A 72,089-nucleotide genomic window follows, 5' to 3' on the forward strand; every position below is an offset into this window, starting at 1 on the left:
GTAAGAAATTCTGAATGTTGGAAATTGGGTTTTATGTTTTATGGACTAAGGTTAAAGTAATGATCTTCAATTATGTTGTCTTGTCAAGCCTATATGAAATAGGGTGATGTGGGATCACCCTGGATATGTGTGTCGTAAGGAGGAATAGTGATTGGCAGGTTTAGGAACAACTCTTGGCACGTTCGAGGACGAACGTATGTTTAAGTGGGGGATAGTGTAACGACCCGACTTGTCGTTTTGAATATTTACGCTCCTTTAAACTATTTGAAGTCTTGAATAGATTCATATGATGTATTATGACGTGTGTGAATCGTCGGTTTTGATTCTTAGATGTTCGGGATTAGTTCGGATGAATAAAATTCATGTTGGATGCTTAAATGAAAAGCGTTGTCCGAAGTATGACTTTTGTGCAAACGACTCCGGAGTGGAGTTTTGATGGTGCCAATAGCTCTGTATGGTGATTTTGAACTTAGGAGTGTGTCCGGATAATTATTTGGAAGTCCGGAGTTAAATTAGGCTTGAAATGGCGAAAATGGGAAAATTGAAAGTTAGAAGTTTGACCGGGGAGGTTGACTTTTTGATATCGGGGTCGGAATCTGATTCTGGAAATTGGAATAGGTCCGTTATATCATTTATGACTTGTGAGCAAAATTTGAGGTCAATCGGACTTGATTTGATAGGCTTCGGCATCGAATGTAGAAGTTGAAAATTCTTAGTTTCATTAAGCTTAAATTGGGGTATGATTCGAGGTTTTAGCGTTGTTTGATGTAATTTGAGGCCTTGACTAATTTCATATGATGTTTTGGGACTTGTTGGTATATTTGGTTGAGGTCCCGAGGGCCTCGGGTGGATTTCGGATGGTTTAACGAAATTTGATTTGGATATTTCTAGAATGTTTCGACAACAATTCTTTAAGAATACGTGGTATCACATTAAGAAAATGAGCTACAAATTCAGTTTTGATTGAAACATTAGATCTATATTGAAATTACGGAGCCATAACAAAAAGAATCGTCGAATTCGGACATCGTATGAGAGAGTTATGCCCATTTCCGTGTCGGAAAAAACAAAATCTCGTCACCAATGAATAGGGTAGCGTGGGGCACTAGCCCTGGCGCTGGGATGTTTAATGGTTCTGGAAACAGTGCCACAGGCAGCGCCCCACGCCACCTATGGCGCCCGAACATTAAAATCCCTATAAACGGGAGGTTTTGCCATTTTTGACGAAAACAGAGTTAGGGAGCTCGGTTTGGGCGATTTGCAGAGGTAAATTTCACCACACAACTTAGGGTAAGTGTTATTGACTCCCTTGTGATTATAATCCATGAATTAATCTTCATTTTCGGTGTTAGATTATTAATTTTTCAAGAGAAATCGGAGGAATTTTCTACAATTCCATAAAATGAATTTTCGAGATTTGAACATCGATTCGGAGTCGGATTTGAGTAAAATTAGTATGGTTGGACTCGTAATTGAATGGGTTATCATATTTTGTGAGTTTTGTTAGATTCTGAGATATGGGCCCCACTATCAATTTTTTAAGCGGAGTTGAGAATTTTTGTAAATTGTTAAATTGTAAGCATTAGAGTAAATTGTGATTAATTTGCACGTTGTTTGAATAGATACGAGTCGTTTGGCTTGAATTGAGGATATAGAAAGGCATATGGAGGTTAATACGCGCGGAATGGAATTTTCGGAGTATTGTATAGCGTGCTCGGTATTGGATTTGGCTTGTTCGAGGTAAGTAACACTTCTAAACTTGGTGCTGAGGGTATGACCCATTGAGGTCATTTCTGCTGTTGAGTTATCTGCTTACATTGCATTTACATACTGAGTCATACGTATTCATATGCATAGTATATCTCAGTCTCTGTTTCCATTTATTGATAAATCACATCACTATTTTTGGGTTGATTCTCTCCATAACACTGAGAGCCCGAGAGACTGGAGAGATTGATAACTGAGTGAGGCTGAGGGCCTGATGGTGAGGATATTTATGGGATTGGGCTGCACGCCGCAGCATGTTTTATTGATTTATGCCATGATTGGCTTGTTATAGCACTTGAGCAGAAGGAGCCTCTCCGGAGTCTGTACACACTCCCAGTAAGCGCAGGTACCTACTGAGTGCGAGTGTCGAGCGATTGGGAAGATTGAGTGACTGGGAGGACTGAGTGACTGGGAGGACTGAGTGAAATGAAACATTTACCTATTGAAAGTTTTTGGAAAAAATCACAGTTTTCAGACTTACTCATATTTTTGGTGATTTTTGGCAAAGGATTTGAGTTTTACTGTTATACTTGAAAAGAAAATATTTATTTTCCGGAATTGTATACGAGATGAGCATTCTATTATAGAGTTATTACTTGTGCTGCTTTAAATTATATTGTTATGAGATGTTATTGATTATTGGAGTGGACTCTGACCTTGGTACAAACTCGTCACTACTTTCAAACTTAAGGTTAGGTTTATTACTTACTGAGTACATGGGGTCGGTTGTACTCATACTACACTTCTCACCTTGCATGCAGATATTGGATGTTGATGTTGTTGTGATCGACGTGAACTAAATTTGAAGGCGTACCTGTGTTCCGGTCGTAGCTGCCTCTTGTTCATGGTAGCCTTAGATTTATAAAAATCTATTTATGTACATTTCGAACAGATGATGTATTTATTTCATACTAGCTTTGTAAATTCTAATCTTAGAAGCTCATGATTTGTACTACCAGTTCTTGAAGAGTGTATTAGAGTGAGATAATTATTAATTGAATCGGATTGTTATTATTTGTTTTACCTAGCGGGTGAGGTTAGGTGCCATCACGGCTAGTTGGATTTTGGTTCGTGACAAGTGTTGAGCAACAAAGGAGATTAAATCCCATTATGAAAGAGTTCGTGAAGAAGGAAATAATTAAGTGGCTCGATACAGGTATCATCTTTCCCATTTTTGACAGCAACTGGGTAAGCACAATGCAATGTGTGCCTAAAAAGGGGGGATGACTGTGGTAGAGAACGACAAAAATGAGCTAATTCCTACTCACACCGTGACGGGGTGGAGAGTTTGCATTGATTACAGAAAGCTCAACAAGGCAACCCGCAAGGACCACTTCCCACTTCCATTCATTGACCAAATGATGAACAGATTGGCGGGGCATAAATATTATTGCTTCCTTGATGGTTATTCGGGTTACAACCAGATTGTCATATGCCTAGAGGATCAGGAGAAGACCACTTTTACTTGTTCTTATGGTACTTTCGCTTTCAAGCGAATGTCGTTTGGTCTTTGTAATGCACCGGCTACTTTCCAGAGGTGCATGATGGCTATTTTTACTGATATGGTGGAAAAATTTGTGAAAGTCTTCATGGATGATTTTTTAGTCTTTGGGTCTTCTTATGATGATTGTTTGAATAACTTGAGCAAGGTGTTGGCCCGTTGTGAAGAAACAAATTTGGTGTTAAATGAGGGAAAATGTCATTTTATGGTAAAGGGAGGCATCGTGCTAGTTCATAGAGTGTCAAGGAGTGGCATTGAAGTTGATAAGGTGAAGGTGGAGGCGGTTGAAAAATTACATTCACCCATTTCTGTGAAGGGTGTCCAGAGTTTCTTGGGACACGCGAGATTCTATAGACGCTTTATTAAGGATTTTTTAAAAATTGCTACTCCTTTGTGCAAGTTGCTTGAAAAGGATGTAACTTTCAATTTTGATGAAGCCTGCCTGAAGGCACTTGAGGAGCTCAAAAAGAAGTTGGTGGTTGCCCCCATTATTGCGGCACTGGATTAGTCCTTACCATTTGAACTTATGTGCGATGCGAGTGACCATGTTATTGGGGCAATGCTAGGCCAAAGGAAGGACAAGATGTTTTACTCCATCTACTATGAGAGTAAGACTCTTGATGATGCACAACTGAATTACACCACCACTGAAAAGGAGTTGTTGGCTGTTGTGTGGGCCTTTGAGAAATTTCGGGCATACTTGGTAGGAACAAAAGTCATAGTCCATACCGATCATGCAGCAATCGGGTATCTATTTACAAAAAAAAAAAAAAAAAAAGAATTCAAGGCTAGATTGATGCATTAGGTTTTATTGTTGCAGGAATTTGATGTAGAAATAAGAGATCGGAAGGGCACAAAAAACCAAGTAGTCGGCCATCTATCAAGGCTGGAAAATCATGAGCATGTGGAGGAAGGTGGACAAATTAAGGAGGCATTCCTTGATGAGCAATTTTTTGCTATTACCCAAGACCCTCACTCATGGTACGCGGACTATGTGAATTATCTTGTGAGTGGGGTACTTCCTCCTGAAATTGAATCTGAAGCTAGAAAGAGGTTTCTACATGATGTAAACTTCTACTGGTGAGATGAGCCATTCTTGTACAAATAGTGTGATGATCAGTTGATGAGGAGGTGCATTCCAAAAAAGGAGGTAGAATTAGTGTTGTATGATTGCCATGCCTCACCTTATGAGGGCCATCATGGAGGCGATAGGACAGTTGCAATGGTGCTACAGTCTGGGTTCCTTTGGCCAACATTGTTAAACGATGCCCATGCATTTGTTAAGAAGTGTGACCAGTGTCAAAGAACAAGGACAATCACAAAGAGGCACGAGATGCCTTTGAATAACATCCTAGAGGTAGAAATTTTTTATGTGAGGGGGATAGACTTTATGGGACCGTTCCCATTGTCCAGAGGTAACAAAAATATTTTGCTAGCGATTGACTACGTGTCAAAATGGGTAGAAACGATCGCATTGCCAATAAATGATGCCAAGGTGGTAGCCGCTTTTGTGAACAAGAACATATTCTCAAAGTTTGGGACTCCACGCGCTTTGATTAGTGATGAAGGGACACGGTTTTGCAATCGATTGTTAAATAACCGTCTAGCTTAATATGGAGTCCTCCATAGAGTTACCACGGCATATCATCTGCAAACAAGTGGACAAGTTGAGGTGTCCAACAGAGAAATAAAGTAAATATTAGAGAAGACAGTGAGTGTTAATAGGAAGGATTGGCCTGCAAAGTTAGATGATGCCTTATAGGCATATAGAACTGCATACAAAATACCAATTGGGGCATCGTCGTATAAGCTTATTTATGGGAAGGCATGTCACTTGCTTGTTGAACTTGAACACAAGGTGTTATGGGCTATTAAAAATTTGAATATGGATTTTGAAGTCGCGGGCGAAAAGAGACTCTTGCAGTTAGATGAGTTCAGGCTGCATTCTTATGAAAATGCTAAACTTTACAAAGAGAAAACGAAAAGATGGCATGACAAGCATATCAAGCCACGTCACTTTGAACCGAGCCAACAGGCGCACTTTACAGTATGTTCGAGGCCCCCAGCGCCAGGCCTAGCGTGGAGCGTTGGGTTTGGGGTCATGTAAGTATAATTGTTTTTTATTTTCATTTTTGTTTTATTAGGTTAAAACCCATGCCCATAAAACTCGACTCATATACCCATCTACACTCACATTCTAACCCATACCCAATCACCCAACTCATCTCCACTAAAACAAAATTAAATTTCACATAATTGTAAACCTTCCCCCTTTCACCTTCTCTCTCTCTCACACGCGCTCTCTCTCTCTACTGCGACCCCTCTTCCCTTTCTCTCTCAAGTTTTCTCTTGCTCTCATCCTAAATCATACATGTATGTTCCTATTCTTCCTCCTTTTTTTTTTATTTGGTAGATGATAATCAACATCCCCCCTCCCAAACGCCCCAATCTCCAAATTCTCCCCTAAGTGCTTCTTAGAACTTTTCTATGGTGGATGGGCCTAATGAGAACGAAATTGGGTGTGACAACTTTGTTATTGTGTTGTATACGAAGTAGTAAACTAGAATTCTCTCTACTTCGTTGAAATTTGGGAGGGCCACCATGTTCCACCATTGTTGAACTAAAGTGCACACTTCATGCCCACAATATGTTTGCTAAAATGTTTGAATGAGTACTTTGTGCACCGGTGAAGTCTGAGTAACCGACAGGGGCAGACCTACGTGGATCCAAGAGGGTTCATACGAACTCGCTTCATCGAAAAATTATAGTATTATATAGGTTATATTCTGCAAATTTGGGTATATTAATGTTACTGAACCCCCTTGACAAAAGTTCAAACCCTGTACTAGTGGTTCAGCAGGTTCAAAGTTTGTTTGACGTCCAGTGTTCGAGTCCCAACTACATATGTTTTTCGCTATTTTAAGTATTTTCTTGATTCTGTATTTTTTGTTCACATATATTTTCCACATGTGAACGTACAACGGTACAAGTCCATCAATACTAACGCAAGCCACGTTAGTTTATTCCCCTCCTGCTTTATGTGTTTCTTTTTCTAATCTTTGTTTTCTGTTTTAGTTTAAATTTGATGTTTTTACTCAAATCAAATAGTAAGAATTATATTATATCGTCTATTTTACTTCAAGAAATCAAGATTATCTAGAAAGTTCTTACATATGTTTTGATAAAATATGTAAGTGAAACAATTGATATTAATTTTTTGTTAGTTAATCTTAAATTAGATTATGCTAAATTATTTACTGTGTTACACTATAATTGTTAGTTTATTTTATTAGTTCTCTTCTCTTATACTTAGCTTCTATTAGTTTATATGTATCTCTTTTTCTTGTTGTCTTTTTTTTTTCTTTTTTCTTTTTTGTAAATACAACATTATCAAAAAAAGATATGAGGTAAATTCTCTCCAATACTTTATTAAATTTTAACAAAATTTTAAATTATCTGAGGTAAAATTATTAGATTAAATAGATAAAATTTAAATATTTTTAGTTAAAGTAAATTAATTTTTTAAAATTTAAATTATTTTGCCCAGCATTTGTTTAAGAAACGGTATCGACCTCGACTTTCATAAAAATTTCATTTTATGGTAGCGTTATAAAATAAAAAGGAAAAAAAAGTGTTGCATAAATCTCTCTTGTTGTGCCGAGTAATATCCCAATTGTCAATTAGTATCTTTATTTATTGAACCGCTTGTATAAAATTTTGGGTCCGCCACTGGTAACCGAGTGTAGTTGTATGTGATATCGGGCTAAGTGTGGGATGTTTGGGGATGATTTTACATAATTCGGAGCTTGATTTTAATGTGCACATGTCGCCTGCACCATGTACCTTGTATTATGTATGTTGTAGCACTTTGTAGAATTAGCTAATGTAGTATAGTAATTGTAGAAGTTAATGATCATGTGTCACTTGCTTGCATCAAGGCTAAATCACTTCGTCATTATCGACCACTTGATTTGTGTGGCATAGCTCGTGAGTTATAATTGTGCGGCATGGGGAAGTCATGAGTACCTATTGCCTTGTGGTGAAACACTTGTGCGTTTTAAACCACGATTGTGAGTATAGTACATTGAGCCTTCGATTTTAAGTGTGGGGTCATCTTTGACTCTCACGATAACCTTAGGTGGATTTCTTAATTCATTCTCACATTCATGCTTATTTTTGTGTCGTAGGTTGCTATGGCTCGTGATAGTACAAACAAGGGCAAGGGAGTAGAGAAGTCCTCAACCACTGCTCCTGCGCCTAAAAAGCGCAAGCAAGGGGAAGGATCATCTAGGCAAGCTAAAGGGAAATAAGTTGCCGACGGATCATAGCATGCGTCATTGCAATCGAGGCCTCGTTTGAAACTAGTTCGTGATGATCCCATCGCATGGCATAGGGACTTCATGCCATATGGGCGGTACGTCTCCGAGATGGGTATTAATGTAAAAACTTTGGAAAAGAACTTCACGGACGTGCTTGCCCGGTTGCGAGAAATAAAAATGGATAAACTCCTAGAATGCCCCGGCCATGCAAATTTGAGCATGCTGCGAGAACTGTATGCCAATTGGAATGCGAACTTGTTCATGTCATGGATTCGTGGAAAGAACGTATCATTGGATAGGCCTTATGTGAATTTTTGGGATTTGAAAACTCTAACCCGCGGAGGCTACCAAAATTTGTCAAAAGCCCAAGCTACACGGCGATACATCACACTCTTTGTGGCGTCGATTAAAATGCCAAGTGGACCAGAACTAAGGGCGATGCCCATCTGAAGATGCTCCGCTTCGATTTTAACAAGACCGCCAAAGTGTGGCAAAAAATTTTGTACATGTCCGACTCATGCTAGTTGAACACAATAGTGAATGCACTCGAGCTCGAGTATGTGTGATATTCTTTTTGATGACTGGGCGAACCATCAATATGGGTGACATCATGCTAGGGAAGATGGCCCGCACACGATTTGGGCGGCAAATCAAGAGATTCTTCTTTGGCAACTTGCTCACGCAGTACATGTTGTCCCAGGTGGTGCCTGAATACCTCGTACATGACGAGGTTGTGGAGGCTCCTAAGGGGTTGATGGATATCACATCTTTGTTGGAGACCACGTCTAATCTTACCCAGGCAGCACAGAATGAAAGAGATGAGAACTTCAACAGGTATCTATATAACTCCTTAAATGTGATTATGAGCAGGATGGGTGTATCAGACGAGGAGTGTATGCATCTACGCAATGATTTGTCTAGTTCTTCCAAAGAGATATTGATGATTGCACTTGGTAGTCTCGTTCACCTGTCAGAGGATAAGAACACTTACAAAGGCTCTGACACTGAGGATGCGATTGGTGATGAAGTCACGGGGCCCATGGCTTTAGTGCCCCTGGGAGCCGACGATGATGATGAGCCCGGAGCTGCGGCTGGCGGGCATGCCGAAGAGAAGGAATCCAACTAGCAGAGAGTTTTCTTTTCACCCTACTTTGTTTTACATTTTTACATGCAATGGGGACTATGCATATGCTAAGTGTGGGGTGGGAGAAGTACTTCTTATGATGTACATTGTATAAATTGTATAAATGTGTTTCTTTTTTATTAGTTTTTACTTAGTCTAGTTTTAGAAAGAAAGAAAAAAGGAATATATATATATATATATTTGACAAGGTGGGTTGCTCTGATGATAAGCACCCTCCACTTCCAACCAAGAGGTTGTGAGTTCGAGTCACCCCAAGAGTAAGGTGGGGAGTTCTTGGAGGTAAGGATGCCGAGGGTCTATCGGAAACAGCCTCTCTACCCCAGGGTAGGGATAAGGTCTGCGTACACACTACCCTCCCCAGACCCCACTAGTGGGATTATACTGGGTTGTTGTTGTTAGTGTTATATATATATATATATATATATATATATATATATATATATATATATATATATATAAAAGAAAAAAAAACAGAAAAAGCTCGGACTTTTTCCGACGATGGATCTTTTGGACATTTTACTTGAGGGATTAAAGTCTGATACAAAACACCAAAAAGATTTTTTTTTAGGATAGTTAGGTAGTATCCTTTGGTTTTTCTTTGGGCGTCGGTTCTATTCCAAGGGTGTAGCTTGAACCGGGTACTTTATTTTTTTAGGAGTAGGTTAGGAAGAAACTGAGTTGCTCTGAGGTGCCTGTTGACGTGTTTGGTGTTTGCACATTAGGTTATGGCATGCGCTTTGTCTTCCCGTATATTTGATTTGATTTGTGATGTCTGAGTAAAATAAATATCCTACTTTTGAAGCTTTTTCTCAGTTGTTCGACTTGTATACCATATAGTGCAATATTTCTTAAAATTTCTCAACTATATGTGCTTGCTTGACTTGAGAGTTGAACAGAACGTCTCTATTGAGTCATGTGCAATGTGTGTAAGAGGAATTGTGATCTTCTATGCTATCGTGTGTAATCTAAAACTTACCCCGTGTGTCAATCGAAACGAAATCATTAAGTTGCGCTAGTCTAGGAGATGACATAGTTGTTTCTTGCTTGATCATAGATGTGTTTGTCATTTAAAAATAAAATTTTCCGTTGCTAGTCCCTTTGAGCCTATAGACCTTTTCTTTGGCACTCACATTACAAGATGCACCCCTATTTTGTTCTTAATTTGAGATTGTTGAACATTTACCTCCTAAGGCACTTAGTCGCTAAAAGAAATAAGGTAAGAGATTGGGGAGTAACTTTCATGTAGAGCCATAGAAGGGCCCTTAAGGTGCACTAAAGTTGTGAAAAAAGGTCACTAGCCGATGAACCTTAATGTATGGAGTGTGTGTAGAAAAAAAAAAGAGAAGAAAAGAAAAGTTGCAAGAAAAAAAAATGATAGTTCAAATAATGTAGAAAAATACACACCTCCTAATCTTACTAATTCGTGCTAGTGGGAGTATAGAAGTGCTTAATTGAAAAAAGGGCTATGTTGTATATGGTTTGTGGCAAGTGAATTGGTTGAGAAGAATGTGTGCTTGATTTATGAGTGTAGTGTATTAAATTATTTAGGAAGGTTAGTCACTATTCCTAAATGTATCTTACATATCCTTTAGCCTACATTACAACCTTAAAGTTCTAATTGGTCATATATTTGGCTAGCTTAGATTAGTAAAGATGTATACTACGGGCAAGCTTATGGTACGACCACAGGATATACATGAATTCTTTGTGAGAGTGAGCGAATTTTGTTCAATTGTGTGATGTCCTTAAATATGTTCAAGGGCATACATGAATGTGTGGACTATTCTATATTCACTCTTTTGTTTGTTGGTAAGGGCACATGATCTGATGAAGGATTAGTGATGTTGTAAACTTCTTTTGTTGGGTGAGTGCGCGAGTTGATGGTGCTTAGTGGTAACGAGTCGGCTCTTGAGGAAGGGTGGTGATGGATCGGTTGTTTGAATTGATTGAATTGAAATGTTTATACTTGGGCATGCTTGAAACGAGAAGAATGTGAAAGTTGTATGTTAGTGCTTGATTGCCGGTATCAATCATAGTCAAGGGTAGAGTGTATGGTTAAAAATTAAAGTGCTCCTTTCTAGTTGAGATGTGTACGTTATTGGGGTGTAGTTGATAGTCCAATTGCTCGAGGACGAGCAAGAATCTAAGTATGGGGTGTTGATAGTTAGCTTGAAGTATATATATTTATATGTATATCGCCTCATGTTTTACTCGTTTTTCGTGGATTTGGATGCAAAATGTATTGATTTATGTTAATTCATGATATTTTTATATGTAAGAATCATCTGGAGGTAATAGGGGGCTATAGGTATGAGATTAGAGTCAAAAAGAAGCAAAAGATGAAACATTGGCCATTGTAGCGCCACAGGCAGCGTAGGGCGCTACCTGTGGCGCCATTTCCAGAATGCTTATTTTTCCAACGCCCCACACTGTCCTGGGCGCTGGTGACGAAAACTTCTCCAACTTTTCCCGGGACAAGGTTATTTCGTCCCATGACCTACCCAACGCGTATAAAAGCAAGACTAAGCCTATTTTGAGAGGGGATACGCCACTTTGAAGGAAAAATACACACGAGGAACATCCAGGAGCGAGGATATCTCAGTTTTCTTCATCTTTTCTTAGTATTTTTAATTATTCAACACTTGTGATTTTGTTTTGATACTATCATGAGTAGCTACAACCCATAGTTTTGGGGTTGTGATTTAGCCATGAATATTGTCGTTTAAAGTTGACTTAACCTTTATTACAATTCACTAATATATGATTGTTTCTTCAATTCTATGATTAATTGCTTAATTGCCTGGCCAACAGTTAGGTTTTATTTACTATCTATGTTATGCTTGGGAAAGCCATGTTTAGATTAGAGAAGAATTGAAGAGAGCATGATCTTAACTCTAAGGGGGCGGATTTGTGGTTAGAATAGGAATATATCTAGTCACCGTGCTTAATTAAATATCGTAATCGTAATGCATTCTTAATAGATTGATTCCATAGGAATATAGGCGTTAATCTATTTTGAATAAGCGAGTAGTACTTCGGGAGAAGGTTGCGAGAGCAATTGTTCGATTAATTAGCAACCATGAGTGAATTGTATGAAAGAGAGAGTTAATTAGAACACAATAGGATTGGTGAATCAATCACAACCCTGGAATATTCGTCTCTACTGAATACACAATAACCACTTTGTTGCTTGATAAAATAGTTACTTGTTAGAATTATTGCGTAGAATAATCACACTTTTGAAGTCGGAAATACTTGACTGAATAATAATCTTAGTGAAACTAGTGAGTAGTTAACACAAGTTTTTGTGGGTTCGACACTCGACTTATCATTTTATTACTTATACGACCATATATACTTGCGTGTGCATTTGGGAGCAACAAAAACTTATAAAGAATACATTACAGCAACACCTCCAGGCTCAATAGAACTACTTCTGATAATTAAATGAAGACGCTCAATTAACAATTTGTATTTAAAGTTAACGAAACGGGGCTTTACAGCGTCAACGAGTTCTGAATCAAGACCTTGCCAAACATTCAAAAAATGCGCTTAGTGTTCTGTTAGCCTTGGTTAATAACCGGATTGAAATTACGTCCTTTTTTTTTTTTGAGATAACTCACTTCCTTTTGATCCCCTTTGTTGGAGTTATTATTTCTTTAGTGACTCGAATCCAGGAGTCTATGATTATAGGTGGGGGTGCTGATCATTTGAGCAACCCGTCTTGTCACTCTGGATTTAATCAAAGGTAATAACACGGAGATCAAAATAGGAATAAAGTAATAATTACTCATATGGTCGAAAGCCGTTATTTCTCCTTAAGATATTAGTAGTAATAACAAAAGAAAATAGTAATTAGTCCTTTACTTTAGGAGGAATACGAGGAAGGAAAAAACGACTCATAGTTGCTTTGTAAAAAAAACTATTATCAGGTAAACATGTTTTCTCCTTTCTTTCCTTTGAGAATCCTCCCTGCCCTTCTCCTAAATTAAAGGTATCACCTCTCCTCCTCCTTTTTTTCTTCTTAATTTCTCTCTAATTCTTTGTTAACATTCTTAATCTTTGATTTATATATCATTATTACGATGCCTCATATTCATTGTTAAGGAAGAATTTGATGATGTTTTATGATAATCCAATATAGTGGCATGTTTTTACATGTGATTAATTAGTGTCATGATTTCTTCAACAGGATTGATTATTTTGGGAGAGTGGCAAGGATCTATACGACGTTGTTCTTTTACCTATAGGATAACTAGGGCCTCTTCAAAAATGTCTTCATCTAATGACGATTTATCACCTAGTTCATCTTCTGCAAATAGTAATAGCGTTTCTCCTAACGATAACGATAACAATAATAACAATAACAATAACAACAATAACAATAACAATAACGACAATGACAAATCTCAGCATTCGTCTGATTCATCTAAGGGAGGATCGCAATCACCTCCACCCCCACCACCGCCCCCTCCACCACCACCGCCACCGCCACCTGACTCTCACTCAAGACATAAGTCACCACCACTACCAAAACATTCTTCAAATGATAGTGACAATAATCATGAGAAAGCAATACTTATAGGAATTGCTGCAGCAGCAGGACTATTACTTCTTGTTATGCTAGTTTTCGTAATATCTTGCTGTAAAAGGAAAAGAAGAAAGCCACGTGATCAAATGGGCTTCTACAGGGACAATTCTTATAGAGCCAAGGGTATAAATCCTTTCTCTTTTCATCTCTAATTACCTTACATATATTGTTATATTGCTGATATAATGTTTTTTTTTTTTCCTTACATCATATCTTAGCTATATAAATACTTTTTTTTAGCCAGTACACTGAATTCAATGCCTAAATAATGAAAAGCATATTAGTCAAGTCCATTATTTGTGCTTAATAGCATGTTTGAGCAATCTTCTAAAATCAACTTGTTTTAAGAAGTGTTTTTTTCAAAAGTGTTTTTCTCAAAAGTACTTTTGGTGAGAAGCAGTTTGTGTTTGAACAATCAATCTGAAAAACACTTCTGAGAAACAATTAGTGTTTGATCAAGCTTTTAAAAACTGCTTCTAAGTGTATTTTTCTCAAAAATATTTTTCAAAAAAATACTTTTGGAGAGAAACTACTTTTTTCTGCTTCTCCAAAACTGCTTCTGCTTCTACTCAATACCACTTTTTTTCTTCTAAAAGCTTGGCCAAACACTTCAACTTTGAAAAAGGCATTTTTGTTTTTTGCCTTGAAGAAGCTTGGTCAAACAGGTTATAGGAATTTAACCACTGTACATTGACAATATAAAAAGTTCTTTAGACTGTCAAGTCATTTAATTTATAAGATCATTAAGTATAGTGACTCGTAATAAGTGAAATTAGTAACATGAAAAATAAGGTACGTGACCTTCTAGTGTAAAAAATTCGAAGTAGATAATTCTTCTTAATCTTGTTAGCTTTCTTGCTTATTGCCATTTTTTGGTTTGGCCTCTAACCAAAGTTTCACACATTAGTACAGGTGGTGACTATTATAACAATGAACAACATGGGAATTGGAACAACAACAATGTCCAATCTTCAGAACATGTTGTTAAAATACCCCCTCCAACCAATAGTGCCGGAGTAAGCTCAGAATATAGTTGGCCAATACCACCACCACCACCGCCACCAATGAGCAATACGAGCTCTGCTGATTTCTCTGGCACACAACAACAACAACAACAACGAAAACCTCTGAATTTTCTACCTCCAAGCCCAATAAATATATCATTTGGTTTTACCCAAAGCAATTTATCTTATGATGATTTAGTAACTGCAACTGGCGGGTTTTCTAAGGCTAATCTACTTGGACAAGGTGGTTTTGGATTTGTACATAAAGGGGTTTTGCCTAATGGTAAAGAGATAGCTGTAAAAAGTTTAAAATCTAATAGTGGACAAGGAGAAAGAGAATTTCAAGCTGAGGTTGAAATTATAAGTCGTGTACATCATCGATATCTTGTGTCTTTAGTTGGTTATTGCATTGCTGGATCTCAAAGGATGTTAGTCTATGAGTTTGTTCCTAACAACACTCTTGAATATCACCTTCATGGTATGATATTAACATTACTTAACACTCTGTTTAGCACGAGATAAAGTCATTTTCCGCGAAAATGTTTTCCATGAAAAAGTAAGTTTCTGGTGTTTTCTCTAACCAGAAAACAATTTCAAGAAAAATATACTTTTTTTAAATAAAAAAAAAACTTCAGTGGAAAATGACTTTTATCGTACCAAACACACCTAAAAAACTGTAATATTCTAATTTAGTTTTTTTTTAAATGTTACTTAGCTGTGTATTTAGTATGACAGAAGCCATTTTCCGCGAAAATGTTTTTCATAAAAAAGTAAGTTTATGGTATTTTTTCTAACCAGATAATATTTTTAAGGAAAACATACTCTTCATGGAAAATGACTTTCATCATACCAAACACACTTTAAACTATAATATTCTAATTTGGTTATATTATTTTTTTTAATATGTTAGTCCTTTCTTTAAAATTTATCTCCTTTTACATCCTTGTAGGACCTGGTAACGCAGTAATGGATTTCCCTACGAGAATTAAAATTGCAATAGGAGCAGCCAAAGGGTTTGCTTATCTTCATGAAGATTGTAAGTTTACTTAGTTTTCCCTCTAGATAATTGAGATATTTAATTTTTCCCTTCGTGGTTAAGTACTCTTTATTAAGATTAGATTTTAAGTTACAACAACAACAACAACAACAACAATAAAAAATCCAGTATAATCTCACAGGTGGGATCTTAGGAGGGTAGTGTTACGCAGACCTTACCCCTACCTAGAGAGGTAGAGAGGTTGTTTCCGATAGACGCTCGGCTCAAGAAAAGGTGGAAAGAGGGGGAAGAAAGAAAGTCGAGGGAGACAAAAGACAATAAGGAAAAAGGGGAGAAAAAATAGCATCAAATAGTAACAATCAGGGAGCAACAATTTCCAGTAAAAGGGGAGAAAAGATTAGATTTCAAGTTAAACCCTTAAATGTTAAATCAAATACATAGATAATATAAAAAAATATTTACATTATCAGTTGTAAAGGGTATCCCGGTGCACAAATCACCTCGCGTTCACGCAAGGTCCAGGGAAAGCCGCATGCGGCCCAAGAGGTGTGATACAAACAACCTATCATAATGCAAGCATTAGTGGCTGCTTGCACGTCTTGAACCTGTGACCTATAGATCACACTGGAGACAATTTACTATTTACTGTTGTTAGAAGACTTTCCTTCTTACATCATCATCAGTTGTATAATCCTTTTATAAATTGCAGGCGACCCTCGCATTATACACAGAGACATTAAAGGTGCAAATATCCTACTTGACAACAACTTTGAAGCCAAGGTATATATACATAAGTTACTAATAGAGGTATTTTCCCTTTAGCTTAATACAATGTTCAGCTCTATTATGATCCTAACAAAAACATTTTTATCATCAGGTGGCTGATTTTGGGTTAGCTAAGCTTTCAGCCGATAACTTTACTCATGTGTCTACCCGTATCATGGGAACTTTTGGGTAAGCATTCTAAATATCTGAGTTAATTTGCTTTATCTTTTTTGTTTTAGTTGTCATTTAAGAATAACAAAAAACTTTTGTTCCGAATTATTTGCTTTCTATCATTGAAGGCGTGGATGTCGAGAATTAGGGTGGAAGACTAGTTGAGTGTTTCCTTGTTCATACTAGTAGTAATAGTGTTAGTCTTGTATTTTCTTATTCGTAGATTTCTATTACTATTTGCTACTCTATTTCTTTTGCTTTGGTTTTCATGTTGGATTGTTGATGTTACTACTTGTTGTTACTGCTTCTTTTTCATCTTTTCTTGAGTGGATGGTATACCGGAAATAACATTTCTACCTTCCTAAGATAGGATAAGGTCTGCGTACACAGTACTCTCTCCAGACCTCACTTGTGGGATTTACACTGAGTTATTATTTTTGTTGTTGTATCATTGATGTTTCCATTGTCTTAAAAAAATTATACATATGACATATTTTAATATATATTGTCCACAATAGATTGAAGAGATTGAAGAAAACTTGAAATGTTTTTTTGTTTTATTTCAAAATATAGGTACCTCGCACCAGAATATGCTTCGACTGGAAAGTTGACAGAAAAATCTGATGTATATTCTTATGGTATTATGCTATTGGAACTTATAACTGGACGTCGACCTATAGATGTCAACAGTGACGGTGACAATTTAGTTGATTGGGTATATATATCTTCATCTTTTCTGCTTGAAACAAAATTTAATTAGCCTTAAATTACTTTATATGAAATTATTAATTTGTAAATTTATATTTACGTACATATCCAGGCTAGGCCAATTCTTAGTCGTGCAACAGAGGGTGGAAATTATGATGAATTAATAGATCTACGCTTGGAAGGAAAATTTGATGCTCAGCAAATGCTATGCATGGTTACTTGTGCTGCTGCATCAATCAGACATTCTGCTAGAAGACGTCCAAAAATTAGTCAAGTAAGTTTTCTTTTCTAATATTTTCTATAGTACTCAAATCAGCCTCTCTGCCTTTTTAAAGGCTGAGGTCACTCTACCCTCCCCAGATCCCACTTGTGGGACTATATTGAGTATGTTGTTGTTGTCGTAGTACTCAAATCACCATAAAAATCCCATTTTATTAGTAATTGGATTTCCTAATTTAGTAAAAAGAGATGTGAGTCATATAATATACAAAAAGAATAAGGCAGTTTGGCGCACAAAGCATTCCGCATTCACACAGGATTCTGGGAAGAACCGCACCCCTAGGGGTGTGATGTAGTCCGCAAAGCCAAGATTTTAAGTTATGATTCCGGGATTCTAATCCTATTAAGTTATAGGGTTCTAAGTTAGTTAACAGATTTTTTTAAGGCAAATACAAGGTTTGAACTAAAGCTACTGGGTTCGGCCGAACCCGTTCCCGGCACTCTAACTCCGCCCCTCGATGTAGACAGCCTACCCTAATGCAAGCATTAGTGGCTGCTTCCACGACTTGAACCCGTGACCTACATATAATATACGAGTATTAGAAATGGCTTGTTGACTATTGATAATAAATTTGCAGATTGTACGTACTTTGGAAGGTGATGTTTCTTTATTGGATGATTTAAATAAAGGATCAACACCAGGTCATAGTGGAATACCTGGATCAGGAGAAAGTTCTGAATGTGATGGACGTTCATATGACATAAAAAAATTCAAGAAATCTGAAATATCAAGTGAAGAATTCACAAGGAGTCAACATGGATCGACTGGTGAGTTTGTCCATTCCAGAGGTGAAGCATAACTAAGAACATGCAGCCCTTGAGCACAGCATTTGTGAATGTAGATGAGTAGAGTTAAAATTATAGCCGTCCGACCTGAGGAAAGTGCGGTCAGATTGGGAATCCCCAGTGTCTTGGTCTTTACCTTCGCTTCGAGGGCGAAGAAGGAAGGAAGCAAAGCAAGGCTTTCTGAGCTAATTGCAGTACATTGTTTTTTATTTATAAAATATAAAGTGTAGATATAACACATACCTTCATTCTAGACTCGAAGGATGCTTTAGGTACTGAAAAATAGTTTTTTGTATATATACTTCCACGGTTCCACCATAAAACATACATTAGACTGATGGTGGTAAATGTATATAGCTGCTCGTCAAAAGCAGCGTGACATAGTAATTTTATAGGTTAGTTTGTTGATAAGTTGAGTCATTTTATTTTGTTTTGGAATTTAAGACAACAATAGTGCGCATTATCAATATGTTATGTTTCTTAATTGAAGTTATATAACGTACCCATTTGTCAATTGCTTGTATATGTACTATACATCTGTAGGCAAGTTTCAGCTAGAAGCTAGAATTTATGAGGATATCTTGCTCTGTGCATTAATAATCATTCGGTTGAGATCATTTTCTTATTTAGCTTCAAACCCTTATTGCCTGTTACTCTCAGTTTAACATAATTCGTTTAAAGTTATATCAGAATCATAACTACTCAACACAGGTTTCAAAACATAGTTTTTGGCAGACAAGAAATGTAATTTGACAAAGCATAAGAATGATGAAACCAAGCCGAGCTATGTTTTCATTTTTAGTTTCTTTTGGAAAGGTTTAATTAAGAATGATATTTTGAGGAAGTACATTAGTTCAGCTGAAGGAATGTGGAATCCAAGTGCAGACCTTATGAACTGAGAAATAAGAGATTATAACAATGACCAGTCCGATAACATTATATTGACAAGTATTTTGCTCACAATCACAATACTGCCTAATTTAAAATCTGCACTTATCTGCTGAATAAACCATTAGTAGAAACATTACCACCTTTAAAAGGAATATATGAGAAAATTGATGGCTTACAAAGATCAAGCTTTAGTACAAAAAAACAGACGTGTTACAACAACAAAGTCACAGACACTCATTTTAAAAAAACTGCCAACAGGAGATGCGCATAAAATGCACAAGATACAATGATGAGGACATAACTTACACTCAAGAAAGAAAACAATCAACCACCCTTTAAAACTCTTAATCAAATTGGCAAATAATATGAAAAGCATAAGAAATTGAATGTCGAAATTGTCCCCAGTTAACCTCCAGAATGGGAGACAGGTGTCGTCACAAATTGGCCATTCTTGTATACATGAGAAAATTGCTGTGGCAAAGCATGCTCACCCTGCAATAATTGCCCATATTAAACTAGTTCGACCTCATCACAAAGACAAAAAGTAAAAGAAAAAAAAAACTGTTCGAAACAGGGAACACAGATAGATTTTACGCTGCCAGAAATAAGTTCAGCCCCTTTTGTTAATAGGACATAGGTACTCCAAAGTCTACACTATTACTATGATATATCCTTGCCCATCAGTTAAGATGCCAAGTGCTGTTCATCTAAAGCTGATTGAATAAGAGGAAGGAAATATCATCATCTTTTGCAAGGAGAAAAGGGCGTCTTCAGATTTACTTGCTTGTGTGAAACTCAAGATGTTGCAAAAAGAACCCAATGAGAAAAAGAAAAGAAAGAAAAACACGACAAGAAGATGAGAATATCACACAGACATAGCAGGATCTTCTTTAAAAATACATGGTTTGGCTTCAGCTCAGCGCTTAGCTCACAGCTTACCTTACAGTTTTTAGATGGTGTAAAGTATGTACAGAACTATGCTTGAAACCAATAACAGAAAACTCAGATTATAAGCATCAGCAGCTCCTTTTCTGTTTTGTCCCGTATCAAAACACCAAGGTGGCATTTGTCAATGAGTTCACTTGCACATAAAGAGGCTTCACGTTGCAAGTTGGTTTAAGTGAAGTTGAGAACAAAATCTAAACTTGAACTTCGAAAGAAACTTTCAAGTTGAATTGTGGTTTGAAGTTTCAAAATCTACACCCACATTGATCTTCTACTTTCACAAACTTTTCTTTTTCAAAACATAACTTCACTTACAGAACTTTTTACCAAATTCTGATTTAAATAATTTTTTCTGAATTCAACTTCAAATATATATGTCCAAAAATTGCATGAGTTATCTTCATGCACACACTTGTAAGGTATATTTCAATTAAGCACTTGTTACCAAGTGAGATGTCATTTGGAAGTCATTAGCTTCTAAGTTCATTCACATCTGATTTTGATGATTAGCAGTTAGCACAAGCACAAAAAGAAATACATGAATAGATAATTAAGAAAAAGGGAAAAAGAACATGCCCAATCACTATCAGGTCCAGCATCAGGAACCAAAACATTGATTTCACTTGACTTGGCTGTTGTAATGGAAGTCTCCAAAGAACCTTTGCTCAAGTACAACTGGCATCCAGTTGTATTATCGACTGAAATTGTTGGTGCTGAACCCTAAAGAGCCCACACAACAGAAAAAAATGCAATCACGAGGTCATGATACATAAAAATGAAGTTCAAATAAAAACATCAGTAAACCTCAAAGGAAAGCATTATTTGTATACCTGACATTGCACCTCCACACCATTGCAGTTGACAACCTCACAAGCTGCCACAACATCCTGTCCACCAAATTTATAAATCAAAATAAGCGCTTAGGTCTAGAAAAGAACCACCATTAATACTTGAACAATGTATTCCCTCCTTTTGAAGTCAATCACTGACCGTGAATACAACTCCCATCTTAGTGCACTTATCAACTGTTATGTTGTTGACTTTCCCTGTGACATCAAACAAACATCATCTCTGCATATTAGAACACTGAAAACCAACTCATCATTCTCCAGATTGTACCAGTACTTTATATTAGAGGAAAAATGAAGTTACCTTGGATCTGCAGAACTGAATCTTTGCAACCAAAAATATAAACAGATTGCTTTGCATCGCAATCATCAATGACTAGATTCTTTTTTCCTATATGATTCTCGACCACCCATCTGGAGCAAACACAACATCAAAGTCAGAAGCATATCTACCTAATCTCAAGCATGGATTAATCCCCTATCCCGGAGGGATAGCGGTAAGGTCTGCAAAAGACCCCACTAGTGGGATTCTACTGGGTTGTTGTTGTTGTTGTTGTGGTCAAGCATGGATTAATTGAAAGCAGAAGTTTTACTCACTTACGACCCATCTGAAGCTCCAATTTCGGAGGTCCAGCTTTAGAAAAAGAGGGTGAGCTAACATGACCTTCCTTTCCTCCTGCACTAATGACACCAGTTCTGTCTGCCCAGTTCTTTGTCTTCATATCATCTGTCACCTTTCTCAATCCTAGACAAAAGAAAAAAAATCAACTAAGGGCAAAATGATATCTACATTAAACAGGAGGGACGGTAGCTGAATTTACCAGAAGTCACTGGCTTTCCCGAATTAATTTCATCAAAAACAGCTGTCATCCCTTTCGTTTGACGTGATGATGAAGCCTGGGGAGATTCAGAGCTGAACAAAGAAGCTGGCGGTGGAGGAGGAGGCATGGGAGCACTTGGTGTGGGAGCTTTTGGTGGTGCAGATACAGCAACTTTCCCTGTAGCACTCCATACAGGACCCAACGGATAGTGACTCTTAACATAATCTCGCAAGCCAGGGAGATAAAGCTCTTTCAAGGCTTTTGCCCATTCAACATGATTCGAGTCTTTGTTTCGGAACTCCACAAGGACCTATATATCATGAAATTTTAATAGAAGTTAGAACAGTATTACACTTTATATAGTGCGCTATTAATGAGGGCAAAATAACATATATAACAGAAACCAAACAGCAGAAAATAAATTGGAATATGATCTTCCAGCTCGGAAGAAAATCCTTTTCCATCAAGGATTGAATGGACTTGGTTACTGTTTTATTCTAGCTGGCAACTCAATCAACTCTTGGTATTTTTTTTTTCATTTTTGTTTTGGAGTCCTAAAATTATGGAAACAAAGATAAAATACATTTTGTAAATCCCCAAGGAGATGACGTAGTGGTTGAAGCATGGGTGTAATAACCTAGAGCTTCCAGGTTCAAATCTCAACTACAACACTAGGGTGAGCTTATGTGCTAAAAATAATTCAAATATCTAAAAAATACAATAATAAAAATATGTCTAAATTATGAGATAGGTGTAAGGTCTGCGTACACACTACCCTCCCCATCCCCACTATGTGGGATTATACTGGGTGTTGTTGTTGTTGTTGTTGTTATGTCTAAATTATGAGATATTATGTGGAAAACTTACAAGGTATTCCAAGAAGGAGAACATATTGATCAAGAGGAGAATCCAAAGGAGATAAAAGGAAAAGAACTGACATAGAAATTTCGTATTCCATTTTTTTTAATTCCACCCTAGCTTTTGTTTTGATTTTAGAAATAATTGTATCCGTCTCGATCTTTTTTTACGAAGTTATACCTATCCCGAATAGGTCGATTTTGGTCAGAGCACCCAAAATTGGTTATCCGGTACGGATAGCACACCCACATCCACACTAGCACTCACGTCGTGTTGACACGGTGTGGCACCGAAAGTGAAGAGTCCGAGCAACTTAGTTTTCAGAATAATAATAAGTGGATTTACACTTGTTTGGGAACCGTTCTACAAACAATTAGCTACAAATTCACCCTCTCTTATCAATCCTTTATCCTTGCCACCACTCTAACCTCCGGCCTTCATTTGGTGATTCTGGCTTTGACTTCCTCATGGAGCCCTCCCACAAATCGAGAACTTGGTAATGGAAGGCCTTGATTTTCTGTTAGAATTCCGAGATCAGATACCACCAATTCCTAGGAGGCCTCTAGGAACTCAAAATTCTGAAGTATTCACTTTGTCCATAGGTGCTTTCGGCCCTTTCGACCTCTCCTCCCTCCTTATAGATTGAGTTCACACCCCTCCTCCACTCTTTTAGATGCCCGTCATCCTTCACTTCAAATCGCAACAACCTCTCATGATGTTTTTTTAGGGGATTCAGACTGCTAGACAACACAGACTTTGACATATGTCTGCTATGTTTTGTTCAGTCAAAGCAGACGGAGCTGAGCACTTAACAGATTGCCTCTTTCTTTCTTGCTTTTTTCCCCTTCTTTTTCGTCTATAACCAAGAAATCCTTGTTTCCAACTTTGAAACTTGCCGGATATTGTACCCATACCTCTACCAATCTCCACTTAAATACCAAGCCGGGTTCACTGATTCGAGTTCGAACCGTAACTTGTGCTTACCATACATCTTATACTAGAAACTTATATGTCAATGGCAGGGTTTGAACTTGTGATGTGCGTCCAACATTTAGAAATTGACTGTAGCCTTCAATAATAAAGATATATCACCAAGACACGATCTTTATACCCTATCCTACACCTTGAACTATTACCATATATCACATATTTTTACACCCAACCAAAAACTAGAAACCGACAGAGAAAAAAATTTCAAAGTTAAATATTTCCATGGAAGACGTTTTGCTCCAATCCAAAGCACCAAAAATAGCATTCACTTCTTGATATTGCATAAAAGGGCATATGGCGGGAAGGTTAGAAAGGTGTAAATGGTTCTTTTCCCCCAAAATAAAGGACGTAAATTCAAGAAACAACATCAATCAAGGAAATTTAGGGTATGAACAAAATGATCGTGGTTCCTTTCCACCTAATTTTGGCCAGGCCACAAAAATATTAGAAATACTTTCTCAAGCAAGAGAATGATCAGAGGAAAGAGTGAGCAGCTAGAGGAAGTCCAATTACCTTGTTATTGTAAAATTCAGCCATCTGCCAACTTTCTTCCACGTGTGCAATAGGCATACTCAAACCTAGAGAGCACCAACATCGTCAACAAGTGGACTGGGACTTAACAAAGTGGAGAACTTAGAGAATATCCTACCACAATCCTTTCCAGTGTAAGCTATCCATGCCAGGGCTGTCAGACTATCAACAGCAGCCTTCAAGTGATTGAAGAAATCAGGTCGCCGTCCTTCTATCATTTTTGTAGCTTTCACAATCACATCATTCAAAGGCTTAAGAAATTCAGCCAAACCAGACATGTCAGGTTTCTGCACGATCAAGACCAAAAGTGAGCATAATATGGGTGCATAAGAAAGAAAAGTATATTTCAAACACGTAACAGATTCGTTTGTTAATCAGAGCACATTATCACAACAAGACATCTCAACACTATGTTTTCTATATAATGAACAGCACGCTGTTTAACAGATAGTCCATTAACAGTCTATAGCTGCAGTATGTGTCTTGCATTAAATGAAAGGAGATCAACTTGAAAGATTCCACATAACTTGCATAAGATATTACATTTCAAAGTGATAAAATCAACACCTATATTTTGACAAAATTTGTGAGTGCAATACAAAAACTCGGATAGCTCACGATTGTTTCAATTAGCAGAACTGCAGAAGTTACCGATAAGACCCCTTTTATAAGTAGAAGTTACCAATTAGACTTATTCTGCTTCTGAGCTCTATCTTCTCCATGCAGTTGAAACGAGACTTCTTATCCTCCAAATTAACCCCTCTTTCCAGAGAAATTACAAGTCCTATCCAAAAAGTCGGACATCTCCTGACTGTTTCAGTTAGCAGAATTCACCAACAAGACCTATTCCAGCTCGAGTACAATCACCTCAATGCACTTGAAACGAGTCTACCGAAGCTCCAAATTAGACTATTCATATATTGTAAGAATCACTCGTGCTTTTCCACTCATGATGCACAAATAAACCACATGAAATACAACAATGACAAAACAAAAGGGACATGCTATATAAGTTCTAGCATTTGTACTACTAAAATTAAATAGACAAACCGAAGTAAATATAACTTCCATCATAATTATTCAACTGTTAATCGACGCAGTCAACTAGTATATCAGAATTTAGACAGTTAAAGTGTATCAATCAATTACGTTTCTATCTCAAACTAGTAAGAATCAGCTATACAAAAACCTCTCAATCTATAACGTTCGATATATTGAACTAATTTAAGAGAGCTAATAACCTGAGTCTGCTTGATTTTGATAAGAAGTTCACGCTGAGCTTCAAAAGCCTCCTCAACAATCTTTGTCACATCCAAAACTCGCCCTCCAATCTTCTCTGCAGCACTTCGAACTCTCCCGACGAACTGAGACCTCAGATCGTCAAAGGCAATAATCGACGGATCTAAAACAGCCGCAGCTTCGCCCTCCCCCGGCGAAACTCCTCCGCTGAAGCCGCCGGCTGACAGTGCCTCAAGCCGTGTGACGGCGGACTCCAATCGCTGTATCAACTTCTCATCCATCGGCAACGTCAACGCATGAAGCTAGAAAACTCTAGCTGTCTATCTATCCTCTAGAACTTTCTCTCTCTAGAAATGAAGTTGTGATTCGTAGATAGAGTAGATCTAAGGATCGTGTGTGTGTTGTTGTGATGTTTCTGTGTCTCTCTCTGTGTGTAACTGTGTATGTGTATTGAGTGGAGAATGTTTGTGATAAAGTTATTTGAAGTCTTTACTTTTGAAACGCCGAAAGGGGAAAAAAGAGAAATTTTGCGGATGTGGAATATTATTATGTTTGCTGTCTGAAGTTTAGGCAATCGGATTTGAGGGCCTACACGTATCTGATTAAGTAGAAAATTATGTCTTTTCTGCGTTGTAACTCACTTGGAAAGTGTTCTTTTTTCTTTTTCTTTTTTGACTGTGTTGGATGTCACGTACCTTGCCATATCAGTGCCCCTAACCCATTTCACCCCTTTTTTTTTTTTTCCTACTAAAATTTTCTTTTTCTCTATCACTATTGTCACCATTACCGTTACCATAAAAATATTATATTTCAAATTTTAATCTTTTATATATGGATTAGGGGCGCTGAAGTTGCATGTCATGTGACATCCACCTCATCAAATATCACTGTCACGTAGGATTGGATGTCCATCTCGGACAAACTTAACAGAAAAGGCGTATATTTGAACCAATAATATTACGACAAGGGTATATTTGAACCTAAAATATAATGAAGGTGTATACGGTCAAAATCGAGTTTGTCCTTCGTATAATTAGTCAAGATTTGAACATGATGGACCGAGGGTCGTCATTATAATATCGAGATATGATGTGAAGCTAGATTATCGAACTCAAGATTCATGAACTAATCAATACCGAGCTCAAGCTAATATCGAGCTCCAGTCGATAGCGAGCTATGATGAGAAGTGGTCCGAGCTCGAGTCAATATCAAGCTCAAGTCAATATCGAGTTCGAGTATCGAGCTCGGGTCAATATCGAGCTCGAGATCCAGAGACCGACCAAGATCGAGCCAAGAGACAAAGAGCCGTTGTAGCCGCACTAGCGGAGAGAATCTCGGCGGGAATTAAGGAAAAGTTATTTAACTAATCTATCATAGAATCTCCACTATGTATTTTTAATAATATCTAAAGTAGGATTCCTCCACTATATTAAGAGTGGCTATCATTTCTGCAAGGGGATCCATCACACATTGAACATTCAGACATCAATACACTCTCACATTTCAAATATTATTGAGATTTACACACATATAGTAGATATTATCCTTTTGGGGTTTTTTTTTTTTTACATTGGTTCATCTTGTTCATTTATAAATCATTCTCTACTCAATTTAGGGTTTGTATTTCATTCCCTTTTTACAATCAATATTTGATATATTTCTACTTATTTCTCCAATTTGTACCAAGTTATACCACGTGTCCTTAAAACTACGTATAAATTTAACTCTATCCGTTTTTCGGGTAAACAGAAGAATATATTTAAATATTTTCTCATAGTATAAGGGTATATTTGGTCCTTTGCCGATTTTTTTTTCATTATTCTCTTTAATATTTCTTCCTTAATAGTAATAATCTCCCTCTGAGACAAAAGTACACACAAATCTAAACACTCTCCAAACTGATTAACAGTGACGACAATTTTTTGGATATAATTCTCAAATGAGATATAAGACCGTTTTCTAGAAATAGCTTGTCCCTAATTGAACGCAAGGAAGAAGAGTGGGTTCCCCGAACCTTAGCGCTACCTCTGATTTTTCGTCTTGCGCAACATCTGCCTTTACTCGAGCCAATTATGCGTAGCGCTGAAGAGTAAGGCGTCCCGTAATAAGCCAGCCGTCCTACCTAAACCAAACCGTCATAATTAATGAACAAGTGTAAGCTTTGTTGCCCAATAATTTCATAGAGAGTAATTGCATTTGGATTAGAAAACACACCCCTCCGCTTTTCTTGCTCCAACATTTATTTTCCAGAATTGTTCTGATATATTATTTTGCAGACATTTTAAACAAAGTATAGTCGAAACTAATGAGAGCGTGCTGTAAAATTCCTACCCTCCAAGTTTACTTTACTTCACTTAATTGTGTATAAAAAGGTTGTGGAAAATATCAAGATAGTACCGGTTCAGATTTTGCTTGTAATCTTGAGTCAAACACAATTTGCAGATCAAGATAAAAGGATTGCTATCTAAAGTTTACCAATATTGATATGACACATCATTGTTCAAGTGGTAAGATTGAAATCCCGAAAATACAGTAACAGTGAGCAAATAGAGGAGCAGCCCGTCTTATACAATAAGCACTCAATCCTTGAACCTAAAAGAGACACCAACAACAAACCCAGTAAAATTCCACAAGTAAGGTCTGGGAAGAGTAGTGTATACGCAGACCTTACCCTTACCTTACGAAGGTAGAGAAGTTGTTTCCGAAAGACCTTCGGCTCAAGAACAGTAAAAATGAAGCAATAGAGAAGCAATAGCAACAAGGTAATAAGACAATGGGAGCAAATAATACAACGAGTAATAACAGAAATCCAGGGATACGAAACGACAAGAAAAGTGCCAATCCTACCGAAAATAATGACACACCGTATAAAAACAAGGGACTAGGACCCGACTAGTACTACTACTACTGGTAAGACAAGGCGAAACTCTAGACTGTCTATCAACTCGCCACCCTAATTCTCGACCTCCACACCTTTCTATCGATGGTCATGTCCTCGGTAAGTTGGAGCAGAGTCATGTCCTGCTTAATCACCTCACCCCAGTTCGTCTTAGGCCTCCCTCTACCCCTCCTCTGACTCGCCATGGGCAACCTCTGGCACCTCCTAACCGGGCATCTAAAAGAGACACCATGTTTGATATATAATTGCACTGATGAATCAACTAAATTGACAAGATCTTCAGAAAATATCATCTTGAAGCACTAGCATCAACCTTTTCAAATATAAAAAGATGTAGCTCCATATTTTCACCAATTTGTATGTATATACTAAATAGAGCCATTTCAACAACAGAAAGACAAGGGAAAGAACAAAAAACAAGGAACAGACTTCCAACAGTTTCCTTTACTTTATTAATTACTCAGAAGCTAGAAAGTTTCATTGTATCTCAACTCAAAAGTACTCAGCGGTAGAGGCTTTCAGATCTCAGATTCTCAGCAATCTCAGTTTCCCATCGATCACCATTCTCAAGAAGCTTCTCCTTGTCGTAAAGAAGTTCCTAATGGATTAAGCAACGCATTAGTCAAGCAGTGTAGTTATAATCCACATTTTCATGCTTCGGAAAATAGATTATTTGAATATTTCAACTTTAGCTTTGACACTGTAGCTAATTTACTTATTACAACAAACCTCATGAGTTTCAGTTGCAAATTCAAAGTTGGGCCCTTCAACAATTGCATCAACAGGGCAGGCTTCTTGGCAGAATCCACAGTAAATGCATTTCGTCATGTCAATATCATACCTGTAAAATTCAATTTACACATAAGCACGGGTGATGAATGTCTGAATAGCTACTATGACACTGAAAGAACCACCCGTAATCTACCTAGTCGTCCGACGACTCCCATCCTCTCGGGCCTCGGCCTCAATAGTGATAGCTTGAGCAGGGCAAATCTGTTAAAATTCCATTTTTATTTGTTTCAGTATTTAAGACACATCAATCATACCATATAGAATTGAAGTAGGCTAGTAACATCATTGACATGAATCATAGATTAAATTAGGAAGCAGCACAGTTCATAATGGTAGACGCAGCAATCCTTTGAAGAGAGGATGCAAGATCACTGGTCTAGTCCATGGCAGCTCCTTTTTTTCTAGTTTGGGTTGTCACAACGTAAACTAAGTTTAAGCATTCACCATACCGGTGACCATTTACACTTCTTGGAGCTGCTCTATAAAGCATAAACTGCATTTGCTTTTTCCAGACAAGAATGCTGTAATTGTCACAGCTTTCACAACCTTGAGAGTAAAGCATACATCATCAACTCTTGCCTTTAATCACCATGCTAACTGATCCGGAAAACATGAGATGTTTCAAGGTTGAATGCAATAAACTAACTACACTCCATCGAATCATCTTAGGGCAATTTGAACCCTTTCTCTTTTTTTTTTTACGGTCAATCAAGAAATCCCAAGGGCCAGTAGTGGTGGTGATGCACGGTTTGCAAACCAGGTGGATACTAGGCTCCCCCTCTACCCTTCTCCCCTTAAATACCAGGCTTTTGTCCGCTGCAGTCCGCTGCAGGATTCAAACTAGTCACTCGCGCCTACCCCGCACATTATACGTTGCACTCTTACCACTAGACCAAAGTCTTGAGGGCCATCTTGCACTTTCTTCAACCGCTATACGCTTTTTTTAGTAGGGAGGGCAGTGAAGAAAATTAGTGCCACAACAACAAAAATTTTGAGAGTGTACACTTAAGTGCATACACTATACCTTGAAGTCTAAAAGTAGAAGCTACCAAAAATACAAACAGTTTAATATCAATTTCAAAAATACAAGACCAACTTTGATATTCTACCTTCTCAAAGTCTCACATTATTACATGATTACGCAGGCATCTAAATAATTCATGAGGGTAACCAACGGTGATCAGTGTTGGACGTAAGCAAGACGCAAAGAATAACATGTAGCACTATCCTTTTTTTTAAACTGAAAAATCTTGTGGGTTAGTTATCCCAGCCCCATTTGGCGTGCAGGTCCAAAACTCGAGAGTATGCGCCCACCCCTCCACCCCCTCCCACTTAAATACTAGGTCTTAGTCCTCGGCAGGGTTCAAACTGGTACCAGACATCCCGCATTGTACTTCCTTTACCACTAGACCAAAGCCCCTATGGAAACTATATCTCACTGTTTCAGCTATTATTAGTTATTCCAAACTAGCACTTACAGCTTCACAAAGTTTACACGCAATGCATCTTTCCTCTCCAGTTGGGTAACGTCGAAGAGCATGTTCTCCACGGAAACGAGGGCTTAAAGGGCCCTTCTCAAATGGATAGTTAATCTGCAAAGTGAAAATGGTTATTGGATTTTCTGCTCAATTGAGGTAAAGACACCATAACATGTAAAAACCATGTTTAGGTGAGATGGAGCCCAGCCAATCAGCAAGTGGCTGAAAGGAAAAGATAGTAGAAGCAGAATTAGACTTACCGTTACTTTCTTTTCAAAGAAGTACTTGAGCGTCAGCATCAGACCTCGAACCATTTCAGTCAAAAATAGTGTATTGATGCTTCGCTCAAAAACTGCATTTATTTGACAACTTTCAGCACTCAACAATGCAAGCAGTGCAGAGAAACCAAATGCAAAGCTAAGTAGAGGAAAGGATTTTACCTGAATTCCAATCTTTTGATAACTCCTTTGCTAGCTGCTCTCTTTCTTCATCATCTGAAGCATGAAAAAAGGTAACTAGGATCATTTACATTCTACAAAAAGAACCCAGTAACTAGATATCAGGAAACAGCTTGACAAATGATCCCATCAACTCTGATCCAAGTAGTTTCACTTGCAACATTTTAAAACTGGAATAGATCGCCATATTGTATCACGAGACAACAAAGTTTATTTCACTTTGTCCTTAATCTCAGTGGATAGTGAATATGGACATTCATACTCCAGACATGAACATAATCTTTTTTTATGTTTGGTGGCAGAGGTCATACTACACTGCACATTGTATGTGAATTCTAGGAGGCAAAAAATCATGCACCTCTGGGCACTCATCAGTAGCCAATACAACATTAGCCTAGGCTCGGTCATCCATATACGTGCTTTATATGTTAAGATATGCAAAGTAAAAGGGGGCTTTTGACCTGGGGAATTTTGGGATGACTGGAGAACTTAGCAAATACCTTTGTCGGTAGAAAACGAATGCTTAGTAGCAAATGAGCGGGTACCAAGCAGAGTCCCACTGGGGGCATTAGTCCCTTGCAATGCTTGTCCTGCCAATACCTGTATTTCCCAAACAAAAAAGAAGCAACCAAACCATTAGTTTTGAGCCTTTTGACACACTTCATAAACACATGCGCACATGTTTATGTTGCAATACACACCAAAAGCCTAAAGTAGCCAAGTAACCGACACCTCTCTCCTCTCCACCAAAGTTTCTCAAACAGACAGAATATCTAAATGGTGTCAATCATGAATAAAGGTCAGCAACAAAAGATATCCATTATATTCTTGTCTTTTTCCTTTTTCACCTACCCCAAACCTCTTCTTCCCCCGACTCATGTAAGCTAATTCAAATATCAGATCAGCCAAATATCCTATGATGGTATGCATTGTAAGGGAAGGAAAAAATGGAAATGCAGCAAAAACCCATTCTTTATCCTACTTTTTTCAGATATTCTTCCAGAATAATGAAAACGTGCCTTGAAGGAACTCCAATCTGAAAAATAACAGTATGCAAAGCAAAGGTGCCGAGTAGTGTTGGCATCCCATAGCGTTCGATGGCAAAGAATCAAAAGCAAACACTAAATTTACAAGACAAGGAAATTCTCCTCTCAAGCATAAGCTAAGGGTACATGGATTATGGCAAAAGCTTACAGTGACATAATCTAGTGACATGCAGGTAAGTTTCAATTAAACAATCAGCTTCTTCTCAACCCAAACTATGGGTTTCGCTATATAAATCATATACATCCATTACCTCTATCCAAACTTAATTTCCAATATTGTGCAGATAAGTTTAACGTCAATAATAACATCAGGGTTTCAAGAAGCTCCGGGAGTAAGCAAGGATTATGAAATGGTTAGATGCACATAATTCTACTGAAATTAGAATGTGCAGAGAATACATAAATGTTTGAGTGTTTTTTCACGCGGTCACAGTTCAGTCCAATAATAGAATTTGGTTTTCGAATACTCTGATGCATATTTTGATTATATATAAAGTTTACGCCCTCCGAGTTTGCTTATTCTAGTGTGCTTTCAAGAAATTATAAGTGGAGGAGTATTGTACTCCTATTTACAATTTCTCCTATGATCAAGACTAATTCTGACATGTTTTATTTCTTTACCTGTTTTTCTGACCTTTAGTGGTAGATTATAGTTCCCGTTAGTTCCTTTATTTTATTTCTTCACCTGTTTTGTGACCTTTAGTGGTAGATTATATTTTGGTAATTCATTGTATCTTTGGTCGCTTGTTTTCGGGATAGTGCTTGCGTAGTGACTCATAGATTATAGTGGCTTTGGTGAACGATGGTAAGGTAAAGTCTTGTCCTCGGGCGTGCGGGGGGTAGGAGGGCTAAGGGAGCTACTAGGCTCAAAGTGGGGTCTTGAAACATAGGAACTTTGACTGGAAAACCTGCAGAGCTAGTGAAGATTCTCGAGAAAAGAAAGGTTAATATAGCTTGTGTACAGGAGACTAGGTGGGTAGGAGATAAGGCGCGTGATGTGGGTAGTTTCAAACTTTGGTATCCTGGAAAGGTGGGGGGCAGGAACGGGGTAGGTATCTTGATTGATAACGACCTCCGTGAACTAGTGGTGGAGGTTAGGAGGGTGAATGACAGGCTGATGACTATTAAGCTAGTTGTTGGAGGTTTTACTTTGAACATAATCAGTGCGTACGCACCCCAAGCAGGCTTGGATGAGGAAGTCAAGAGGCGTTTCTGGGAGGATTTAGATGAGATGATGCGTGGTATCCCGCACACCGAGAAGCTTTTCATAGGAGGAGATTTCAACGGCCACATAGGAGCGACGTCTGGGGGGTATGATGATGTGCATGGTGGCTTTGGTTTTGGAGATAGAAACGGAGGAGGAACGTCTCTGCTGGACTTTGCTAAAGTATTTGATTTGGTGATAGCAAACTCGAGTTTCCCAAAGAAGAGGGAGCACTTGGTCACCTTCCGGAGTTCGGTGGCCGAGACTCAGATTGATTATGTACTCTGCAGGAAGTCCGACAGGGGTCTTTGCACGGATTGCAAGGTCATCCCGAGTGAGAACCTTTCGACCCTTCATAGGCTCCTGGTCATGGACCTTAAGATCACGAGGAAGAGGAGGAAGAGGGCGACGTATAGCCAACATAGGATAAAGTGGGGAGCCTTGACGGAAGCTAAAGCGCAGGAGTTAGGGGTCAATCTGGTGACTATGGGGGCTTGGAGGAGTAGTGGGGACGCAAGCGCTATATGGACCATGACTGCGTAGTGCATTAAGGAAGCCGCGAGAGAGGTATTAGGGGTCTCAAAGGATTACTCTGGTGGTCACAAGGGAGACTAGTGGTGGAATGGAGAGGTGCAAGGAAAAGTGGATACCAAGAAAGCAGCGTATCTGAAACTAGTGGAAAGTGTAGACGAGGAGGAGAAGAGGGCGAATAGGGAGCATTATAAGTTGGCTAAGATGCTAAGCTAGCAGTTACGACGGCCAAGACTGCAGCTTTTAGTCGTTTGAATAAGGAACTCGAGGGCCGAGGTGGGCATAAGAGGTTGTTCCGATTAGCCAAGGCGCGAGAAAGGAATGTGTGTGACTTGGACCAAGTGAAAAGCATCAAGGACGAAGAAGGTAGAGTTTTGTTGGATGCGGGGCTTATCCGTCGGAGATGGCAGACCTACTTCCATAGTCTCTTGAACGAGGAGGGGGACAAGAGCATTGTACTAGGTGATTTGGAACTCTCCAGGAGTCGTTGCGACGTTGGGTATTGTAGGCGGATTAGAGTTGATGAAGTTGAGGGTGCTATGCGTAAGATGAGCAGGGGCAAAGCGACCGGGTCAGATGAAATCCCGGTGGAGTTTTGGAAGAGTGGTGTGGAGTGGCTCACTAGGTTATTTATTGTCATTTTTAGAACGAAGAAGATGCCCGAAGAGTGGAGGTGGAGCACGATGGTTCCTGTATACAAGAACAAGGGTGATATCCAAAATTGCAATAATTATCGGGGTATAAAGCTGCTTAGCCATACTATAAAAGTTTGGGAGAGAGTGGTAGGGCTAAGGGTGAAAAGGAGTGTGACTATTTCCGAAAACCAATTTGGGTTTATGCCGGGGCGTTCGACTACAGAAGCCATCCACCTTGTTAGGAGATTGATGGAGCAGTATAGGGAGAGAAAGAAGGACTTGCATATGGTGTTCATCGACTTAGAAAAGGCGTACGATGAAGTTCCGAGGGAGGTTTTGTGGAGATGTTTGGAGGCTAGAGGAGTACATGTTGCCTACCCTAGGTTGATTAAGGACATGTATGATGGAGTAAAGACTCGAGTGAGGACGGTGGGGAGGACTCGGACCATTTTCCGGTTATGATGGGTTTACATCAGGGGTCGGCACTCAGCCCGTTTTTGTTTGCTCTGGTGATGGACGTACTGACACGCCACATCCAAGGGGAGGTGCCGCGGTGCATGCTATTTGCAGATGATATTGTATTGATTGACGAGACGCGAGACGGTGTGAACGCGCAATTAGAGGTATAGAGGCAGACCCTGTAATCTAAAGGTTTCAAGTTGAGCAGGACCAAGACAGAATACTTGGAGTGTAAGTTCAGTGGCGAGACTCTAGGAGGGGAAAGGGAGGTGAGGCTGGACTCGCAGGTCATCCCTAGGAGAGGAAGTTTTAAGTACCTCGGGTCTATTATTCGGGGGATGGGGAGATTGATGAAAATGTCGCACATCGTATTGGGGCGGGATGGATGAAATGGAGACTCGCTTCCGGTGTTTTGTGTGACAAGAAGGTGCCACCGAAACTTAAGGGTAAGTTCTACAGAGTGGTGGTCAAACCAACGATGTTGTATGGGGCTGAGTGTTGGCCAGTCAAGATTGCTCATGTCCAGAAGATGAAGGTAGTAGAGATGAAAATGTTGAGATGGATGTGGGGGCACACCAGGTTAGATAGGATCAGAAATGAGGTTATTCGCGATAAGGTGGGTGTGGCCTCTATTGAGGACAAGATGCGGGAAGCGCGGCTTAGGTGGTTTGGTCATGTGAGGAAGAGGAGCACAGACGCCCCGGTGAGGAGGTGTGAGAGGTTGACATTGGAGGGCCTACGGAGAGGTAGAGGTAGGCCAAAGAAGAGGTGAGGAGAGGTGATTAGGCAAGATATGACACAGTTTCAGCTGACCGACGACATGACCCTTGATAGAAAGGTATGGAGGTCGAGGATTAGGGTAGTAGAGTAGGTAGTGTAGAGTGTTCATAACATTAGTATTGGCACACAGTCTCGCTTTCTTTTGGTAGTAGGTTTTTATGACTAACCGTTGTTTTCTTTCATTGTTGATCACTTTACTGTCTTGTTGTTTTATTCTGCTTTTATATGGCTTTTTGGTACAGTCCCTTCTTGCTTATATTTTCATTAATGTGGTGCTTATACTATCCTGAGCCGAGGGTCTATTGGAAACAGTTTCTCTATCCTCACAAGGTAGGGGTAAGGTCTGCGTACACACTACCCTCCGTCCCTCCCCAGACCTCACGGTGTGGGATAATACTGGGTATGTCGTTGTTGCTGTTGTTGATCAAGACTAATTCTAGGTACAGATTGTAACTCCCTAGACGGAGACATGATTCCTTTAAGCATATTAACAACAAGTACAAAATCCATCTCTAGTACTAGGTTATTAGACCATGATAAACACACCAGGGTACCCCAAATGGATCTGCCAAAAATTGAAAAGGTTTAGCAAAAACTATGACCAATTCTCTATTTTTTGTTCCTAACAACTCATATCCGGAACTAACAGTTGCATCACTACTAGTTGTTAACTTAAGCATATTATCTTATTGCTCTCTCTCCCATATAATTGATCTGCTAGTGAGCTTCAGTTCATATACTTCCACTTCACTGCATATTATATTCTAACATCACCAAATTTCTATACTTGGCCAACTCCTCTTCAAGAATATTGTCAAATGAAAAATAATTTCATGAATAATCCTTGGAATATAGCATTTTAATCTTACATATTAGCATAGCACCTTGCTTCCACAATTTCAACCAAGTGAAAATTGGGTGCTTGACACAGACTTTTATGAAGATAATTTTGAGCATTAACCTTCAACCAATTATGTAAAAAGTGTGTTCATGTCTGGCTATGCCAAATACTCCTGCAAAATAGTTCCATACTATTCTTGCAATATCCCCGAAAACAAAGACATGTTCATCAGTTTTTCTTTCTTGAGGATTTATGCAACAAGTACACTTTGAGACAAGAAGAAGGCAAAAGTTCAATATTGTCTCATCCACTAGAATTTTCCATTTAATTACTCTCCACACTAAAACTAAATTGTGTGGATCCTAGGAGTGCCATAGATTTTGCAACAAAATCGTGTTGTCCTTATGCTATTAATACTGTGAAGAATTGGGACATCAGCAATACGAGGAAAGGGATGAATTTGTTGTGGTTGGGTCAACGATGGGAAGATAAATCTTGATATTCGTTAGACTTGTTCGAGCTTCTGAACTAGTTGGAATGGATTGTGTAGAATAGTATCACCCAAACAGAGTATCAATGCAATTTGGATTTAATCAAGATGTGCCCCAATTGGTTTGAATCATGCAAGTGATACCCCACAAATTGCTTGGAACAATTATGAAGACCAATTAAAGATGACAAACTCTATATACCTTCGGGGCTCTTCGACTCAAATGTTGGCAGACGATACTTAGAGTGGTGGAAGAACCAAAAATCACACGTGAAGATGCAGTTGAGCATGTAATGAAGAGACAACGGTCTAAAACTCATGAAAGGATACCAAGAATGTCTCTGTGACAGTAAGAAAGATGAATGCCTATGTATGTGGTTATCAAAAAAAATATGAATGCTTCTGAATGTTGTGAGTTTGTACAAAAATGTGATGAGGTTAGAATAGACGGCAAGTACAACAATGACAATGTGGCTTTAAGCTCAACTTGCCTAATAGTTTAGAACTTGCAAATGAGGGTCCAAATGCAAACAGGAGCAATGGTAGATATGCAGAGCCTTCAGCAGTCTCGTCGAACTGAGTTCGCATATGGGCAAAGGTTCCGTGGAAGTATGTAAAGTAACTACAATATCGACATAACTAAAGGAAATACGCATATAGGAAACACAACTGGGCACATCTTGATTAAATTCAAATTGCATTAATACTTTGTTTGGTGATATTGTTTTACACAATCCATTTCAACTAGTTCAAAAACTCGAATAAGTCTAGCAAATATTAAGATTTCCCTTTCCATCGTTGACCCAACCACAACATTCTCACCCATTTCCATGTAAAATATTTTGATGTCCCAATTCTTTACAATATCAATAGCATAAAGGTGACACATAAACATTCTGCTGCAGAATGTATAACACTCCTAGGATCCGCACAGCATAGTTTTTAGCATGGAGAGTAATTAAAACGAAAATTCCAATGAATGAGATAGTATTGAACTTTTGCCATCTTTTTGTCTCAAAGTGTAGTTGTGCATACAACCTGAAGAAACAATGTTGAACATGTCTTTATTTTCGAGGGGTTGCAAGAATGGTATAGAACTATCTTGCAGGATCATTTGTCATAGCTAGACAAGAGCACACTCTTGGTACAATGTTACAGAATTGGTTGAAGGTTAATGCTAAAAAAAAAAAATCGATGAAGTAAGTGAAATATCATTAAAAGGCGAGGATTACAAAAGAGGGAAGATGTTAGCTCCAATACAAGGTTAGTACTCAAAATTATCCTCATAGAAGTCTGTGTCAAGTCACAAAATTTTCACTTGTTGGGAGTTGTGGAAAGCAATGTGCTCTGCTAGATACGGAAGATTAAAATGCTCTATTTCAAGGATCATTCATGAAGCTAATTTCCACTTGAAATATTCTTAAATACGAGCTAGCCAAGGATAAAGATTTGGTGGTTTTGGAATAAAAGTGAAATATAAGTATGCGAACCTAAGCTCACTAACAAACCAATTATATGGGAGAGAGCAATCAAATAATATGATTTAACTAAACATCAATGGCAGTGGTGACGCAATATGAGTTCCGAGATTGGAGGAATTGTTAGGAACAAAAAATAGAGAATTGGTCATGGCTTTTGCTAAACCTCATGCAATTTCAAGTAGCTTCATTTGGTATATCCTGGTGTGTTAATTGTGGTCTAAATAACCTAGTACCTAGGTTAGTCTTGATCACAAGAGAAACTGTAAAAAGAGTACATTATTGATACACTTAGAATCTTCTTGAAAGCACACTAGAACAATCTAACCAACTTGTAAGGATTGAGTAATAGGCCAACCTACCGTCACTCTCTTCCTTTATCCAGATTTACCAAAGCACCAAAGATAAGGAAGTTAAGGCAGTTCACATCAAGCCACCTTGAGGAACGTCATGTGATGATCAGGATACAAGAAACGACGAGGGGGAGGGGGAGAATTATCCAACTCTAGTATTTTACGAGTGTTCTTTTCAGGAAATGTTTTCCAATGAGCAAAAATACTTTGGGAAACATTTCTTAAGCATTGATAAAAAGGTCCAAATATTGGATTGTGTTTTGCATTGAAATATTTGATGAAATTTTGAAATACCAATAATAATGTCTAAGCGTTGGTTAGAACAAGTAAGTAGAAATATTCTCAGAGAAAATTAGGTCCGCTCTTAAGTGATGATAGTCATTTTCTAGGTTTCAATTGGAAAGGAATAATATTCTATGACTAACAATTTATCACGTGGATCGACTACGCGAAGCTCAGATAGTGAATCCCAACTAATTTGGGATCGATTGGATGATTAATGGATTGGAATTTGTAAAGAAGAGAATGGAGACTTACAAGCTGACGAGAACGTAAAGCAGACAGAGATTTGCGAGCTAAGATGGCAGCCATTAGAGATGAAAATGGGGCCTCTTCCTTCAGAACCAGAGCGATCGAGCAAGAGCTGAAAAGCTAGTTTTGGGTTAAAACGTTGCGTTTTACTACTCTCTAATACTGCCGCTTGTTTGGATGGTTACCTTTAAATATAATTTTATTTTAATTATCACTTAAATCATTAAATTTTTGTTACATAAAAATTAAAAGTAATAATCATTTATATCTTATTTTTTCTCTCATCTTGCTCTTTCTTATTAGTAAATAATCATATTTTATGTTTTATCCTACTTTTTTATATAACAAGTCCACCTCATGTTTACTTTTTCTTTGTGATATTACAAGTTTATATTTTTTATTGTTGGTGCATGACATCATAAAACGACGACAAACGATATAAAACATCCAAACATTGTTAAATTTTTACCCGTAGTTAATAGATTACATCAGATTTTTATCGTAGTTAATTGAAGGGTAAGACGAATTTGAGTTTTTTACACATATGATCTCTTTGTAAAAATTATTTTCGTAACTAATAGTATTTTCTGTTTGTTCCGAATATAGCAGATTTTATTACAGATATGGCATTAAAAAAAAACTCATTAATTGGTATCCCTTAAATACCGCTATAAGGGGCATCCTATTTAATAGCCAAAATGCAAGCACCCAATATCTAAGGAAAAACGTTACAATCTTCACTAATACCGTTGCATAGTTTTTCTTTCCATAAACAAAAAAAAATGCGAAAAATCTCAAAGAATTTTCTATTTCGCTGATTTATGCCATCTTCTTCAAATAGGATTATTGTATTTGTCGAAGATACCTATCATACCTTTGTTCTTCAATATTATTATGCTCATACATAATAGAATATCATTGTAAATCTATACACTATTAAATATCATCATTGTGTCGGGCATTATTTACGGATTATTGTTATTACTTTTCATCTATTTTCTGATCATTCTGATGTTGTCATCAGGGGCGGAGCTAGCCTTCTGCTTACGGGTTCGGCCGAACCCAGTAGCTTTTGTGCAGACTCTGTATTTGTCTTGAAAAAATCATGGAATATGTATAAATTATTATTATAGAACCCAGTAACTTAAAAAAACTAGAATCCCAAACCCCTAATTTTCAAATTATTCCTTGTATATATCTATTATCTACTATTATTAACATCAATGATACACAATCAATATACACAATAGCTGAAGAATTTTTGATAAAATATAACAAAAACATATACCTGGGTTTTACTTAGTATATTATCTGGTATAATTTATATATGATTTACATTGTGTATAATTTATCTATTATAATTTATTATAATTTATACATTATTTATACAACATATATTATTGCAATTATGAGGTTATATTCCAAGCTTCGGTATGTATATTATTATACATGTTATTTTCCAAATTTATAAATTTTATTTTTATAAATGAGAACTAATGGGTTATGTAAAGTGAGCAATAAGCGTAAGTATTTTTTTGGATAGTATAACTTGATTAGCATTATATTTTTGTATATAAAAATGATAAATGACTATTGTATTAAAAATATTCTCTAGCAAAGAAATGGAAGACAAGTGTTTGAAAACATGTGCAATATATATGGAAAAGAAGGGATTCAACCGTTATGAAGCTGATGTAGGGCGCTAAATTAGGCCGTGAATCAATTTAAAGAGAATATTACGAGATAAACTAAGCCCCTTTTGACTTTTTGTTAGAAAACTAATGCTTTAGATTTCTTTAAACGTGATTATCGATCCAAATTGATAGCTTTCTGCTGGGGTTGTATTTATCTTGTTGCCATATATGTTGTTTACTCTAAAATTCGAGTAACAATTAAACTTATTTAGTGATTTTAAGGATACGTAATTTAATCAAATATCAATTGACAAACAAGGAATTGAAATAGATAATCAGAATAGTAAAATAAATCAAATCAGTGTTCTAGCAGCGCTTTCGACCTCGGTTCGAGATGGTCTCGAGGTTGGGTAAGAAGAACAGTAAAGAACAATGATGAACAGTAATGGATAATAAGTAAAATAGAGAGCGGCATTTTTGTATATTTTTATCAGTGAATCAATGCCCCTTACAAATGAATAGGGTCCCTCTTTATCTAGTAGAGGAATCCTAAATAAGGTACAATTCTAATAACGGAAACAATTCCCATGATTGACGTCAATAACCGCTTGATTTGATCTGTTCCGGGATCTCCGCCGAGATCTTCGGTCGGTTGCTAATATCTTGCCATTCTGTTATCACGCCTTACTCGAAGTCAGTCATGCTCGGTCTCGATCTTTAGCGAGCACTTCGATCTTCATGCACCATTCTCTGCCATTGAGCTCGAGCCTGGTCTATTACGAGCTTACTCTCGAGGCAGCTTCTCGTGCCTATGAAATCTAACATGCCTGATTTCGACCGTATACAGATAGTCCCCGGGTTTAAGCCTTGATTTTTCGAAACCTTGATCATGACGTCGTCCTTATGACGTAAGTGACGGATGTGATCGAAACGTCCCATCAGTTCAGTTCCCTAAATCATAAATGCTTATAAATACCCGCTCCTTCATTGAATCAAACTTTACTTTTGCTCTAATCAAACCTCTAAGTATTATCACTCTTTTCATCTCCTCCTTTTCACCGTCTGTAGAGCCACCGTCGTTAGCACCGAAACCACCAGTTTTTCATCTTTCTTCGCTCTTCTTTACTTATACAAATGGAGAAAACCTCAAAGACTGTACCGCAGAAGGGGAAATCTTCTTGCTCCTCTTCCCGGCCGTCCGGCGGCAAGGCGTCGGTGGAGCCGCTTCCCCATGAATATGTTCTCGGCCCGTGTACTCTAAAATCCGACTTCAAGGTCGAAAATCCTTCATCGATCCCGGGCCGATGTGAGCATGTGTCGATGTACATATGCTCAATATCGAAGAGACACCTCGAGGCCGTGAAGAGGGATTGCAACTGGGGTCCCGAGGTCGTGGTGCAAACTCCTGCTCCCGAAGAGAGCATCACCGCTTATGTGGAGGGGTTCTTAAGTGTTTACACTTACCCCTTCACATTGGGTCCCCTCGACCCAGTGATTATTGATCTCTGTAAAAGATATCAAGTCACCCTCGGTCAAATTCACCCCTCTCTATGGCGCATAGTAATCATGATGCGCTTCTTCTCTAGCAAGGTCGAGGGGCTAGAGTTTACTCTAAATCACCTCATGCGGTTGTACCGGCCTCGAATCTACCAAGGACTAATCAGGCTCCAACGCGGGTCAACAAAGGCCTTGATCTCGAGCATCGATGAGGATAAGGATTGGGGTTGGATGAGCCATTTTATACGGGTGAGGACCTGCAACATTATCCCGAAAGAAAAGATGTCGTTCCTTGAGGAGTGGAACTTCGACCGTAAGTGATCTTTTAAACTTTGTTCTTCATACCTTCTTCGATTTCGTCTGATATCCCCTTTCAATATGCGGCCATTCCTCGGATGCCTCAAGCGGTACCTGACCTCGAAGATTGGGTTTGGAAGTTAGCCTCAACTTCTGCATATGCCGAACGCGCATGGCGTGATTTGGCAAAGGGCATATGGGAGGCCAAGTACCACAGTAAAGATCTCCTTTTTCATGTTCTGAAACACTTTTTATACTCCATTCATCACTAATTTTCTTTCATGCAGGCCTGACCAAGGATGCCATTTTGAGGCCTTCAAGTGTTGAGGAAGAAACCAAGTCCCCGATTCCGAAGCCGGGAGAAGACAAGAAGAGGAAAATTGCCTCGCAGTCCGAGGACCCCAAGCCCAAACCTCGAAGGGTGAGGAGGAAAGTAATCGCTCTCACGATGGACTCGGTCCAAAAACTGAGAGATGAAGAAGAGGACGAAGAGGAAAATGCCTTGGCACTGACGGTCCGACCTAGGAAAGCCGTCGAGGTCACCAAACCTTCTGAGCAGACGGCTGCTGCTAAAATCAAGCCTCGTGTCGAGGAGGCTTCCAAAAAGAATTCGGGTGAGGATCCCGAATTACCAGAGGTTGAGACCATTTCTCGGTCATCTGTAACTACACCGGACGGGTCCGGTTCTGAGACCCAGAAGATCGATCAGAGCGTCCCGAGTGACTTGCTCGGGACCATGAGAGCAGGTCATTTGCCTTCTCTCCCGACCTTTTGTAAGGAGGCACTAAGGGAAGCTCAAGAGTTGAAGACTCCCGATATGTGCAGAGGCTCTAGTGTAGGGGATCCCTTTCGGGATTGCTTTATTGGAGTCGATGATGCCTCTGATATCGGTGACGCTTCTATTCTTTTAGAAGAGGCCCAACGTCTCTTATATCGGGTAAGAATCAGTTTACTGTACTTCTTTTCTTTACTCTTCTTTTTCTTTTTCTCTAAATCTGACATGTGTTTTCCTTTTTTGTATAGGCCTTCGCCAAGTTTCGAGCTGACCTTAGCCAGTGTGAAACCGAGCTCCAAAGGGTCTCGGAGGAGAGGAACGCTTTGAAGCTTCTCTGTGGCCAAAAAGACAAAATTATAAAGGACCTTCAAGTGGATTTGGCCAAGGCTCATGAGGAAGAGGCCGAGCTAGATAAGCAGGTGAGCATCCTTTTGATAAAGTACGGACTCGACCCAATTGTGGAGGCTAATACTTCATTATCTCAGTTGCAGCAAAAGGTTGAAATGATCGAGCTGCTTCGGGGAGAAGTCGATCAAGTAAAGGCTGATTGTGATTGGTGGAAGGAGAACATGGACCGCCTGGCTGCGGAAAAAGAAACTACCTCGGCCAAATTGTCATCGGCTGAGGTTCAACTTTGGGGCGTCAAAGAGAAAAGTTCAGTTTAAGCCAAGAGGAATGGGGAGCTCGAAACTAGGCTTACTAAGGTCAAGGCGGAGATTAAGAAGACAAAAGTCATGGCGGGCAAGTCCATTACCATGTACCGGGCCGATGCTGAGGCTGCTCAAAAGCAGCTAAGGGAGGCCTCTGACCGAGAGCAATGGATAATTAACTCGGTAAAGTGTCAATCCCTGAGGGAAAACCTCGAAGAAATCCATACTCGAGGTTTTGACCTCTCCGAGGAGATAGCCCGAGCCAAGGTGCTTGAGGCTGAAGCCAGGCAGCTTGCCTCATATGACGACGAAGACGATGATGAAGAAGGCAGTCGAGGTGGATCCGATGAGGGGTCTGAAGGAGAAGTTGCTCCCAAAGAAGAGGTCAAAACCAGTCGTAGTTAGGACTTAGTTTCTCTTTTTGTAAGACCTTGATCGGTCTCTTGTACATAACCTTTTCTATCAATATATAATAGAAAAACTTCTTTTGAATGTCTTCTCAATTTTATGTTCAAACATGTTTTGTGCTTTTGCCTTGTGAAAGTTTTGTTATTGCAGCCTCCATAATCGAATGAACACTTGTTCGAACTTAGAACAAAACCCTTAGGTTTTTTAGACACGCAAGGGCGAGTCCCCTAGATCAATAATATATTCGAGATTTCGGATGGCTTGATCGATGCCATGACTGCACTGTTTTTATAACTGAGTTCGAGTATGTTTCTAACTTAGAATAGAATAAACCCTTAGGTTTTTTATCAAATAATGGGTAATTTTCGAACTTACAGTAACACACCCCTTAAGGTTTTATGGCGGATCCTTGAGCTAAGTTCAAATCAACTTTATTTGAAATCGGAATAGTGGAACCCTTAGGTCCTAGTTGAGTGATAACAAAGTCTCGAACTCTAAATGTATTGGCCCTTAGTCTCTTTTAGGTTGGACCCATATGGTCTCTAAAAGACGGCTATTATTTCCCCCTTTCGAATTATTACCCATTTGGTTTTTTGAGGGCCCGATGTCGGTTGAAACCCTTTTACTTTTTATGCCTTAGCACGTTTGTGTTAAAGATAATTTGATACCTCTTAAGTTTTTTCGAGGGCTAATTTTATCGAAGCCGTTTTGATTATTTACCGAGGGTAGCCTTTTTTAACCATTTTTTTAGAGAATTTGAAGGTCTATCGTTATTGCGAAATTCGGACGTCTCCGAGCCGCGTTATTTAGGTCGTAGCATTTAGTTTGGCCTTAGCCTTCGGATACGCCTCTTGGGCTTATTTCCCAATAACATTTCGAACTTGTTTGAAATGTCAGTCCCCGAGAATGGTGGCCTTGGCCTATAGATCTAGGGGTGCCTCTTTGAGGTCTTATGCATTTGTGTTTAGATAACTCGAATATGCATATCATCGATGGTAGTCCCCGAGTGTATATTTGCACTTTGGCTCTTGAGCCGTTTCTCGCAATATCATAAGCATGAGGTTTGCATAGTAGATAATTTTCTTCGAGACACAAAATGTTTAAATGAAGAGAGAATGCTTCTTTGAATAGTTTATACATGCGCACATGTTTTGCCATCGGGGCTCGACTAATTTATATGGACACGGTTCACTTGATCGTTTGGTCCATTACAAAGATTCCCTATCAAGGCCCTTTGACTTAAAGTACTATTCTCAAAAATACAACATCCGAGGGTGATGCCCTCCAGTATTCGAGGTTGATTGCAAAGAAGACTTGGATACTATTGAATTGTCCTCAGGTAGCACATAATTGTTGCCTCGTTAAAAACCTCGCTGGGAAAACCTAGTTGGGATAAAAATTGTTCTAAGGGAAATAGAGTGCAACGCGTACTTTAAAACCTGAGGTCTCGATGTCTTTGGTCGAACTTCTGCAATGAGTTAGCACCGAATATATATAAACGAAAGAAGGGAGAAAGTCATATCTTAACAATAATATCGTTTGAGAAGTGATATATTCCAGTTGTTTGGTAATGGTTCGCCGTCCATCGTTCCGAGTTGATAAGACCATTTTCCGACTATATCGAGGAATTGATAGGGTCCTTCCCAATTCAGGCCGAGTTTCCCTTTATTAGGATCCCGAGTATTGATGGTGACCTTCCTTAGGACTAAGTTCCCGACCTTGAAGTGGCGAAGGCTGGTTCTTCTATTGTAGTACCTTTCGATTCGTTGCTTTTGTGCAGCCATTCGAACAAGTGTCGCTTCTCATTTTTCATCTAATAATTCGAGGCTAGTATTCATAGCCTCGCAGTTCGATTCCTCCGATGCATGTCGAAATCATGCGCTGGGTTATCGGACTTCGACTGGAATTAAGGCTTTGGAGCCATACACTAAGGAAAATGGAGTTGCCCTAGTACTGGACTTCGATGTTGTTCGATATGCCCAAAGGACTTCGGGCAGAATTTCTCTCCATTTCCCTTTAGCTTCGTTCAACCGTTTCTTCAGGTTTTGGATGATAGTCTTGTTCGTCGATTCGGCATGTCCGTTCCCACTAGGGTGATACGGTGTTGACAATATCTTTTTTATTTTATGGTCTTCGAAAAATTTCGTTACTTTACTGCCGATAAATTGCTTACCATTGTCGCATACTATTTCTGCGGGTATCCCAAATCGACACACGATGTGATCGCAGATGAAGTCTATAACCTCTTTTTCTCTCACTTTCTCGAACGCATGTGCTTCAACCCATTTAGAGAAACAGTCAGTCATAAATAAAATGAACTTAGCTTTACCTGGCACCGATGGAAGGGGGACGAAGATATCCATCCCCCATTTCATGAATGGCCATGAAGATACGACTGAATGACGTTGTTCTCCGGGCTGATGGATCATCGGTGCAAACCTTTGGCAATTGTCACAATTTCGAACAAACTCCTTAGTATTTTTTTCCATGCTATCCCAATAGTATCATGCTCTAATGATTTTGTGAATCAATGATTCGGCGCCGGAGTGGTTCCCACAAGTGCCTTCATGGACCTCTCGTAAAACATAATCGGTGCCTCTTGGCCCTAAGCACACTGCCAATGGTCCATGGAATGTTCCTTTGTATAATGTTCCATCTTCAGCAAATGTGAATCGAGCAACTTTGGCTCGTAAGGTCCTCGACTCTCTAGGGCCCGATGGGAACTTTCCATTTTTCAAGTATTCAATATATTTATTCCTCTAATCACAGGTTAAGCTTGTAGAGTTTACCTCGGCATGGCCTTCCTCAACCACGGATCTCGAGAGTTGAATGACAGTCCCCGAGCTGATCTCATCTTCCTCGACCGACGACCCCAAGCTTGCAAATGCATCAGCCTCACTATTTTATTCTCGAGGTACATGCTGTAGAGTCCATTCCTTGGAATGGTGCAAAGTTACCTGTAGCTCCAAATACTTTTGCATTTTATCCTCTCGAACTTCGAAGATTTTATTTACTTGGTTCACAAGCAGTAAAGAATCATACTTGGCTTCAATGACTTCTGCCCCCGGGCTTTTAGCTAGCTCGAGACCTGCAATCATGGCCTCGTACTCGGCCTCATTGTTAGTCAACCTAGAAGTTTTGATAGATTGCCTAATAGTGCTACCCGTGGGCGGCTTCAAAACGATGCCTAGCCTGGACCCCTTCACATTTGAAGCACCGTTTGTGAAAAGGGTCCATACCCTCGACGACGTACCCGATTTTAACAAGAGTTCCTTTTCAACTTCGGGTGTGAGGGTTGACGTGAAATCGGCCACGAAGTCCGCTAAAATTTGAGACTTGATGGCCGTCCGAGGTTGATATTCGATGTCGTACCCACTGAGTTCGATGGCCCATTTGGCCAATCGGCCCGACAGTTCGGGTTTGTGCAAAATATTACGAAGTGGGTAAGTGATTAATACACATACGGGGTGACATTGAAAGTGTTCTCTTAACTTTCTAGAGGCGCTTATCAGCGCAAGTGCCAATTTTTCTAACTGTGTATATCTAGTTTCTGCTTCTCCTAAGGTTCGACTTACATAATAAACAGGAAATTGCGCACCTTGCTCTTCCCGAACTAGGACACCACTTACCGCAATTTCTGATACTGCCAAGTACAAGTAAAGTTTCTCATCTGCCTTTGGAGTGTGAAGCAGTGGTGGGCTCGATAGGTATCGCTTCAACTCTTCCAATGCCTATTGGCATTTCGGGGTCCAGGCGAAATCGCTCTTCTTTTTTAGTAAAGAGAAAAATATGTGGCTTCGATCCGATGACTTCGAAATGAATCGGCCTAAGGAAGTTATTTGTCCAGTTAGCCTCTGTACGAATTTTACACTATCCACGACGACGATGTCTTCGATGGCCTTGATTTTATCGGGGTTGATCTCGATCCCCCGATTTATCATGAAGCCAAGGAACTTGCCCGAACCAAACCCGAAAACACATTTTTCGAGGTTGAGCTTCATGTTGTATTTCCTTAAAATCTCGAACGTTTCCTGCAAATGAGACAAATGGTCCTCTGCGCGTAGGGACTTAACTAGCATGCCATCAATATAAACCTCCATTGATTTACCTATTTGTTCTTCTAATATTTTATTCACTAGGCATTGGTAAGTAGCTCTTGTATTTTTTAGCCCGAAGGGCATTACATTATAACAATATGTTCCATACTTGGTGATAAATGAAGTCTTTTCTTGGTCTTCCGGGTTCATTTGGATTTGATTGTACCCGGAATAGGCATCGACAAAAGTAAGGATCTCGTGGCCGGACGTGGCATCGATCATGCAATCGATGTTAGGTAGTGGAAAAGAATCTTTGGGGCACGCCTTGTTTAAATCCTTATAATCTACATACATTCTAAGTTTGTCCCCTTTTTTAGGGACTACAACTATATTGGCTAACCATTCGGGATATTTTACCTCCCGAATGGATCCTATTTTGAGAAGTTTAGTTACCTCGTCCTTTATGAATGTGTGCTTTACTTCGGACTGGGGTCTTCTCTTTTGCTTCACCGATTTGAATCTAGGGTCCGGGCTTAGCCGATGTGTCGTTACCTCCGGTGGAATCCATGTCATGTCTAAATGGGACCAAGTAAAACAATCTATGTTATCAACAAGAAATTGGATAAGTTTTTTCCTGAGTTCGGGGGTTAATCCCGTTCCCAGGTATACCTTTCGCTCGGGCAGGTACTCGATCAATATAACCTGTTCCAGCTCTTCGACCATTGATTTGGTGGCGTCAGTATCTTCAGGAACAACAAAAGTTCTAGGGGTCAGAAAATCCTCCTTTTCTTCTTTTATCTCCCGCTTCCCTGATTTGGTCGAGGCTGGTGGCTGTGATTGCTATTTGACTTCCTGTTTATCTTTGATGCTCGACCTTTTCGAGGTTGATAGTGTCGATATCGGGGCCACCTCATCGACCGCAAATATTTCCTTTGCAGCATGCTGCTCCCCGTATACTATTTTTACACCGTCCGATGTCGGGAATTTCATCATTTAGTGGAAAGTCAAAGGGACTGCCCTCATATTGTGGATCCATGACCTTCCGAGCAGGGCATTGTACCTCATGTCGCCATCGATTACGTGGAACTTGGTATCTTGAATTGTTCCAGCCACGTTCACTGGTAGAATAATCTCCCCTTTAGTTGTTTCACTGGCCATATTGAAGCCGTTTAAGACTCGAGATGCGGGTACGATTTGACTTTGTAGGCCGAGATGCTCCACGACCCTCGATCGGATGATATTTGCCGAGCTACCTGGATCCACTAAAATACGCTTAACTTGAACTTTATTTAATAAGATAGAAATTACCAAAGCATAATCTCGGGTTCATTTTTCCTTAATGATTGATACCTTAGTGCGTTTGAATATTGGTTCCTGTGGGATGTTGACCCCACCGATGATCATATGAATGACATGTTGGGGTTCCTTATGTTCATTTTCCTGTTGGCGTCCCTTTCTCTGAAATGATTCTGGCTCGATCGCTAAGGAACTCCCGAAGGTGACCCTCATTGAATAGATGGGGCTACCTCATCCCTTAATTGCATGCAATCCTCAGTCTCATGACCATGCGTGCCATGATACTTGCACATCAAATTTGGGTTTCTTTAGGAAGGATCGGTGTGTATGGGTTTGGGCCACCTAGTATCTCTGATCTTTCGATTGCCGAAACAATGCCCGATGCATCGATGCTAAAGTTATATTTCGATAACCAAGGTGCCTCTGTGGGATCGACATACTTGTCAAAACCACTTTTGCTCATAAGTCCCCGCGAATTTTGTCCTCGATAACTTCTTCGATCATTCCGGGTGGAATTATGTCCTGAACCATTGTCCCTTCGATCTGCGGTATATGGTTGATATCGGTCCCTGTTCGACCTTGGCTCCATGTCGATGTCCCTCTGGTTTTTAACTATCGACCTGTTTGGATATACTGAATTGGAAGGGGCTCCTAATTGGTCGTCCTCGACCCTGATCTTCGACTGATATCAATTGTGTACATCTGCCCAAGTTATAGCTGGATACTCGATCAAATTTTGTTTCAACTGCCGTGATGCTATCGAACTCCGTTCGTTCAACCCTTTGGTGAAAGCTTGAATGGCCCAATCATCTGTGACCGGTGGCAACTCCATGCGTTCTATTTAAAATCGGGACACGAACTCCCTTAGCATTTCATTATCCCTTTGTGTTACCTTGAAAAGGTCCGATTTCCTCGTTGCGACCTTTATGGCTCCGACATGTGTCTTTATGAAAGAATCTTCTAACATGGCTAATGAATCGATGGAATTTGGTGGCAGGTTGTGATACCAAATCATTGTTCCCTTCGAAAGGGTCTCTCCGAATTTTTTCAACAACACGGATTCGATTTCATCATCCTCTAAATCGTTACCCTTGATGGCGCATGTATATGAAGTAACATGCTCGTTAGGATCGGTAGTTCCATTGTATTTGGGTATGTCTGTCATACGAAACTTCTTTGGAATAGGCTTCGGAGCCGCACTTGGAGAAAACGCCTTTTGTACAAACTTCTTCGAATCCATCCCTCTCAAGATTGGCGGCGCCCCAGGTATCTGATCAACTCGAGAGTTGTATGTCTCCACTTTTTTATCGTTGGCTTCGATTCTCTTCTCCCCTGATTCAATTCTTTTGGTAAGCTCCTCAAGCATTTTCATTGCCGCAGGATTAGTCTCCGATTCGTTACCATTCGACCTTTCCGGCACTGGCTTGGTACGATAAGTGATTTCTGGCTTGACCCTATTCGGAGATCTATATTGATTTTGTAACTGAGCAATAGCGGCTTGCTGAGCCCGAAGCATCTCGAATATCAATTGGAGACTGACTCCTTCGTCTCCTCTGCCCTGTGTTCCTTGGCCACTAGATCGACCTTCTCTGCGTACACTCCCTTCGAGATCTGCGCCTAGGTCCGCATTTAGAGCAACGTGCAAACTGACATCGACTGGGTTGGCAACCGGTGCTTCCCCAAGATTAGCCTGTGGCACCTCGAATCCTGGAGCGATCACATTTTCATTTTCATCATGGAATCCGAGGCCATTGTTACCGTGTGTGGATGCATTTTGTGAGTTTGACATGTTTTAACCTGAAAGCAAAGGCACTCAACAAGAACAAGAGTAAAATAGTGTATTTTACCTGAATCAGTACTAAACAATCACTATTATCCTTATCCCCACGGTGGCCGTCAAACTGTTTACTCTAAAATTCAAGTAACAATTAAACTTGTTTAGTAGTTTTAAGGATACATGATTTAATTCAATACCAATTGACAAATAAGGAATTGAAATAGATAATCAGAATAGTAAAATAAATCAAACCAGTGTTCTAGCAGCGCTTTCGACCTCGATTCGAGATGGTCTCAAGGTTGGGTAAGAAGAACAGTAAAGAACAACGATGAACAATAATGGATAGTAAGTAAAATAGAGAGCATCATTTTTGTTTATCTTTATCAGTGAATCAATGCCCCTTACAAATGAATATGACTCCTCTTTATATAGTAGAGGAATCCTAAATAAGGTACAATTCTAATAACGGAAATAATTCCCATGATTGACATTAATAACCACTTGATTTGATCTGTTCCGGGATCTCCGCCGAGATCTTCGGTCGGTTGCTAATATCTCGCCATTCCGTTATCACGCCTTACTCAAAGTCGGTCATGCTCGGTCTCGATCTTCAGCGAGCACTTCGATCTTCATGCTCCATATTCTGTCATTGAGCTCGAGCCTGGTCTATTACGAGCTTACTCTCGAGGCAGCTTCTCGTGCCTATGAAATCTGATATGCCCGATTTCGACCGTATACATATGTAAAATACCTATTGCTGCTAGGATTATGAAAAAAATTCGTAAATTTTGGCTGTTTATGTTTCCTTCTCTAAGAATTTGTATTAATTTACTATTAAAAGGAAGTGATGAAATGTTATGTGTTTGTATCTACAAACGATTGTGAATAAAGTTTTACAATTACATGTAAAGAAATATTCAACTGTTATATATGCCAAACACATGAGAATGAAAAAAAAAGGGATAAGTTTTAATTCGTAAAAAAAAAAATACTTATTATGCTAATCTATCATGATTAACTAATCAATGGAGGTAATTTTTCATATTAATTAAATATTATTAAGTCAAGAAGTTTATGTAAAGGAACATATCATGGGTTATTGGTTTGATGCATAATCCAACTAATAAATTATGATAAAGGTCGAAATTCCTTTATTCGGTTTGGATATTGGGTTTGGGTCGCCCACATGGACTGACCCGACCTATTTTAAAGAAGATATTAAAGAAGATATGATTAAATGAAGTTACCTAGGGAAGGTATAACTCCTAAAAATAAAACTACCGCATATTGCAAAGTAAGTGGGGGTGTGGGGATCAACGTGGATCAGTTTCTCGGTAGTTTTTTTTCTGTGACAACTTCCCTTCTCTATATAATTCAGGCTCTCCCTCTTCAGAGAAAGATGCTCTGTGCAATTCTCCCTACAAAGATAGAAACACACTAAAAGAAAGAAGAAGGCATCTAATTTGTGAAAAGCATTTCGTTTCCAAGAGAGACGAAGTCGGACTTGAGCAATTGATCAAAGCAGTTTTTGCAAGACTTCCGTTAACACCGGTACACAAATCGATGTCCCTGTTAGTGTTTAATCATCAATTCTAACCAATAAATACTTTTCATAAAATACTTACCTCTAAGGTGTTTCCACCGATGCAATTTAACTCTTGAAATTACAAATTAAAGTAATAATATATAGCACTTAATTATTATTATGCCTAAAAATTTATAAGACACAAACCAAAATAATGAAAGGGGCATGGACTTATGATTACTGGACTAGGTAAAATATGATGATATATTTTACGAGGAGCAGCTTGGTCCCATGGTCTAGTGGTTAGGACATTGGACTCTGAATCCAGTAACCCGAGTTCAAATCTCGGTGGGACCTTTACGTTTTTATTTTGCCACTATTTTCCATTTCGCATTTGTTTTCTCTTTTCTTCTTTCTTCAATTGAGTAGTTGTTTACATAAACCCGAACAGCCAATTAGGATCCAGCTTCTATTGAAAATATAAAATTGTCAAACATGTTTAATATCTTAGAACATACAATAAACTTTCAAACTTTAGTCTAGCTTATTTCTATAGTATGTCTTTTTTCAATTTAGTTTGCTCAGAAAATCTAGAAACTTACGGTAAAACTAGAACATCAGAATAATTCTTTTAGAGTTGTCAAACAGTACCAGGAAAACTTTCAAAGTCAAGAGTCATAAATAATTGATGATGTCTGGCTTTTTTAGTTTCCTTTGAATAGAACTTGGTAACTTGGACTAATTAACCCAAGTATCCAAAATGGGAGGAGAATGTAGAGGGTACCAACGAGAAACGAAGCTAAGATTTGAATCTTATGAGGTCAAAATTATAATTATTTTAAGTTACCGGGTTCTAAATTAATATTTTATACATATTCATTGAATTTCTTAATACAATACAGGGTTTGAACAAAAGCTATTGAGTTCGGCCGAACCCGCAAATAACATTGTGGCTCCACCCCGATACCAACAGGCTAGGCAACTAAATGAATTGCCTAGATACATTATTGAATACTACTAACTCGACTAGTTTAGATTTGTATCGCATAAACTTATCAAAAACATAACCTTTTCATATCATGTTTTCAACGTTTCAATCAGATAATCTTTTAATTAGGAGATTCACAAATGGTTGGCTTGCTAAATCATTAAAAGAGTTTTCAGAGACGGCGCGTACAAAAGTAAAAAAGACTCGTAGTATTTTTAACAAAAAAACTGAAAAGGTAAAATATAATTAATCATCGATAGTTATACGGTACAACGTTGCATTTTAGTTCTACTAAATAAAATCATTCTTCTTTAAGTTGATTGATTATGATTAAAAGAAGGTCCTCAAGTATTTATACTACCTTGGAGAATGGACTGGAGAGGACAAGACATCAGTGGGCCGCGATGTTTACTATAAGAGCAAGCCCAAGAATCATGTAAACGTACAGGCGCGAAGTACATCAATAGCCACTTTTAAGCCCATTATTTAAAATATATTCATAATTTATAATATATTTAAAGATTAACCAATTCATCAAACTTCAGTACTAAGTGTCCTGAATTTCTGAACTACTAATTTAAAATTCATGACATAAGATTCAAACTTTAGGACATAATTTTCGAAATTTAGGACACGATGTCCTGGAGTTTGAATTTTGAGGTTTAAACAGTAGGATGCCATGTCCTATAAAGTTTGAGCGAAATTGGCTAATTTTTAAATATATTGTAAAATATAGATATATTTTAAACAAAATACTTAAAAGTGGCTACCTGGTGTCATTTCTACTAAACCTACACAATATCAAGGCCCACCTAGTAGGACCTGAGTCCACTTGAAAAAAATATTGCATTGATTGATATAGTTCACCTTAAAAAGGAATTACAATGTTATGTACTCCCTCGGTCCAAGTTTTTTTGTCTATTATTGACTTAGCACACCCCTTAAAATAATAAACAACATGATAATTCTACTATTTCACCCCTATTTATTATATGTAGGCAAATGAATTAGAAATAACTACATAATAAGAAGGGTAAAATATGTATAAAACGGTAAATTATCCATTGATTGATTTTTCAAACTGGACAAATAAAAGTAAACATTTATTTTTAGTACAGTAAACAAATACATTTGAACAGTATCATCAGACAAAGAACTCTTCCCAATTGCATTCGCCATAAGTTCCTAATCCACTTTATTAAGGTAACCAACTTGGACAGCTATCGAATAAGAGAAGCTATTATTTAAAAGATTCAAGAATCTCAACTTAGATAAAGTCCCAATACTAGGAGGAATAGGCCCAGACATATAATTCGAAGACATATCGAGCATAATAAGGTTCCTAAGAGACCCAAATGATACCGGTATTGACCCGACAAGTGAATTACGTGAAAGATCAAGAACCGCAAGACTCGACAATTGGCCCAAACCCGATGGCACAATCCCAGTAAGATTATTATTGGACAAGTATAAAATAGTTAAATTACTCAAATAGCCAAGATTTGATGGAATATGACCAGTAATTGAACAAAACCTAAGATCAAGAATTTGTAAGGTAGATGCAAGTTTAAAACCAAACCACTGGGGAATAGGACCAGGGAGTGCAAAATTGGATGCATTAAATGTCTCCAAAAATGTCAAATTTTGAAGGGCTTCAACAGAGAATTGAGGATTTTGTTGCCCAACTGTAGTACGTTGAAAACCGGAGATGTTGATTTCAGTAACATGGCCATTTTTGCAACGAATTCCTTTCCAATTTGTACATGAATTTGCTCTTATAGGCCACTCTTTGGCTCTTAATCCTAATGAAGATCACAATTGTCTCAAAGCCAATCTCTCTTCTCGCAAATTCAACTCAAATGTTGAGTCAAACAGCAAGAAAAACACGAAAAAAAGGTAAAGCCTTTTACTCAGTTGGTGCATCATTCAACATTGAACATTCTCACATTGTCCCCTATACTATATAGGTATCACTAGCGAATTGTCGAAATCCATTACTTTTATAACATGTATGCAACTTTAGTATAATGATTACTTTCTTGCCATTTTTTCTTCAATGTTATTATATGTTTTAAAAATATTTCCCATCAAAGTCGATTGCTTGTTTCAAAAGAGAACTTTCTCAGATTTTCTAAAAAAAATTGTAAGGAAAATTATAAATGAGCCGGTAATTGAGTGACAAATCATCTAGGCGGAGTCAGTATTTCAATTTTACGGGTTCAAGATTTTAGAACAACGTCTTCAAGTGTCAATAATAGATTCTAAATTTAATATTTTTACATATTTAATGAGTTTCGTAACATAAATATACTGTTTGAACAAAAGTTATTGGTTAGTACTTAGTAAAATACTACCAAGTTAATTGACGTGCTCCTATGGGTATTACCATGTAATCAAGACTAAAATGCAGATTTCACTGTTGTGAAATCTCCGTAGGACCACGTCAATTAGGCTCGGTTAGTGGGCACCCGATGTTTATGAGCAGTAGCAAACACAAGAAATTTTATTGGCGGTATCAATAATTGAAGAATTAAACAGATAAATAAATCAATACAACAATAAGTGATATTGTTTTTGTATTTATACCTAATATATACATAGTTATGAACAATTTTGATATAGCGGTGTCACGTGACACCGCTGCGGATAAACCTACGCCCCTATTTATGAATTTACATCCTTTTTGATTAGTGTTCTCTCTTTCATGTTAACTACAGTATATTGAAAGAGAAAAGAAATTCAGTTTCATCGAGGTGTAGTACTAAATGAATCACGAGCCTCAAGCGTCATCGATTGTCCCTTTTTATATCACCTATAAATTAGTAAATGATTTTTTTTTTAGAAATGAGTTAATATCCTAAAACCCCTTAAACTATCACATTTTTGTCAGTTTCCTACTTAAACTATTTGGTGTTCCCAAAATTCCCCTGAGCTATATTGCCGCTCGTATTAAAACCCCCTCGACGCTGGCATGTCATAACAAGTGTAGATACTCGTGTAATACCCCGTAAATTCGGCTTAGGTATGAATGTATTAAATGAGTAGTAATGTTATATTTTGGACATGTGAAGTTCTATCGGTATGAGTATGGGTGGAAATAGTTGTTTTAGAATCAAGACGGAGAGTGAGGTGTATAAGGTTCGATAAAATCGACTAAGTTGACAAAAGGTCCGTTTTTCAGAAGTATTTAGTCAACTGTTTTAAGGAATTTGGAAAAACACAAAACGCGAACGTTGTAGCCCTTTGAAATAGCTTTCCAATGATATATTGTGGAGCCAGAACGGATCTCTGTGCAAAACGTTATATGGGTTTTACTGAATAATGCGTAGTATGAGCGGCCGGATAGCCCAGGTGCACGCCCAAATGGTCCCGTGCGCGGCTGCGTACTTGTGGCAGTGCTACTACCTTGATGCGCGTCCAGGTATGCGGGATCGCACCCGGAGAGTCATTTTTAAAGCCCTACTTCGTTCCCCACACCCCAAAACACAAAAACTTGCTCTAGAAAGGGAAGCTCTCAAGAACCTAACTCCTCCAAGGGTTCCTACACCATTCAAGGTGAGTTCTAATGATGATTCTAACTTAATTTCAATTTTTCAACATCTTATTAACATGGATAAACCTTTTAAATCATTAAATACTGGATAGGAACATCATTGTTAAGAAAAGAAACTCTAGGACTCGAATTTAAGAGGATTGAATGTCAAAAAGATAATATCTTCACCCTCTACTTGATTATAGTATTATATTAATGACGATAGACTCTAGTTCATGGGATATGAGTTGATGGGTTTAACAGAAAAGCATGAACGGTTATAGGTTTGGGTTGTTGATTGTTGATTATTAGTTAAGGGTGTTATTTATCTTATGGGTGATGAAGAATGGTGCTGATTATAATCATTTGAGATTTTAGAATTTATCTAGGAGCAAGAGAATGTGTTATTGGGTGTAAAAACACGATTACTAAGGACTATGAAGCTTTATACCCACAAGTGTTTGATAAAATACCTAAGTGACCAAAACATGAGTATTATTGCTAATATTGAATCCCTTTGACTTGTATTGATATAGATTAAAGTTGAAAGGGTTGACAAACGTTGTATTACGCTCAAGAGCAGGAAGTTAAGGTATGTGAGGCTAACTCTCTACGTTAGGAATATTTATGATTCTCCCTACATCTAATTCTTTATGACTATTATGAATTCCTCAGCAAGTAATTATGCCTCAGTTCCATGAATGGTTGTAGAACTTCTTTTCTCTAGATGACATAGTTCGTAATTCATTCAATATCTTATAAGCCTCAATTGTGACAAATCAGTTTATTATGAATACATGTCCCAGTCTAGTTCTATTCAACATTCCAGTATCATGTAACTCAATATGATTCGGTATTTTAGTATTATGTATTGCAGTATGATTCTCATTTCCTGATTTTAAATCCCTGAATGTTGAACACCTGTATTTGGGCCTAAGGCCGCAGTTGATGCTTTATGCATCTTTGGGCCTGAGGTTGCAATTTATGCTTTATGCATTTTTGGGCATGAGGCCATAGTTTAGGCTTTATGCATTTTGGACCTGAGGTCGCAGTTATGTATACGTATACTTGGACCTGAGGCCGCAGTTTGTATATCGGGCCTGAGGCCGCAGTTTAATATTCAGATAAACACGTGGTTCATCATTCAGAAGAGGGAGTATTCATATCCTTACTTCCTTATCTATTCTCAGTTATCAATTATCAGTTATCAGTTCAGTTTCAGTTTCAGTATTTACAGTTCTTTCTTTCAGTTGTTTTACATACCAGCATAATTCAAATATACTGACGTCCTTTTTTGCCCGTGGCCTGCATCTCGCGATGCAGGTAACGATTTACAGGTTGACGACTCTACTTGCTAGGGCATCTCGTATCAACTATTTGTGAGCCCTTGTCTTTCGAGGCATTATCCCTCTTTTCTTTCAGTCTTTATAGTATTTTAGTTAATAAGGTATACCGAGGATCTTGTCTCGGTAAACATTTAGTATTTCAGTATTCTTTAGAGGCTTCGTAGACTATAGCCCAGTCAGTTAGATATTAGCATGCTTTTATGTGTTAGCCTTGTCAGCTACTCATTTATACTTCCAGACTTTTCAGTACTTTCCGCATTTATGATATTTCAGTCATACTCTTTAGTAGATCAATATGTTATATGTTTATATTCAGCTTACAGTTATACCGCATGTTGATCCAGGCATCCAGTTGGTTCGCTCGGTCATATGTAGTTAGGCACCGGGTGCCGTGTTATGCCTAGGCCATGGTTCGGGGCGTGACAAAGCTTGGTATTAGAGCCTAGGTTCAAGAGTCCTAAGGAGTCTATGAAGCCGTGTCCGGTGAGGTCAAATTTTATGTGTGTATGCGCGCCACACGTATAAACAGTTAACCACCAAGATCTAGGATTGCTCCATTTCTTTCATACTCTAGATCATGCAGTTAGAGCTATGCTTTTAGGAATCCTTCTAACTCGTGTTAATTGCGTATTTAAAAAAAAATGCCTGCAAAAAAAAAGTACACCAAGAGGGCCTCAGTTACTAGCCAAGGGGCTACGACTAATGCTGCTCAGGAAGAGGACACTCCGGCCCAGGGAGTTGCATCGGGCTCAGTGCCCAATACTTCAGACATAGATATTAGGGGAGCTATCCAGTTTCTCACCCAAATTGTTGCTACTCAGGCTCAAAGGCAGGGAAAAAGTGTTGTTCATGAGACTGGTAGTTCCAGGTCCAAAGAATTCCTCAACATGAAACCTCCAGTTTTCACATGGTCCAGAAAGGATGAGGATCCGCAAAACTTCATTGATAAGGTTCAAAAGATATTTCGAGTGATGCATGCTACAGACACTAAGGCAGCAGAGCTTACTGCGTACCAGCTGAAGGATGTTGCTAACACTTGGTATGAAACATGGGAAGAGTCCTGGGGGGGGGATTTGGCTCCTGTGACTTGGAAGGAGTTTGCGGATGTGTTCCTTGAGAATTTTCTACCCATTGAGGTCTTGGAAGCTAAGGCTTTAAAGTTTGAGAGACTCAAACAGAATGGGATGAGTGTGAATGAGTATTACCTCAAGTTCGTCTCTCCGGCCAAGTATGCTCCGGAAATGGTACGTGATATGAGGGCCAGAGTTAGGCGGTTTGTGTTAGGGCTTTAAGATGATTTGTTTGCTGATGCTAATATAGCTGCTCAAAACAATGACATGACCATTACTAAAATGGTTGTCTTTGTTCAAGGGAATGACAAGACAGGTTGAAGGAAGAAGAGCGGCTAAAGAGAGAGAAAGATAGGGAATTCAGCAAGAGAGCTAAGTCTGCAGGAAATTTCAGCTGTGAGGGATCTCAAGCAGGTGGAAATCGCCAGTTCTTCAGGAAATCAAAATCAGGACTTGCTCCATCTTCAGGTAGTGCACCAGTTCAAAGGTCCAAGTTTAACAGGAAAAACCAAAATTTCAGAGCAGCAGACTCACAGTCACAAGCTAGTGTGGACTACAAAGTCCATGGTTTCCCTGTTTGCAACACGTGTGGTAAAAGGCACCCAGGGGTATGTCATTCAGGCACAAATGGTTGCTTTGGGTGCGGTCAGCATGGCCACTTCTTGGGGGATTATCCATTAGAAAGGCAGAATAATGGAGGCAATGTAGCTCAGTCCACTAATTCAGCAACCCCTCAGAACTCTCAGGCCCAACAAGGGCATGGTGTTTGAAAGTCCGGTAATACGGGCGGTGGTCGGAACTGCTTGTATGCGCTGGTAGGCCGTTAGGATACATAGGCTCGTGGAGATGTTGTCACAGGTATGCTAACAGTCTTCACCTGTGATGTTTACGCTCTTATGGATCCGGGACCCACCCTATATTATGTAACCCCATATATTGCTAAGAAATTTGGGATAGAACCAGAAAAGTTGTGTGAACCCTTTGAAGTATCCACTCCAGTTGGAGAATTAGTTATAGCAAGAATCTATAGGGGATGTCCAGTCAAAGTGTATCATCGTTTTACTGTAGCAGACTTAGTAGAATTGAAGATGGTAGACTTCGATGTAATCATGGGCATGGATTGGTTAGAGTCCTGTTATGCCACAATGGGTTGTAGAACCAAAATAGTAAGTTTCGAATTTCCTGGCGAACCAGTCTTATAATGGAAGGATGATGTAGTAACACCTAGGGGTAGGTTTATTTCCTATCTTAAAGCCAGAAAGATGATTTCTAAAGGGTATATCTATCACCTGGTTCGAGTTAGAGATGCAGATGCTCTGATTCCTACTCTTAGTCAGTACCAATTGTAAATGAATTCCCAGAAGTGTTTCCCGAAGATCTTCTTGGAGTCCCTCCCGATAGAGAGATTGACTTTGGAATTGATCTACTCCCAAGCACTAAGCCGATATCTATTCCTCCCTATAGAATGGCTCCAAGAGAGTTGAAAGAACTAAAAGTCCAATTGAAAGATCTTCTAGATAAAGGGATTTATAAGGCCAAGTGTCTCACCTTGGGGCTCACCGGTCATGTTTGTCCGAAAAAGGATGGATCTTTGCGCATGTGTATGGACTATCGTCAGTTGAATAAAGTCACCATCAAGAAAAAGTACCCTCTTCTCAAAATAGATGATTTATTCGATCAAGTTCATGGTGCCCAGTGTTATTACAAGATTGACCTCAGATCGGGATACCATCAGTTGAAGGTTAAGGAATTTGATATTCCAAAAGCAGCTTTCAGGACTCGATATGGGCATTTTGCATTTTGGTAATGTCATTTGGTTTAACGAATGCACCAACAACTTTTATGGACCTTATGAATAGGATCTTCAAGCCATATCTTGATTTTTTCGTTATTGTATTTATTGATGACATCTTGATTTATTCCCGTAGCAAGACTGCCATGCAGAACATCTCAGAATTGTGTTGCAGACACTACAGGATCACAAGCTATATGCGAAATTTTTTAAGTGTGAATTCTGGTTGAAATCAGTAGTATTTTTGGGCCATGTCATCTCAGGCGAAGGCATGAGGGTCGATTTTTAGAAAATAGAGGTAGTGAAGAATTGGCCTAGACCCACCTTAGTATCCGATATAAGAAGTTTCTTGGGTCTAGCAGGCTGCTGCAATCATTTTGTAGAGGGATTTTCCTCTATTTCATCCCCTTTGACTAGATTGACTCAAAAGAAGGTCAAGTTTCAGTGGTCGGATGCTTGCGAGAAAAGTTTTGAGGAGTTAAAGAAAATGTTGACTTCAGCTCCAGTTTTGACACTACCAGAAGGAACTGAAGGGTTTGTTGTTTATTGTGATGCTTCAGGGATTGGTCTTGGGTGTGTATTAATACAGCATGGTAAAGTCATAGCCTATGCATCGAGACAACTCAAGGCTCACGAGAAGAATTATCCGACTCATGATCTTGAATTAGCAGTTGTGGTGTTTGCACTTTAGATCTGGCACCATTATTTGTATGGGGTACATGTTGATATTTTTACAGATCACAAGAATCTCCAGTACATCTTCAAGCAAAGAGAATTGAATCTACGTCAGAGAAGGTGGCTTGAATTGCTCAAAGATTATGATGTTGATATCCTCTATCATCCGGGGAAAGCAAATGTTATAGCTGATGCTCTCAGTCGGTGTTCTATGGGAAGCTTGGCTCATTTGGAGTAGACAAGTGAACTATGACGAAGGAAGTCCACCTCTTAGCAAGTCTAGGAGTTCGACTTTTGGACTCCGAAGGTGGTGGCGTTGTTCTTCAGAAAATGGCTGAATCTTCCTTAGTAGCCGAAGTGAAGGAAAAGCAGTTCAGTGATCCATACTTATTGCAGTCGAAGGAAGGGATTCACAAACACAAGACTACGGCTTTTGAACAAGGGAGAGATGATGGTACTTTGAGGTACAGAGGTAGACTATGCGTTCCAGACATAGATGGGCTGAGAGAGCGGATTATGTCAGAAGCCCACAATTCCAGGTATTCTATTCACCCAGGTTCCACAAAGATGTATCATGATCTTAAGGAGATTTATTGGTGGAACGACATGAAAAAGAACGTTGGAGATTTTGTGGCTAAGTGTCCAAATTGTCAGCAAGTGAAAGCCGAATACCAAAGGCCTGGTGGTTTGGCTTAGAGTATAGAAATTCCCGTTTGGAAATGGGAGATGATAAACATGGACTTCATAACAGGTTTACCTCGTTCCTTTCGGAAGCATGATTCGATTTGGGTGATTGTAGACCGACTTACCAAGTCAGCTCACTTCTTGCAAGTTAAGGCTACATATTCAGCAGAGGATTATGCCAAGTTATATAATTAGGAAATTGTCCGATTGCATAAGAATCCTTTATCCATCATCTCATATCGTGGTGTTTAGTTGGGCACAAGAGTGAACCTCAGCACAACTTTTCATCCTCAGACAGATGGCCAGGTAGATGTAACGATCCGACCAGTCATTTTGAGTATCACAAGCCCGTTCCCCTATTTACTGCTCAATTTATGCCTTACAATTGATTTATGACTTATCGGGTTAGTTGGTTTGGGTCCGGAAGGATTTCAGGGTGAAATGAGACACTTAGTCTCATAATTGAAAACTTAAGTTGGAAAAGTTGACCGTATATTCACTTATATATAAATGACCTCGGAATTGAATTTTGATGATGTCAATAGCTCCGTATGGTTATTTTGGACTTAAGAGCATGTCCGGAAAATTATTTGGAGGTCCGTAGTAGAATTAGGCTTGAAATGGCGAAAGTTGAGTTTTTGAAAAGTTTGACCGGGGGGTTGACTTTTTGATATCGGGGTTGGAATCCGATTCTGAAAATTGGAATAGGTTTTTTTATGTTATTTATGACTTGTGTGCAAAATTTGAGGTCAATCGGACTTGATTCGATAGGTTTCGGCATCGAATGTAGAAGATGGAAATTTCATAATAGACTAAAGTTCAAGTGAGTTCGCATAAGACCCAATTTCAAATGAGCATAACTCTCATGATACGAAGTGTTATATGGTTTATTACCTATAAAATGAAAGATGTTTGAGTCTAGTTTCTAACGCTTCAAACCGTTCGTCATTTGGACATCCCTAAAAAACGTTATGACCAAATTACCAAAGGTTGGAAAAATGCAATTCTGCGACCAATTATGCGATCGCAAAATAGTTATGCGATCGTAAAATAGTTATGCATCGCAAAACTGCTTCTGCGACCGCAAACTGGTCGCAGAATGAACCAGAAGAGCCCAGTTCTGGGCACCGATTTTACGATCAACTTTGCGGCCCGCATACCCATTCTGCGGTCCATTATGCGATCGCAGACCTGCTTTCGGAGGGTTAATTTTTTTATTTTCATAACCCGATCCCATTTTGATAAATAGGCTTTGGGACTCATTTTTAGAGAGAAGGGAGAGTGTTCTAGAGAGAGGAAGAAGCTCAAGTACTTTGTTCATCAAGATCTTGTTCAAGCTTTGAAATCCAACAAGGAAATATCACAAGATCTTCACTCAAGAGGTAAGGTTCTAACCTCTAGTCTTCAATTTCGAGTTTGAGTAAAGATGGGTGATTAAGAGTATGATTATTGGGTGTAATAGTATTATTTATATATTATCAGTAAGGTTTATGGAAAGATTGTTGACTTCAAATGGGTAAGATTGGGTTGAAAATAGTAGAAATCTTCAAAGACTTTAATTAAAGATTTGAGGGCTGAGTTGATGTCAGAATTTGGTAAAATTTATATGGTTGGACTCGTGGTTGGTTGGGCGTTCATATTTTGTAACTTTTACCGGGTTCCGAGACGTGGGCCCCACAGGCAATTTTTGAAATTAATTTCGGATTTTTATTGAAAGATTAGTATTTCCGTATGAAATTATTACAATAATTGGTATTGACTGAATCGAATTATTTATGGCTAGATTCGAGGCGTTTGGACAACAATTCACGAGGCAAAGGCATACCGGAGTAAAGAATTATACGGTTTGAGATAAGTAACACTTCTAAACTTGGTTCTGAGGGTATGAATCCCCGAATTTGGTATGATATAAATTATTTGGAGGTGACACACATGATAGGTAACGAACATGTAGACGTGCACCACAGAAAGTGTGTCTTGAATAAATCCTGTGAAGTAGTAGAATTAAAGAATTATGTTATTATCTGAACATGTGACACGTGTTAGAGGAATTAAGCTGAGGCTAGTAATAAAGATCATGTTTAGGCTATGTGCCGATATTTTAGGACCCATGGGGTCGTGATGCTATTGAATTAATTGTTCTAAAATATATATTTCACACTCAGTAATAATTGTCCATTGTGAGGATATTTATGGGATTGAGCTGCGCAACGCAGCATGCCATTTGGCTTTATATATGTTATTATTAAATGGATCGGGGTTGCCCGCCTGCAGCAGGCCAGAATGACTTTATATATTATTATTATTATTCTAGATCGGGTCTGCTCGCCTGCAGCAGGCCTTATTGGCTTTACTATTTTATGGATCGAGGCTGCTCGCATGCAGCGGGCCTTATAGGCTTGTTATTATACAGATCAGGAATGTCCGCCTGCAGTAGGCCATATTGGCTTTGTATTGTACTTGGGCTGAAGGAGCCCCTCCGGAGTCTGTACACACCCCCAGTGAGCCTAGATGATCATCGATATTCGGGATGGACTTCCCAGGGCATGGACTTGCATTCGATTTGCTTTTATATATATATATATATATATATATATATATATATATATTTGGGATGGAATTTCCCAGGGCATGAACTTGCCTTACGTATTTGTATTGTAATGAGTTTTCCTGGACATGGATGTTGATCGTATTATTTATATTAGGGGATAAATTATCCCAAGGTTGGATTGGCCTTATACGGTACTAGGTGACTGACTGTCAGTCGATATGTATTTATATACGGGTTGGAACACCCCTAGGCTGGATTGGCCATAAACAGTACCGAGTGACCAGATAATTTGTGACCAGTATTTACATGAGGTCTTTCTACTGAGATGTCATATGCCTCATATCATGCAGTATTGATCTATTTCACTTGTACTGAGTTTAACTGTTGAACTTGAAAGCATGCCTACATTTCTGTATCATTATTTTTACTGGACTGTACCTGCGGAGCTCATCATTTTTTTCAGCCCAGAGGCTAGTCTTATTACTTATTGAGTTAGTTGTACTCATACTTCACTCTGCACCTCGTATGCAGATCCAGGTGCTCCCGGATACGACGACTGCTAAAATTCAAAGTTATTTCTGTTGGAGAGTATCAAGGTAGCTGCTTGACGACCACAGACTTGATTCCTTTCCTGTTTAGTTATTGTACTGTTCTATAATTCAGACATTGATATTTATCACTCAGACTTTGTATTCCTTTAGATGCTCATGTACTCAATGGCACCGGGTTTTGGGACTGTTATATTTAAAATTGTGAGATTTCTTCCGCTGAATTTAATTATTGTATTTTCAAACTTAAGAGAAATTGTGGTTTATCAAGTTTTTTGACTTGCCTAGTATTCAGATAGGCGCCATCACGACATGTGATATTTTGGGTCGTGACAGTAGAGCGCACCATTCATATTCTTGAGGATATATTGAGGGCGTGTGTTATCGATTTTAAAGGTAATTGGGATGATCATCTACCCCTCTTGTAGAGTTTTCTTATAATAACGGTTATCACTCTAGTATCAAGATGGCACCGTATGAAGCTCTGTATGGGCGAAGGTGTAGATCACCAATTGGTTGGTTCGAAGTCGTAGAAGCGAAGTTGTTAGGACCCGATTTGGTCTATCAGGATATGGAGAAAGTTGTAATATACTAGAATTTGTAATAGAATTTGAGAAGAAGACAATGAGAAGGAATAGAATTTCTTTATTGATATGTAATAGAATTGGAAATGTTACAATGTTTCTTATACCATAGAGCTACATTTACACCATGGATAACCTGAAAGAAGGAGAAGAGAAAGAGGTTAGAGGTGAGAAGAGAGAGAGAGAGAGAGAGAGAGAGAGAGAGAGAGAGAGAGAGAGAGAGAGATAGGTTGAGAGAGAAATTAGTTAGGAAGTTGTAACTGAAATTTACCAGAAATTGCCTATTGTTTCCTTCCCTCCTCTGCGTATTAATACTCCTTACTAAGCTACTTGTGGACTGAATTACTTGTGGGCTAATTTGTAATTGGGCCTGCTCTAGTCTGTCTCCGTTGGCCCAATAGCGATAGAGACCAAATTGAACCCAATGCTTAGCTTGATCCACTTCTGATATAAGACCTCAATATAGAAATAAGATCCCACTTTAGGAATATCCGCCTACTTTCCTAATTCATTCCTTTCAGACATTACAATCCCTACCTCTCCAAGAATGACCTTGTCCTCAAGGTCTTTGCTGAGCAACAAAGTCAGGAAATCTGCTTTTGATATAGCTCTAATCTTCCCATGTAGCATCCTCTTCCCTTAAATTTGCCCATTGAACCAGAACTTTCACCCACACACCATTATTTTCCTTCACCATGCGTCGTTGAAGGATTGCAACAGGTTGAATCCAGATTCATCCTTCGCCATCACAAATTGGTGGTTGTAGTTGTGGAGTAATGGATGGACCAACACGTTTCTTCAACTGGGAGATTTGAAAAACAGGATGCAGCTGAGACCCTTCAGGAAGCTCTAGCCGATAAGCTACTATTCCGATTCTTTGCATGACCTTGTAAGGTCCATAAAAATGAGCACATAACTTGACATTTCTTCTGACATCGATGGAAGATTGTCCATATGGCTGTAGTTTAAGGTAGACTAGATCTCCAACCATCAGTACTCGTTCAGATCTTAACTTGTCAGCATATAACTTCATTCTAGATTGAGCCTGTGTCAAGTTGTCTCTTAGAGATTCCATCATCTGTTGTCTCTGAGCTAGGCACTCTCGTGCTGACTGATGACCAGTCTGTGGTAAGGACCCCAGTGGAAGTTGTGGAGGAGCATACCCATAAAGTGCCTAAAAAGGTGTAGTCTTGAGGGAGTTGTGATTGTTGGTATTGTACCACAATTCCGCTAAGTGTAACCATTTTCCCCGCTGCTTAGGATTATTGAAGACCATAGCTCTCAAATAGGTTTCCATGCACCTATTGAGTCTCTCTGTCTGTCCATCAAATTGAGGGTGGTAAGCAGTTCTCATGTTGAGCTTAGTGCCCAATGCTTTATAGAGATGTTGCCAGAAATGGCTGGTGAAAACAGCATCTCTGTCAGATACAATAGTCTTTAGTAATCCATGTAACCTATAGATTTCCCTGAGAAATAATTCTGATACATCTTGAGCTGTATAGGGGTGTTTGAGTGCCAGAAAGTGCCCATACTTGGTAAATCTATCCACTACTACCAAGACTGCATTTTTGTGCCCAGAAATGGGTAAACCTTCTACAAAGTCCAATGATATGTCTTGCCATGCCTGTGTGGGTATATGGAGGGGTTGTAGAAGCCCAGACGGGTGAATGTGTTCTGATTTAACTCTTTGACACACATCACACCCACTTACCCATTTGCAAATCTCTATCTTCATGTTTGGCCAATAGAACACAGACTGTATTCTCCTATAGGTTCCCTGTTGCCTGAGTGCCCTCCAATAGGTGACTGGTGCAAGGCCTCTAAAATCTTGGTTTTCAAAGTAATGCTTCTCACAATGTATATCTTATGTTTATACCTTATAACTTCTTGCTGCAATGAATAATCTGGGTTGCTGGAGGGAGAAATTGATAGTTCACTGAGTAGTTATAAGGCTAAGGGGTCAGATTCATAGCTATCACAGACTTCTTCAATCCATGTAGCCTGAGTGGTAGTAAGGGCTAAGAGGGTAGAGTCCTCTTCATGTCTTCTGGATAAAGCATTTGCCACCTTGTTTTCTACCCCTTTTTTATATTGCACCTCATTGTCCAATCCCAAAAGTTTTGTCAGTCCCTTCTGTTGTAATGCTATAGTTACCTTCTGCTCTAGTAAGTACTTTAAACTCTGATGGTCTGTCTTAACAATGAAATGCCCTCCTTGCAAGTAGTGTCTCCACTTTTCTATGGCTTATAGCACATCCATATATTCTTTCTCATAAATAGAAAGTCCTCTGTGTTTAAGGGCAAGAGCCTTGCTAAAATAAGCTATAGGTCTGCCAAATTGCATCAACACAGCTCCTATCCTAGTGGAGCATGCATCAGTCTCCACTACAAAAGGCTTAGTAAAGTCAGCTAGAGCCAAGACTGGAACTGTTGCCATAGCTTCCTTCAGTTGCTGAAAAACCAATTCTGCTTCTTCATTCCATTGAAATGCATTCTTTTTAGTAGGTTTGTTAGGGGTCTGCTAATTACCCCATAGGACTTAACAAACCTCCTATAGTAGCCTGTGAGCCCTAGAAATCCTCTGAGGGCCTTGATAGATTTTGGCACAGGCCATGACAACATAACTTCAATTTTAGCAGGATCAGTAGCTACCCCTCTCCCTGAAATAATATGTCCTAGATATTCTACCTTGTCCTGCCCAAATGAACATTTGGACAATTTGGCATAAAGCTACTCCTTCTGTAGAACTTCTAGCACTGTTCTAAGATGAAGTGCATGAGTTTCTAATGTAGGACTGTAGATTATTATATCATCAAAGAACACCAACACAAACTTCCTCAGAAAAGGTTTGAAAACATGGTTCATTAGGCTTTGGAAAGTGGCAGGTGCATTGGTCAAGCCAAAGGGCATGACCTTGAACTCATAATGTCCTAAATGAGTTCTGAATGCAGTTTTAAAAATACCACCCTCACTCATTCTGATCTGATGATAACCAACCCTCAAGTTAATCTTTGAATAGATGCAAGATCCATTGAGTTCATCCATTAAATCATCTACCGAAGGTATAGAAAATTTGTCCTTAATTGTCATCTTATTAAGCTCTCTGTAGTCAATGCAAAGTCTCCAACTACCATCTTTCTTTTTAACTAAAAGTACTGGTGAAGAGAATGGGGAATGACTAGCCTGGATAATTCCATTTGTCAACATTTCATTAACTTGCTTCTCTATTTCATTCTTCTGAAAATAGTTATATCTGTAGGGTCTAATACTTACTGGTGCTGCATCAGGCTTGAGGGGAATGGAGTGATCATGGTCCCTCTTTGGTGGTAAGGTCTTTGGCTCTGCAAACACCTTGGGAGAGTCCTGGAGCACTGATCTGATATCTTCAGGTAATTCTGCTGTAACTTCTACTTCCTTAGCTGAGATTGAAAATAAATGTACCCACATCACTTGACCCTTCTTCAACAATTGTTTAACCCAGAAGAAGTCATGGCCTGCAGTTGGCCTTCTTCAGAAACCCCTTCAATTCCACTCTTTTACCATTGACACTCACTTGGAGTCTATAGCCAATAAAGTCAAATAAGACTGGATTGTGTTTCCTCATCCAGTCTACTCCCAACACCATGTCACACCATCCAACATCCAACAACCTGAGCTTGTGCTCAAATTCAATTCCATGTATCTTCCATTTGAATGAAGGACAGGAATGATAACTCATCAGATGACTGCCATTAGCTGCAGTAACCCTCTTGGTGCATTTACCTTAATTACACACCCCAACTGTTTTGCAGAACTACTAGCCACAAAACTATGAGTGTTACCACTATCAGCTAGGATTATCAGCTTCTGCTTCCTATACATCCCTTTCAACTTGATGGTATTATAGGTTACAGTTCCTGATAAGGCATTGAGGCTTATGGCCTCATCAATTATCTCCCCTTGATCATTTTCAACTTCTTCTATTTCTTCTATTCTTTAACTTTCCTCTACTGTATCCTGATCAGTAGTATCATGCAAGATGTTCAACTTCTTATCCTTGCATTGATGACATGGGAAGTACTTCTCTCCACCTCTATAGCATTCACCCCTGGCTTTTCTTGCTTCAAACAACTTATTACTAGAGATGTTGGAGTTAGAATAACTCTCTTTTTGTATATTCCCAGATGTTCTACCCCCTGCTGCTCCAGTGTATGCATTGTACTGAGTTGACTGCCTTCCTGCACCCCCTCTATTCTTTCTACTTATTGAATCCAACAATTCTTCCTTATGTCTATCCTGTTCTACAGCTTGACTTAGGGAAAATGGATCAAGCATTTTGACTGTATGCCTGATTTCTTCCTTAAGGCCTTCAATGAAAAATCCTAGAAAGAATTCTTCTGGAATGGTTGGGTGTCTGATTAGTACCCAAGCCTTCAAATCTTCAAACTTCTCTAGATATTCATTCACAGTTCCTTTTTGCTCAATTCTCTTAAATTTTCCCAGTAGATTTAGATGACTATTATCAGAATCATTAAATCTTTTACAAATTTCATCAACAAAATCTGGCCATCTCACCATACCTCTACTTAATTGATAAGAGAAAAATCAAGACTCAACCCTCCCATTTAAGTGAAGAACTGCAGTGTCTAATTTTTGTTGTGGGTCAATTATACGATTATAATGGAAATACCTTTAATATTTTCGCAGCCAAGATCTGGGATCTCCCTCTTCGAAGTAAGGGCAGTCCACCTTAGCAGCAATATTGTTCGAGTAGAATTTTCCAGTTGAATTCTCCTGTGGCTCCATCATTCTCATTCTGCTGCTCGATCCATCCAATTGATGAGCCTCAGCTGGAGCACTACCAAGGATTCCATCCTTATTCACGAACAACTTTTCCATCATGACATCAATTTTGTGGTTTAGATCATCCATTTTGGAATCAGTAGAATCTAATTTCTTATTTGTTTCTGCCATGTAACTGTGCAACTGGGTCTCCAGTTTTTTGACATTTTCTTCTATGGATTTTGCTCGAGTTTCTGGGGCTGTCATGGTGCCAGGATTCTGCTCTGATACCAATTGTAATATACTAGAATTTGAGAAGAAGACAATGAGAAGGAATAGAATTTCTTTATTGATATGTCATAGAATTGGAAATGTTACAATGTTTCTTCTACCATAGAGCTACATTTACACCATGGATAACCTGAAAGAAGGAGAAGAGAAAGAGGTTAGAGGTGAGAAGAGAGAGAGAGAGAGAGAGAGAGAGAGAGAGAGAGAGAGAGAGAGAGAGAGAGAGAGAGAGAGATAGGTTGAGA

General features: G+C 38.9%; 3 protein-coding genes and 1 non-coding gene across 4 annotated transcripts; 2 read left to right on the forward strand and 2 right to left on the reverse strand.

The window, feature by feature from the left end:
- The first annotated feature begins 12,650 nt into the window (after positions 1 to 12,650).
- LOC107765232 (proline-rich receptor-like protein kinase PERK15) lies at positions 12,651 to 18,546 on the forward strand. Its single transcript, XM_016583857.2, has 9 exons — positions 12,651 to 12,725; positions 12,924 to 13,445; positions 14,235 to 14,804; positions 15,276 to 15,362; positions 16,033 to 16,103; positions 16,201 to 16,277; positions 16,833 to 16,974; positions 17,080 to 17,241; positions 17,825 to 18,546. The coding sequence occupies exons 2-9, from the start codon at positions 13,004 to 13,006 to the stop codon at positions 18,044 to 18,046; spliced, it is 1,773 nt and encodes a 590-aa protein (XP_016439343.2). The 5' UTR covers positions 12,651 to 12,725; positions 12,924 to 13,003; the 3' UTR covers positions 18,047 to 18,546.
- Positions 18,547 to 19,044: 498 nt separating this feature from the next.
- Positions 19,045 to 25,731, reverse strand: LOC107765227 (cyclase-associated protein 1). Its single transcript, XM_016583852.2, has 10 exons — positions 25,158 to 25,731; positions 24,035 to 24,203; positions 23,899 to 23,963; positions 21,538 to 21,847; positions 21,314 to 21,461; positions 21,021 to 21,130; positions 20,859 to 20,914; positions 20,699 to 20,755; positions 20,445 to 20,588; positions 19,045 to 19,415 (listed from the first exon to the last, which is right to left on the reverse strand). The coding sequence occupies exons 1-10, from the start codon at positions 25,434 to 25,436 to the stop codon at positions 19,329 to 19,331; spliced, it is 1,425 nt and encodes a 474-aa protein (XP_016439338.1). The 5' UTR covers positions 25,437 to 25,731; the 3' UTR covers positions 19,045 to 19,328.
- A 2,604-nt stretch (positions 25,732 to 28,335) lies between these two features.
- On the reverse strand, positions 28,336 to 39,295 carry LOC107765228 (NADH dehydrogenase [ubiquinone] iron-sulfur protein 8, mitochondrial). The gene is made up of 8 exons (XM_016583853.2): positions 39,137 to 39,295; positions 31,283 to 31,382; positions 30,765 to 30,818; positions 30,585 to 30,676; positions 30,325 to 30,438; positions 28,980 to 29,047; positions 28,784 to 28,895; positions 28,336 to 28,652 (listed from the first exon to the last, which is right to left on the reverse strand). The coding sequence occupies exons 1-8, from the start codon at positions 39,188 to 39,190 to the stop codon at positions 28,557 to 28,559; spliced, it is 690 nt and encodes a 229-aa protein (XP_016439339.2). The 5' UTR covers positions 39,191 to 39,295; the 3' UTR covers positions 28,336 to 28,556.
- A 14,016-nt stretch (positions 39,296 to 53,311) lies between these two features.
- Positions 53,312 to 53,383, forward strand: TRNAQ-CUG (transfer RNA glutamine (anticodon CUG)). Its single transcript has one exon. It is a non-coding gene; the product is annotated as a tRNA-Gln (tRNA).
- The last annotated feature ends 18,706 nt before the right edge of the window (positions 53,384 to 72,089 follow it).

Source organism: Nicotiana tabacum, chromosome 24, assembly GCF_000715075.1.
Source record: "Nicotiana tabacum cultivar K326 chromosome 24, ASM71507v2, whole genome shotgun sequence".
Classification (NCBI taxonomy): Eukaryota; Viridiplantae; Streptophyta; class Magnoliopsida; order Solanales; family Solanaceae; genus Nicotiana; species Nicotiana tabacum.

Bases quoted from the DNA above. Each gene is read 5' to 3' on its own strand.
- LOC107765232 (XM_016583857.2), top strand. From the start codon at position 13,004: ATGTCTTCATCTAATGACGATTTATCACCTAGTTCATCTTCTGCAAAT. The intron at 14,805-15,275 runs GTATGATATTAA...ACATCCTTGTAG, and splicing joins TCTTGAATATCACCTTCATG to GACCTGGTAACGCAGTAATG. The intron at 16,975-17,079 runs GTATATATATCT...GTACATATCCAG, and splicing joins GTGACAATTTAGTTGATTGG to GCTAGGCCAATTCTTAGTCG.
- LOC107765228 (XM_016583853.2), bottom strand. From the start codon at position 39,190: ATGGCTGCCATCTTAGCTCGCAAATCTCTGTCTGCTTTACGTTCTCGT. The intron at 31,383-39,136 runs GTAAGTCTCCAT...TGGGAAATACAG, and splicing joins CTTTACGTTCTCGTCAGCTT to GTATTGGCAGGACAAGCATT. The intron at 28,653-28,783 runs GTTTGTTGTAAT...TTAATCCATTAG, and splicing joins TTGCAACTGAAACTCATGAG to GAACTTCTTTACGACAAGGA.
- LOC107765227 (XM_016583852.2), bottom strand. From the start codon at position 25,436: ATGGATGAGAAGTTGATACAGCGATTGGAGTCCGCCGTCACACGGCTT. The intron at 21,131-21,313 runs GTGAGTAAAACT...TGTTTGCTCCAG, and splicing joins GAGCTTCAGATGGGTCGTAA to ATGGGTGGTCGAGAATCATA. The intron at 20,589-20,698 runs GTATACAAATAA...TGGGCTCTTTAG, and splicing joins GTGTGGAGGTGCAATGTCAG to GGTTCAGCACCAACAATTTC.